This window comes from Amblyraja radiata, unplaced genomic scaffold (genome assembly GCF_010909765.2).
Source record: "Amblyraja radiata isolate CabotCenter1 unplaced genomic scaffold, sAmbRad1.1.pri S89, whole genome shotgun sequence".
Classification (NCBI taxonomy): domain Eukaryota; kingdom Metazoa; phylum Chordata; class Chondrichthyes; order Rajiformes; family Rajidae; genus Amblyraja; species Amblyraja radiata.
The window spans coordinates 5,901,515-5,973,603 of NW_022630172.1; positions in this window are offsets into that span (position 1 = coordinate 5,901,515).

The following is a 72,089-nucleotide window of genomic DNA, read 5'->3' on the forward strand; positions in this document are numbered from 1 at the left end:
TATGTAATATTTTAAATTGAATTAAATTATGTCTAGCGTTGATCGAACATTTATGTATATGTATCAAATATTTTTCCCATGTTTCTTTTGAGATTTTTGTCATTAATTATTTTTCCCAATCTTCTCTAATTCCCTTGGTTGATGGTAATTCTATGCTTAAAATACTGTTATACAAGTATGATATTATTTCTTTTGACCACCTTGATATTCATTACTTCTTCCAGTGGGTCTAAAATTATACTTTGGAATCTTGGTATATATTTCTTCATAAAATCACATACCTGTAGGTATTTAAAATTTTGATTGTTATTCAATTTAAATTTTGATTTTAGTTGTTGAAATGATAATAGATTTCTCAAATTCATACACGTCACCTATCTTTTTAATTCCCACTCTTTCCCATTGTTTATATATTTTATCCATACCAGATGGTTTAAATACTGGGTTATTCACTATTGGTGTTTGCACTGATAAGTTTCTTAATTTTAAAGTTAATTTTATTTGTTTCCAGACTCGTATTATATTTTGTATAATTGGATTCTTCTTATATAACATATTATTCAGCTTTATTGGGGAAAAGATGACCGCTCCTAAATCGTAGGGGACGCAATCCTCTTCTTATCATTCTTATCCATTCCAACTGTTGAGCAGCACTGTCCAACCAATAAATTATATTCTTAATATATACTGCCCAATAATAGTATAGAAAATTAGGTAGTGCAAATCCCCCCACCTCTTTGGGTTTGCACAAGTGATTTCTTTTAATTCTATGTGCTTTATATTCCCAAATATAATTAGAAATATTCGAGTCTAATTTGTTTTAAAAGTGTTTTGGTATATATATTGGTATAGATTGGAATAAATATATTGTTTGTGGTAGCGCTATCATTTTTATAGCGTTTATTCTGCCGATTAATGATAGTGGGAGCGTTCTCCAAAATTTAATCAGGGAATCAAATTTATTTAATAATGGTATAAAATTAGCGTTAAATTTATATCTTCTAGTAACTTGAATACCCAAATACTTAAATTTTTACGTTGCAATTTTAAATGGAAATTTTAATAGGTGATTCGCTTTCTGGGGTTTTAATGGCATAATTTCACTTTTATTCCAATTTATTCTATAACTGGAGAAAGAGGCAAATTCCTCTATTAGATTTAATAGATTCGGGATGCTTGTTTGGGAGTTTGTAATATATAAAAGTATATCATCTGCATAAAGTGATATTTTATTACTAGTATCCTTAGTATTATATCCCTGAATATCCGGATGCCTTCTTATCCTTTCAGCAAGCAGCTCTATAGCAAATATAGCAAAGTGCAAATAGTAGGGGTGATAAAACACAACCCTGCCTATTGCCCCTCGATAATTGAAATTTTGGAGATAACATATTATTAGTTAGTATTCTTGCCATTGGTTTATCATATAGTAATTTAACCCATCTGATAAAATTCTCTCCCATATTAAATTTTTGGAGTACTTTGTATAAATATTGCCATTCTACCTATCTCTATCAACAAAATAGAGAGAGTACTGAGGAGATTTACTAGAATGTTGCCTGGGTTTCAACAACTAAGTTACAGAGAAAGGTTGAATAAGTTAGGTCTTTATTCTCTGGAGCACAGAAGGTTAAGGGGGGACTTGATAGAGGTCTTTAAAATGATGAGAGGGATAGACAGAGTTGATGTGGATCAGCTTTTCCCTTTGAGAATAGGGAAGATTCAAACAAGAGGACATGACTTCAGAATTAAGGGACAGAAGTTTAGGGGTAACATGAGGGGGAACTTCTTTACTCAGAGAGTGGTAGCTGTGTGGAATGAGCTTCCAGTGGAAGTGGTGGAGGCAGGTTCGTTGGTATCATTTACAAGTAAATTGGATAGGCATATGGATGAGAAGGGAATGGAGGGTTATGGTATGAGTGCAGGCAGGTGGGACAAAGGGAAAACAGATGTTTGGCACGGACTTCATCAAGGACGACAGATGGCACAATGGGCTAAGTGTTCGGCTGGCAACCTGAAGGTGGCCGGTTCGAATCCTGCTTGGAGTGTGTACTGTCGTGTCCTTGGGCAAGACACTTCACCTACCTTTGCCTGGGACTAGAGACGGAAATTAGCTACTGATTGGCTACAATCTCGCATATTTGCATGCAAAATGTTAATTAATATGCACTGTCCCTATAAAAAACAAAATATTTATAAATATTATATTATACTTGTAGGGCCGAGATGGCCTGTTTCCGTGCTGTAATTGTTATATGGTTTGTTGTTATATGGTTACCTGATCAAATGTTTTCTCTGCATCCAGAGATATAACTGATAAGTCTTCCTTTTCCGTTTTGTATGAATACATTATATTAAAAAGGCCTCAAATTGTTAGATGATTGTCTTTTAGGTATAAACCCCGTTTGGTCCGGATTTATCAATTTACTAATATACAGGGCTCTAAATTAACGGTTGCCCGGGTGCCATTGACCACTCAAAGCACCGCCGGGCAACTAAACGCCGAGTCAATTTGCCCGGCTTGGCAACCAGATACTGGTTTGTACCGAAGATAGACACAAAACACTGTAGTAACTCCACGGGTCAGGCAGCATCTATGGAGACAAGGAACGCAACGTTTTGTGTCGGCGGTGACGATTGTATTGCGTGAGAAAGATACTAGGTGCGTGGTGACGAAGGGTCGCAGCGAATGATGGTCCCGCACAGCGACAGCAGCGGCAGCGATAGCGGCTCCATCTCCTCCTCCTCCCGCCCTGATAGCGGCCGCTGCTTGCAAATCTACTACCCGGCGCTTTAAAAAAAAACTCCCGCTTGCCGAGGCCGGGAGGAGGGAGAGGCCTCGGTGTGCGGGAGGGTTTGTTTTGAAAGCGGTTATCCCGTTAGCGGGTTTGCAAGCAGCGGCCGCTATCAGGGAGGAGTTGGTGATGGAGCCGCTGTGCGGGACCCGTCATTCGCTCCGACACTTCTGAAGCAGCTGCACCAAATATACTATAGCTATAGGATCTTTGAGCTGCACCACTCGGCACCGTTGGCTGACGGAGGAGGGAGGCGGTGGGGAGGAATTCCCAACGGCCAAGGCAACGGGCGATGTTGTCCAAGAGCGCTGACCTTCCTTCCTCCCCACTTCGCCCCCATTCTCTCTCTCTCTCTCTCTTGTACATCCCTTCAACCCCCCCCCCCCCCCTTCCCCTTTATCCTGGGACATCTCTACATCCCGCCTCGATTCAGTCCTCACTGACATCCCCTGTGCTCCCCCCCCAATCAATTCATCCTGCGGTGATCACCCTATCCACCTCGCATTAATTCTCCTGCCACCATACCCCCCCCATTCATCCTACACTGATTCCCGAATTCACCCTGCACTTATTCCTTTCCCATCCAACCTGCACCTCCTCCATCCATCATGTGCTGATTCACCCATTCATCCTGTACTAATCCATGCATTCATCCCTTACTAATCCACGCTCCATTTACCCTGCACCTTCCCCATTCATCCTGTAGTGATTTCCTATTCATCCTGCACAGACCCTCCGATCCACACTGTACTGACCCCACCATTCATCCTGCGCTGATCTCCCCTACCATCCATCCTGTACTGATCCTCCCATTCAAGAAGAATGGGGGAACAGCCTGAAGAATGGTCTCGACCCAAAACGTTGCCTATTTCCTTCTCTCCATAGATGCTGCCTCACCTGCTGAGTTTCTCTAGCACTTTTGTCTACCCCCATCCATCCCGTACTTAACCCCCCCCCCCCCCCCCATTCAACACCACTGACACCCCCCCCCCCCCCCCCGTGCTCTCCCCTCACAATTTTACCTACTCCAACCAACACGTATAATTCACCTTCCTCAATCCATCCATTCTGCACCGACTGCCTTCTAACTGCCTTCTAACCTCCCCGCCATCTATCCACCCTGCACTGATTCCCACACATCCCCTTCCCTGATCCTATTGTCCTGGAAATGTCTTCAGAGCGAATATTGACTATGTTTGATAACGGATGCAATCAAATGTGTTTTTATTCCCAATGTTATTATTTGTTTTAATCCATGAAGATGGATTCATTAAATTGTGAACACGTGAAACATTAAAACCGCAGTGTTCGATTGTCACTGCTACCGTTGACATGTTATTATGGAATTCATTTTAACGGCTCTTAATATGGAGTATCAGCAATGTAGCTATTTAATGAGCAACATTCACAACTATACGTACGCATATACGTTACCATGGTCCAGGATTTATTGACACAGGTTGATCATACGCTGAATAATCCAACCACATTTTTGTTTGGAAGTGGAAAGAACTAATAGAAATTGCATTAATTGCAATATGTAAAAAGAGTTGAGATTCTTATAATTTTGCTGCATGTCATTGTGGCATCATGCAAGCCATCTTCAATGACAACCTAAAAAGCTGCCAAGGTTGCCCGGCTGGCAACAGGGAAAAAAAGTTAAGCGAGAGCCCTGCTGTCATATGCTGAGAGAATGGAGTGGCTGGGCTTGTACACTGGAGTTTAGAAGGATGAGAGGCATCTTATTGAACCATATAAGATTGTTAACGGTTTGGACATGCTAGAGGCAGGAAACATGTTCCCGATGTTGGGGGAGTCCCCAACCGGGGGCCACACAGTTTAAGAATACGGGGTAAGCCATTCAGAACAGAGACAAGAAAACACTTTTTCCCACAGAGATTTGTGAGTCTGTGGAATTCTCTGACTCAGAGGGCGGTGGAGGCCAGTTCTGTGGATACTTTCAAGAGAGAGCTATCAAAGATCGCGGAGTCAAGAGATATGGGGGGAAGGCAGGAACGGGGTACTGATTTGGGATGATCAGCCATGACCACATTAAATGGCGGTGCTGGCTCAAAGGGCCGAATGGCCTCATCCTGCACCTCTTGTCTCTTGTCTATTGCCCCAGCGCCCCGCCATTCAGTGAAGACCCTACCCTGGTTTGACTTCCTAAACTGCAACACCCTCCCCACCCCCAAACAATGTGACCTCCTTCCTGTAGCACCCTGCCCCTTGCCTCTGCCGCCTCCTGCTCCTTACCCCCCTTTGCTCCCTCCCCTTCCCCACACAGTGTGAATCCCCACCAGGCTCCCTACCCCCTTCCATGGCTCACTTTACTCCTCTCTTTGGTTCTTGGTTTCTTAGTCATCCAAAATATTCCAAATGGAATTTAAACTGGAGGTGGTGGGGAGAGAACTCCCCCCCCCCCAGTTCCCTGCCCCCCCCCCCATTCATCCCCCTCAGCAACAAACCCACTCCCCTTAAATCCCTCCCCCCTCCCTTTGTTCCCTGTCCCCCACCCCGCTACTCACTTTTTCCAACCCCCAGACTCTCACCCCCTCCCTCCCTACCCCAGACTCTCCTCTCTCTCTCTCTCTCTCTGAACCTCTCCCCTTATTCCTGCCCTCTCAGACCCCACCGCTCAGATTTCTCTCTCCCTTCTGAACTCTCTCTCCTCAACTCCCACCCTCTTTGTCTCTCCCTCTCTTATCTCTCCACCCTTCTATATCTCTGCCCCTCTCTCTCTCCCTCTCTGTCTCTCTACCCTCTCTCTCTACGCAATCCATCTCTCTCCCTCCCCACACTCTCTCTCTCTCCACCGCTCCTATCTCTCTCACCCCCCTCCTATCTCCGCCCCCACACTCTCTCTCTCTCTCTCTCTCCATCCCTTCTCTCTCTCTCTCTCCTTCCCTCCCTCTTCCTCCCCCTCTCTCCCTCTCTCTATCCATCTCTACTCAATCTCTCTCTGTCTTTTTGTCTCTTTCCCTCTCTCCCACTCCCTCTCCCTCTTTATCTCTCTCTGCAACTCTTCCTCCCTCCCTCTCCCTCCCTCTCTCACTCTCTTTCTCCCGCCCCTATCTCTCTCTGTTTATATCTCTCCCCTCTCTCCTCACACCATCTTTCTCTCTCTCCCTCTCTCTATCTATCTATCTCTCTCTTGTTCTCTCCCTCCCCCCTCTCTTTTTCTCCCTCTCTCCCTCTCTCTTTCCCTCCATCTCCCTCTCTTTTCCCTCTCCCTTTCCCTTTCTCTCCCCCTCTCCCTCTTTCCCTCCCTCTCTCTTTCCCTCCATCTCACTCTCTTTCTCACTCCCTCTCTCTCACCGTCCAGTGCGGGTCGGCTCCATCTTGGCCCGAACAGAGACATCATTTCGGGGCTCATGCCCTACTCTATAACCTTTGAGCGGGGCGGCCTCAGCCCGGAAATGACGCCTCTGTCGCGGCCAAGATTGAGCCGACCCGCACTGGACAGTGAGAGAGAGGGAGAGAGAAAGAGAGAGAGAGGGGGAAGGGGAGAGAACAAAAGAGAGAGAGAGAGTGAGGGGGAGAAAAATAGAGGAGGAGAACAAGAGAGAGAGAGGGAGAGAGAGAAAGATGGTGTGAGGATAGAGCAGAGAGATTGAAACAGAGAGAGAGGGGCGGGAGAGAGAGAGGAGAGAGTGTGAGGAGGGAGGGAGAGGAAGAGAGAGAGAGAGAGGGGAACCCAGAAAAGAGTTCCCTGTGTCAGTTGGTACTGAGAGTAACTAACCCTATTTAGTTAAACCCTATCCAGTTAAACCCTGACCGGCCTCAGATCAATACTGACCCCCAATCACCAGTTAGAGTGAACCAAATTATCAAACAATGTAAAGAAACGTACTTGGAACATTGGGATACAGAAACCAAAAGCCAAAGCAGATTAGAATGTTGCCGTTCCCTAAAAAGAGATTATAAATTGGCAGACTATCTCTCAACTGTTAGAGACATAAAGCAGAGACAGACCCTCACCAAATACAGGTTAAGTGACCACTATTTGGCAGTTGAAAAAGGAAGACAGAAGAGATTCTGGCGACCAAGAGAAAACAGAATATGCGGCCACTGTTTGACAGATGAGGTTGAAACAGAGATGCACTTCCTCCTAAAATGCAAAAAATTTGACAAAACAAGGAAAGCATACTTTGACAAACTCAGTGTGGCAACCTCTGATTTTAAAGAACTAGATGATACATCAAAACTAAGAATAATCCTTGGCGAAGGAAATACGGCACATCTTGGTGCACAATACGTAACAGCATGCCACAACCTGAGAGACGGTGAATGACCAACATGTACATATGTACGTACACATTAATTGACATTAACTAACACTAAGAAATTAATATTGAATTGCTAAACTTGCTATTGTGTTGTACTGCTTACAGCTGCAAGAACGTGTAGTATCAATAAAGGGCTATAGGTCTATTGTGAGTTTATGTACAGGGTCATATCTATCCATGCATTGTATACTTATATTTATACTTATGCATTTCAAATATGTATGCCATGTTTTATACTTTGGCAATATAACAATGTTTTTTATCATGCCAATAAAGTTTTTTAATTGAAAATTGAGAGAGAGAGGGAGAGAGAAAGAGAGAGGGAGAGAGGGAGGGAGAGAGAGAAGGAGAGAGAGGGGGAGAGAGAGAGGGAGAGGGGGAGATAAAATAGAGAGAGAGAGGAGGGGATGAGGGGGTGGGCCGTCTGTGCTTTCTCCCCTCTCGCTCGCGCCGTGGTTCTCCCTCTCTTGCTACGATCTCGCGTCCCTCTCTCTCCCTCCCCTCTTGGGCTCCCTCGTGTCTCTTCCTCGTCCCTCTGTGTTCGCCCTGTGGCTCGTGTCACCCCACGCTCTGTTGGGCGCCGCCTGGGCTCCGGCTGGCTCGCCCCCTCTCTCGTCTGGCGCGGTTTTGTTGTGTCGTGTCTCTGGCGGGCGGTATGCGCGGCTCCGAGTGGGGCTGCGCTCTCGTATGGCGCGGCGGCGCGCCTGGTGGTGCCCGTGTTTGTTTCGGCTCGGAGCTCGCTGCGCTCTGGCGTGGTGGCGCAGGGGCTCGCGCGGGTCCTCTGTGCCCGCCTTGACTGGGTGGACGCGCGCCGGGCGCCTCGCGCTGGCGCGCGCGCTCCTCTCGCTGTGGGAGGCTGAGAGGGGCAGGAATAAGGGGAGGTTCAGAGAGAGAGAGGAGAGTCCAGGGGAGGGGGTGAGAGTCTGGGGGTTGGAAAAGGGGTGTAGTGAGTAGCGGGGGCGGGGGGGGGGGGAAGCAGGGACAAAGGGAAGGGGAAGGGATTCAAGGTGGAGTGGGTTTGGTGTCGAGGGGGATGAATGGGTGGCAGGGAAATGTTGAGGGTCGGGAGGAGGGGGAGGGAGCAAAGGGGGTAAGGAGCAGGAGGCGGCCGGGGTAAGGGACAGGGAGCCACAGGGAGGAGGTCACATTGTTTAGGGGTGGGGAGGGTGTTGCCGTTTAGGAAGTCAAACCAGGGCAGGATCTTCACTGTGAATGGCGGGGCGCTGTGTGGGGCCGAGGGATCTAGGAGTGTATGTTTGAGAGGGGCCGAATGGTCTCTTTCCAACGATGTATCACTCTATGACAAAGTGCTAGAGTAACTCAGCAGGTCAGGCAGCATCTGTGGAGAGAAGGAATGGGTGGCGTTTGATTTTTAATTTACTCTAACACTTAAATTATCCAACTTAGTTTAAAAATAAGTGCAGAGAACGGCAGTCGGAGCGATTTTTCTTGAGCAATTAAACTGGCTGATGAACATCAATTTAAACAGCCTGGAGGAAATGGGATTTTAAACCGGCCCCCCTCTCGAAGGCGCCAAAGTGAATTATTGTGTGAATGTTATTTGGACACTTAGGCTATTTAAAAATGTTGATCTTTTCTTCAGAAATGGCTGATGTTTAGATCTAGTAATTGAATTATGTAATTAGCTACAATTGGGTAACTAACTAATTATATGCTTTAATTTCAGTTCATCCAAGTAAGATTGTTTCATATTTGTTTCAGAATGTTTCAATCAATAATAACTGAACATTTCTTTTAGTTCTCTTAATTTTTAAGAAAGTTATTGGCTTTTGACTGTCCTCGATCACAGCTTTGGTGTTAAGTCAATGGAAAAGCAATAGGGTACAAGATGCTAATTTCCGAGTATGAAAATTGCCATAACTTTTTTTTTTTTAATTTTTTTTCTCTGAAAAAAGATTAGAATAAGAAAAAGAAGTTAGATAGTAAAGGATAGAAAGATGTGAAATATATAGTGTGTGAAAAAAGAAAACGAGTAAATGAAAAAAGTTGAGAGAGAGAATAGAGAGAAGAAAAGAAAAAAAGAGGTGATCATTATTTATAGTCTTGACCAACCCTCGTCCAGTCCTGAAACAGTTATTTTTTACAATTGTGTTGCACCATATGATTCCAAAAAAACGACGAATGGAGACCAACTCGTTATGAATTGGTCTGATTTATCCATTAGGAGGAATCGCATTTCCTCAAGATGAGCGGTGTCCAACATACTTGCAATCCACATTTTAAGCGTTGGTATTGATGTACCCTTCCAAAATTTAAGAATTAATTTTTTTGCTATTATTAAACCATAGTTAAGGAATAGATTTTGAGATGTGTTCAATTTATTCCCATCTTCCATTACGCCAAATATAATCATTTCAGTATTAGGTTCCATTCTTGTCTTGAATAATTTTGTAAATATTTCAAAAATATCATTCCAAAATCTATAAAGTTTTATGCAGGAGACTAAGGAGTGTGTTATAGTTGCCTTTTGGGCTAGACATTTATCACAAGTGGCGGATATATTTGGATAAAATTTGTTCAATCTTGTTTTTGAGTAATATAATCTATGTACAATTTTAAATTGAATTAAATTATGTCTTACATTAATTGAACATTTGTGAATATATATCAGGTATTTTTCCCATTTAACCTTCGTAATTTTTATCATTAGTTCCCGTTCCCACTCTTCTCTAAGTACCTCTGTCGATGGTAGGTCTATATTTAGAATACTATTATATAAATATGATATTAATTTTTGTGAGTCAGCTTCAATATTCATTGCCTCTTCCAATAAGTCAGGAGTTACTTTTTGATATCCTTGTATATATTTTTTCACGAAATCGCAAATCTGAAGATATTTAAAATATTGGTTGTTTTTCAATTTAAATTTTAATTGTAATTGTTGGAATGATAGTAAGTTTCCCATTTCATACATATCCCCGATCCTTCTAATTCCGAGACTTTCCCATTGGTTATATGTCTTATCAATAAGAGATGGTTTAAATAAAGGGTTATTCGCTATTGGCATTAACAGTGATAGATTTCTTAATTTTAAAGATAATTTTATTTGTTTCCAAATTCTTATTGTACCATATATAATTGGGTTCTTCTTATATATTGTGTTATTCAGTTTTTTTGGGGAGAAGAGGATCGTTCCTATATTACTAGGATGGCAATCCTCCTTCTCCATTTTTATCCATTCTGTCTGTTGGGTAGCACTATCCAACCAATAAATCATATTCTTAATATGCACTGCCCAGTAATAATACATAAAATTCGGAAGTGAAAGTCCCCCGACCTCTTTTGGTTTACATAAGTGTTTTTTTGTGATTCTATGTGATCTATAGTCCCAAATATAATTAGTAATATTAGAGTCTAATTTAAAAAAAAAGTATTTTGGTATATATACCGGTATAGATTGAAATAGGTATAGTAATTGTGGTAGGAAGATCATTTTTATTGCATTTATTCTACCTAATAATGATAAGGGAAGTGTTTTCCAAAATTTAATCAACGTATTAAGTTTATTTAATAAAGGCATGAAATTAGCATTGAATAATGCTTTATATTTTCTAGTAATCTGAATACCCAAATATTTAAATTTTTCTGTTGCGATTTTAAAGGGGAACTTCAGTAAGTGTGTAGGTTCTTGAGGTTTTAATGTCATGATTTCACTTTTATTCCAGTTTATTCTATATCCAGAAAAAGACCCAAATTCCTCTATTAAGTTTAATAAATTTGGTATGCTCGTTTGTGACTTTGTAATATATAAAAGTATATCGTCTGCATATAATGAGATTTTATTCTTTGAGTCTCTGGTATTATAGCCCTGAATATTCGGATGAATTCTTATACTTTCAGCCAGGGGTTCTATCATAAGGGCAAATAGCAGGGGTGATAGTGCACATCCCTGCCTATTACCCCTTGATAGTTGAAATTTTTGAGATAACATGTTATTAGTTAAAATTCTTGCCATCGGTTTATCATATAATAATTTTACCCATCTTATAAAATTCTCTCCCATATTAAATTTTTGTAGTACTTTATATAAGTATTGCCACTCTACCTGATCAAATGCTTTCTCTGCATCCAAAGAAATAATTGATATATCTTCTTCCTCTACTTTATGCGAGTACATTATATTAAACAGACGTCTCAGATTATTAAATGAGTATCTTTTAGGTATAAACCCCGTTTGATCAGGGTTTATCAATTTACTAATATATTTGCTTAATCTTCTTGATAAAATCTTTGCTAAAATTTTCTGATCTGTATTTAAAAGTGATATAGCTCTGTACGAGCCCGGATCTTCTAAATCTTTATCTTTTTTTGGAATAAGTGTAATAGTTGATTCTGTTAGTGTTTCAGGTAGTTTGTTTTCTTTAAAAGCATGGGAGTATAAATTAAATAAATAAGGGGTTGTTATCTCCTGAAATTTTTTATAAAATTCATTATTAAAACCATCTGGTCCCGGTGTCTTACCATTTTTCAGCGATTTTATTGTTTCACCTATTTCTTTGATTGTAATTTGAGCTCCTAATTCCTCTTGTTCCAAAAGGTCCAGTATTGGAAGATTACAATTATCTAGAAATTTTTTTAATTTACTATCTTCTCTTTTAATTTTAGATGTATATAAGTTTTGATAAAATTGGGCAAATCTATTATTAATATCTTTAGGTAGTATTAGTAATTCACCTTTCTCTGATTTAATTTTGGTTATAGTATTTTCCTTTTCTTGTTTTTTCAATTGGCGAGCTAAAAGCTTATGTGGTTTGTCACCAAACTCAAAATGTTCCTGTTTTGTCATTTGGAATAGTCTTATTACCCTTGCCGATAAAATTCGATTAAGTTTAAATTTCAGTAATATTATCTTATTGTGTTTATCTGTCGTGGAATCTTTTGGCATTATCCATCTCTAACTGTCTGATTTCTTGTTCTAACAACAATTGTTCTGTCTTATTCTTTTTATTTTGAAAACTTTGATATGAAATTATAATTCCTCTCATAAATGCCTTAAAAGTTTCCCATAATAAAGAAGGCAAAGTACCTGGTATATCATTTGTATCGAAAAAAAGTTCCATTTGTTGTTTTAAATATTGATAGCCTTGCACGTCATTTAAAATATGTGTATTAAACCTCCATTACTTTTTTAATACTTAAAAATATGAAAGTGAATTAGGTGACAAATTAAACTTCTTTTTATGTTTTATCTGATGGGATAAATTACAGACTTGATGTTTAAAATCCCACATGTTGTAACATTGCTACATTGAGGTGGGGACGGAGGGGGACAAAGGTGAGACCTTTGCTGAGGACAGACCGTTGGGTGTGGGGGAGGTCGAGGGAGGGGGGAGGGGGGATGGTGAACACCCGGCAGGGATGGGGATTGGGGCCGGCGGAAGGCAGGTGGGTGGGTGGGTGGGTGGACTGGGGGCGATGTGTGGGTGGTCAGGGGGTGGGTGGTCAGGGGGTGAGAGGGCTGCAGTGTGGGGGGGTAAATGCAGGGGTCAGTCACATAGTTAGAGGGGGATGGGGAAGACTCAGTGGACCAGCCACTGGGGTTAACAAGGCTGGGCAGACTAGCTCTAGGAACCAGCGCAGTGAAGCCCAGGAGAGTGGGAGTGAGCAGCGTGGAGGCTTCAGGCCCAGTGAAGCAGAGTCCAGGCTCCAGGTGAGGCGACGCTGCGGCTGCTGGAGGGAGGGAGGGAGGTGATCGTTGTGGAGAAGCGAAGCCCGAATGGACGGCCGTTGGGGAAGAACGTTCTGGAAACGCGAGCGGGAGGGATGGCGGGAAATAACGGGCGTCAACGGCTGAGGGAGCGCGGGAGCGTTGACAGTTGGTGGGGGGGGGGGTGCTGACGTCATTCGGCCTCGCGCTGTTGCCCCCGAGCTCTGGCCCCGCCCACACACATACACGCGCTCTGGCCCCGCCCACACACACGCGCTCTGGCCCCGCCCACACACACTCACGCACTCTGGCCCCGCCCACACACACACACACGCGCTCTGGCCCCGCCCACACACACACACGCGCTCTGGCCCCGCCCACACACAAACACGGGCTCTGGCCCCGCCCACAAACACGCGCTCTGGCCCCGCCCACACACACACACACACGCGCTCTGGCCCCGCCCACACACACACACGGGCTCTGGCCCCGCCCACACACACACACGGGCTCTGGCCCCGCCCACACACACGCGCTCGGATCCCGGGTGGAGGCGGGAGAACGGGTCGAGCACACGGTGTCAATCAAATGTAGCTGCTTTAAATTCATGCTTTTTACCCCTTTACCGTCGCTTTCCAGGTGTCCGGAGCGGTTAACGGCGGCGATCAACGGTTGGTGAGTGAGTGGGGGGTGGGAGAGGGAGGGGGGGAGAGTGTAGGAGTGTGGAAGGAGAGAGGGGGATGGAGAGAGGAGGAGGGGAAGATGGGGGGAGGCGGGAGGTTAACCGGTTGGAGAGTTTTGTCGGCGGGGGCGTCGAAAGCTGGAGCCGCCCGGGAGCGAGCGTATTACAGTTGTGGGGCCCGGGAGCGAGCGTAATACAGTCCTCCCACCACATCCCTCTCCCCCTCCCACACCCTTTCTCCCCCCTCCCACCCCTCTTCACCCCCATCTCCTCCTACCCCCTTCCCCTCTCTCTTGCACCACTCCCCGCTACCCCTCTCCCCCCTTCCTGCTCTCCACACTCTCCTCCCCCTTCCCATCCCCTCTCACTCCCCTACCCCGCTTTGCTCTCCCTCCCAAATCTCTCCCATTTCCTCCTCCCCCTCCCCCTCCCCCTCCCTCCCACCCCACCCCGTCTCCCCCTCCGCCCACCTGTGTGTTTGGGGGGTGGTTAGTGTGAGTGTGATGCTGCAGCCCCCCCCCCCCCCCGCAAACGCACGTTCTAGTTTGGCCCATAAATCCAGGACAATGAGATTTTAAAATCATGCTAAATTGTGAATTCTTGTGTGAATGTTATTTGGACACTTAGGCTAATTAAAAATGTTAAATATTTTCTAATGAAATGTATAACAGTTCTGTACTCCCCCAACATGGGGAACATGTTTCCTGCATCCACCCTGTCCAATCTCTCTCTTATTTTATACGATACTATAAGATACCCACTCATCCTTCTGAATTCCAGTGAATACAAACCCAGTCGACCCATTCTTTCAACATATGTCAGTCCCGCCATCATCATCATTTCCTGAGAAGGCTGGCATTTTCTTTCGTTCTTGATAACACAACATGAATTCTGAAGAACACAGTCAGGTCAGGAAAAACTTGCTTTATTTGTTAGGCAAGGCACAAATACGTTAAGACTTTCTTTAAAAAAAACACTTTAAAACACTTTTAAGTGTTTGGCCAAGTGGCAGCCAGCTGGTACTGTGAGCAGTTGGCTGTGTGCAGCTTGGCTCACTTTTGCATTTTCACTTGGGTGCAGTATGAATGAGAAGATGCTGGTACTGTTGCTTGTCTGCTCCTCGACAGGGCCAAGGAAGGCTTGTATTAGGAACACTTCTCCATCCGTTTCCCACCACGGATGGCTGACCTGCTGAGTTTTACCGGCACTTTGGAGGGGAATGGCCAGGCAACGTGTAAACTGGGCTGTAAACTGTGAGGTGCTGTCCCTCCAGTTTGTGTGTCACCTCACTCTGGCAATGGAGGAGGCCCAGGATAGAAAGATCAGTGTGGGAGTGGGAAGGGGAGTTAAAATGGTTGGCAACCGGGAGATCCAGCAGGCCTTGGCGGACTGAGCGCAAGTGAAGGGTGAAATTTACGCCTAGTCCAGATACAGGAACAGGAGATGCTGGTTTACAAAAAGAGACACAATCTCCTGGAGTAACTTGCACCTCTGGAGAGCATAGACAAGCAACATTCTAGGTCAAGACACTTCTTCAGACTGCTTGTTGTGGGGGGTGGAGAATGTCGCAAAAGGAGAGGTGGGAGTGGTCGCCTTAGATTGCCTTCCCTCTACAGATGCCGCCTGACCCACTGAGTTCCTCCGCCGCTTTATACAGAATGGACAGACGACGTTTTGAGTCAGGACCCTTCTTCAGACTGAGTGGAGAGGGTGGGGGGAGGAAGCTGGAAAAGCGAGTGGGGGGCTGGACAAAGCCTGGCAAGTGATAGGTGGATACAAAATGCTGGAGTAACTCAGCGGGACAGGCAGCATCTCTAGAGATAAGGAATGGGTGACGTTTCAGGCTGAGACCCTTCTTCAGAAGTGATAGGTGGATATAGCTGAGGGAGACACAAGAAACTGCAGATGCTGGAATCTTGCATAGAGCACAATTTAGTTAGATGCACAGAATCTCTTGCCCTGAGTTGGGGAATCGAAGACCAGAGTACATGGGTTCAAGGTGAAGGGGAAAAGATTTAACAAGAATCTGAGGGGTAAATTTTCTACAGAGAATGGTGTGTGTATAGAACAAGCTGCCAGTGGAGGTAGTTGAGGCTGGGACTATCCCAACATTTAAGAAACAATTATAGACAGGTACATAGACGGGCCAAGTTTGGAGGGATATGGACCAAATGCAGGCAGGCAGGTGGGCACTGGGCGCAGGTGTAGGGACGCTCGCCTGTGTGGGCGCGCTGGAGCACCAGCAGGCGGCTGGGCTGGGTGAAGCCCTTGCCGCACTGGGCACAAGTGTTGGGGCGCTCGCTGGTGTGGGTGCGCTGGTGCTTCTGCAGGCTGCTGGAGCTGATGAAGCCCTTGCCGCATTGGGCGCAGGTGTAGGGGCGCTCCCCGGTGTGCAGGCGCCTGTGCAACTTCAGGTGGTTGGGCGACTTGAAGCCTTTGCTGCAGTCGGAGCAGGTGAAGGGCCGCTCACTGCTGTGCACCCGCCGGTGCAAACGCAGCCCCGACAACTGGGTAAAGCTCTTGCCGCAAGTAGAGCAGCCATAGGGCTTCTCGCCCGTGTGCACCTGGAGTATTGTGTGCAGTTTTGGCCCCCTAATTTGAGGAAGAACATTCTTGGTATTGAGGGAGAGCAGCGTAGGTTTACAAGGTTAATTCCCGGGATGGTGGGACTGTCATATGCTGAGAGAATGGAGCGGCTGGGCTTTTACACTCTGGAGGTAAGAAGTATGAGGGGATCGTATTGAAACATATAAGATTATTAAGGGTTTGGACACGCTAGAGGCAGGGAGACATGTTCCCGATGTTGGGGGAGTCCAGAACCAGGGGCCACGCAGAGTTTAAGAATAAGGGGTAAAGCCATTTAGAACGTAGAGGAGGAAACACTTTTTCTCACAGAGAGTTGTGAGTCTGGAATTCTCTGCCTCAGAGGGCGGTGGAGGCTGGTTCTCTGGATGCTTTCAAGAGAAAGCTAGATAGGGCTCTCAAAGATAGCGGAGTCAAGGGATATGGGGAGAAGGCAGGAACGAGGTACTGATTTGGGATCATCAGCCATGATCACATTGAATGGCTGTGCTTGCTCAAAGAGCCGAATGGCCTCCTCCTGCACCAATTGTCTATTGCCCCAGCGTCCCGCCATTCACAGTGAAGATCCTGCCCTGGTTTGACTTCCTAAACTGCAACACCCTCCCTACCCCCAAACAATGTGACCTCCTCCCTGCTGCCTCCTGCTCCTTACCCCCCTTTGCTCCCTCCCCCCTCCCCCAAACAATGTGAACCCCCCACCAGGCTCCCTACCCCCTTCTATGACTCACTTGACCCGTCTCTCTTCCCCCCCCCCCCCATTCATCCCCCTCGGCACCAAACCCACTCCCCCTTGAATCCCTCCCCCCTCCCTGTGCTCCCTGCTTGCCCCCGCTACTCACTTCACCCCATTTCCACCTCCAGCCTCTCACCCCTCTCCTCCCTCTCCGGACTGTCTCCTCTCTCTCGCTGACCCTCTCCACTTATTCCTGCCCCTCTCGGCCTCCCACCGCTCAGATATCTCTCTCTCCCTCTCCCCTCCGAACTCTCTCTCCTCAACTCCCCCCCTCTCTCTCTCCCACCCTTTTCTCTCCACCCCTCTATCTCTCTCTCTCTCCTCTCTGTCTCTCTACCCTCTATCTCTACTCAATCCATCTCTCTCCGTCCCCACTCTCTCTCCACCCCTCCTATCTCCCTCCCCGCACTCTCTATCTCTCTCACTCTCTATCCCTTTCTCTCTCCATCTCTCCCTCCCCACCCTCTCTCTCTCTATCCCCTTCCTTCTCTCCCCACCCTCTCTTGCCATGTCTCCCCCCCTTTCCCACTCTCTATCCCCTTATCTCACTCTCTCCTCTTTCTCCCTCTCGTTCTCCATCTCTCCCTCCCCACCCTCTCTCTCTATCCCTTCTCTTTCCATCTCTCCCTCCCCACCCTCTCTATCCCCTTCTCTCTCTCTCCATCTCTCCCACTCTCTCTCCTTTCTCCCCCCCAATCGTTCTCTCTCCCCTCCTCTTTCCCCCCTCTCTCTATCCCCTTCTCTCTCACTCCATCTCTCCCACTCTCTCACTTCCTTCTCCCCCCAATCGTCTCTCTCCCCTCCTCTTGTCCCCGCTCTCTCATTCCTTTCTCTTGCTTCTCCATCTCTCACCTTCCCACCCCTATCTCTCTCTTTATCTCCTTCTCGTCCCTCCCCCTCTTTCCCTATCCTAATCCCGTCTCTGTCTCCATCTCTCCCTCTCCACCCTCTCTCTCTATCCCCTTCTCTCTTCATCTCTCCCTCCGCACCTCTCTCTCTATCCCCTTCTCTCTTTCCATCACTCCCTCCCCACCCTCTCTCTATCCCCTTCTCTCTCTCCATCTCTCCCTCCCCACCCTTTCTCCTCTCTCTCTATCTCTCTCCATCTCTCCCTCCCCGCCCTCTCCCCCTATCACCTTCTCCCACCCCACCCTCTCTCTCTATCCACTTCTCTCTCTCTCCATCTCTCCCTCCCCACCGCCTCTCTCTCTCTCTCCCCCCCCCCACTCTCTCTCTCTCTTCCTCCATCTCTCTTTCTCACTCCCTCTCTCTCACCATCCAGTGCGGGTCGGCTCCATCTTGGGCCGGCATTGCCGTCATTTCCGGGCTGATGCCTCTCCCCCCCCCCCTCTATAATCTTTCAGCGGGGCGGCCTCAGCCTGGAAATTATGTCGCCGTCCCCCCGGCCCCAAGATGGAGCCGACCCGCACTGGACGGTGAAAGAGAGAGAGGGAGTGAGGGAGAGAGAGAGAGATAGAGGGAGGGATAGAGAGAGAGAGATAGAGGGAGGGATAGAGAGAGAGAGAGATAGAGGGAGGGATAGAGAGAGAGAGAGATTTAAAAATCTTAACTCTTTTCTTAAGAAGTGGATAGATGTTTAGATCTAGTAATTGAATTATGTAATTAGCTACAGTTAGGTAACTAACTAATTATATGCTTTAATTTCAGGTCATCCAAGTAAGATTGTTTCATATTTGTTTCAGAATGTTTCAATCTATAATAACTGAAAATGTCATTCAGTTCTCAGTTTCAGAAAGTTATGGGCTTTTGACTGTCCTTGATCACAGCTTTTGTGTTAAGTCAATGGAAAAGCAATAGGGAACTAGATGCTATGAAAATGGCCATAACTTTTTTAATAGGGGGGTTGCACGTAATGTCACTGGGTGCTAGGGTTTGACACACGGTGCCGCTCAATCCATCTGGAGGACATCCGTAACTTCCGGTATATGTTATTAATGCAAGAAACGCGTACTTTCCTACCTGTTAAAAACCATCAAAATGGTGAATTTTTGAGCTGAAAAAAATTATGGAAGTCGGGGAAAGTGTGAGAGACATCATACCCAACTACTGAATTCCAAACGTGAAGTGAAATGAAGGTATAGAGAAGCGAGAACTGAAGGGACAACAGCAGCTAAAGTGCTTGGTAAACATTGAAAATATTGGCAATTATCGCGTTTGCTCACTGCATTTCATCAAGTAAGGCATTATTTGTGTTTTTTCTTGATTCCTTTGGTATCTAAAAATTCTCAGAAGTGATAAATCTGGCTGTAAATTTTTCTTCAGAGGCGTTTTCATTTTGTATGTAAAAACCCACTTGGGAAACATGGTCGATTTAAAAATATTACAGCCAGATTTATCACTTCTGAAACATTTTAGATGCCAAAGGAATCAAGAAAAAACACAAATAATTCCTTACTGTTGATGAAATGCAGTGAGCAAACGGCCAATGTTCGCCAAGCACTCGGGCTGTTGGTGTCCCTTCAGCTCTCGCATCTATCTACTGTCATTTCTCCTCACTTTTGGAATTCTGAAGTTGGTTAAATGTCTTTCACGCTTATCCCGATTTCCATAATTATTTACAGCGCAAAAATGGACAATTTCAGCGGTGGGGTTTTAACGGGCCCGCTACGCTGGAAACAATGGTCGGTGCCTACATGCAGTTCATCGCGTGTACTGCATTTGGAGTAGCGTAGCAACAGTACGGGTCATGGGTCGTAACCCCACTGCCGTGAAACCTCCCTATAGATTGAAGCATTCTGAAACAAATATGAAACAATCTTACTTGGATGACATGAAATTAAAGCATATAATTAGTTAGCTACCCAACTGTAGCTAATTACAAAATTCAATTACTAGATCTAAACATCTATCCATTTGAGAAAAGATTTAACATTTTAAAATCTCTCACCCTCACTGTCCCCTCTTTCTCTCTCTTTCTCCCTTCTCTTTCTCCCCCTCCCTCTATCTTTCTTTCTCTCTCTCTCCCTCTCTTTCTCTCTCTCCCTCTCTCTCTCCCTCCATCTCTCTTTCTCACTCTTTCGCACTTTCTCTCTCTCCCTTCTCCCTCTCTCTCTCTCTCCCATTATTCCTGCCCCTCTCAGCCCCCACCGCTCAGATATCTCTCCCTCCCGAACTCTCTCTCCTCAACTCCCCCCTCTCTGTCTCTCCCTCCCTTCTCTCTCCACCTTCTATATCTCTGCCCCTCTCTCTCTCCCCCTCTGTCTCTCTACCCTCTCACTCTCTACTCAATCCATCTCTCTCCCTCCCCACTCTCTCTCTCTCTCCACCGCTCCTATCTCCGTCCCCACTCCCTCTCTCTCAACGCCCAGTGCAGATCGGCTCCACCTTGGCCGCGACAGATGCGTCATGTCCGGGCTGAGGCCGCCCCGCAAAGTGCGGGGCAAAGGGCGGCCGGGGCGGAGACGTCATTTCCGGGCTGAGGCCGCCCCGCTCAAAGGGCGGGGAGAGAGAGGGTGATCATCACGGAAATGACGTCGCGGACAGCTCCAGCTCGTTGACCCGCACGCTGCGGGGCGGCCTCAGCCCGGATATGACGTAACGCCGCGGCCCAAGATGGAGCCGAACCGCACTGGACGGTGAGAGAGAGAGGGAGGGAGGGAGACGGAGAGAGAGGGAGAGAGGGAGGGGCAGAGATATAGAAGGGTGGAGAGAGAGGGGGGGGGTGTTGAGGAGAGAGAGGGAGAGGGAGGGAGAGAGAGAGAGAGAGAGGGGGGGGCGGGGCCACTAACTGTCCACCAATCACAAGCTGCCGAGCGCATCTATGACATCACTGGGACGTTGCCAACGGTAACCACGGCAGGAGAGTTCGAGGGAGACAGAGACAGAGAGAGATATAGAGAGTGATGAAGAGATAGAGGGAGGGATATAGGCAGAGAGAGATATAGCGAGATCGAGATATAGCGAGATAGAGATATAGTGAGAATCAGAGAGAGAGATAGAGAATATATATATGTAGCAATGTTACAAAATTTTGAGATTTTGAAAATCAAGTCTGTAATTTATCCCATCAGATAAAGCATAAAAATAAGTTTAATTTGACACCTAATTCACTTTCATATCTCAAGTATTTAAAAAGTTATGGCCATTTTCATACTCGGAAATGACCATCTTGTTCCCTATTGATTTTCTATGGACATAACAAAAAAGCTGTGATCGTGAACAGTCAAAAGCCCATAACTTTCTTAAAAATTAAGAGAACTGAATGAAATTTTCAGTTATCATAGATTGAAGCATTCTGAAACAAATATAAAATAATCTTACTTGGATGACCTGAAATTAAAGCATATAATTAGTTAGTTACCTAATTGTAGCTAATTTCAGACTTCAATTACTAGATCTAAACATCTATCCATTTCTTAATAAATGATTAACATTTTTAAATAGCCTAAATGTCCAAATAATATTCACAAATAATTCACAATAAAACATGATTTTTAAATCTCATTTACATTAATTTATAGATCAAATGGAAGGAATTTAGTGTTCAATTACTGTAAATAAATGCCCATTTAAATCAGCTTTCTAGTGAGATCCTGTGAACGCGCTGGTTTACAACGTTCACATTGCGGTAGATTTGTGCCCCAAATGCCGAGAAAAATACTGCGGGATATAATGGGCCCAAAATGAGCTTCTCGCAATATTAAACTTTGTATAAAGGGATCTTTAGAAGCCCTTTTTAATGTAAAAATATACAGCCTTCCTTCAGTTGTTTGCTTTATGAGACCCTGCGGTTGCTGGCGGTCGCGGGTTTAGAGATTGATTTTTAAACTACTATAACTATTTTACGAGGCCTTTAAAACTAATAATAGCTTTTGCGACGGGGTCTTCCAGCGATTTTTCGTTAATAATTAACTAGGCTGAACATCTTCGATTTGAACAGCCTAGAGAAAATCGCGTTTTAAACCCGCCCCCCTCTAAACGGCGCCAAAATCGCGCACACCCGCAGCGGCAGATTTTCAACGACGCTTCAGGTAGGCTTTGCAACATACCTAATATATGGAGAGGGTGACAGAGAGATAGAGATATATAGAGAGGGGGAGATATAGAGAGATAGAGAGAGGGACATATATAGAGATAGAGAGATAGAGAGGGAAACAGGGACAGCTAGAGAAATATATATATAGAGAGAGAGAGCGAAAGAATATATATATAGAGAGGGAGATAAATAGAGAGAGAGATATAGAGGGGGAGAGAGGTAGAGAGACATAATATATAGAGAGGGAGAGAGACAGATATAGAGATAGTGAGAGGAAGAGAGAATATATAGAGAGGGAGCACTTGGTTTAGTTATTCCTATTATCTTGTTATTTTGGGCGACGTTCACCCCTCTTTTCACTTGTATTTTTGTTACTATTTTCATTTTTTTTGCTATTGTTGTGGGCGACGTTTTGATTTTGTTCTTCAGTGAGTGGAGCTGCTGCTGACCTTAACTGGGCTGGTGGGCACCTGGATCAGGATGGTGTGCAGGTAGAAATGAGTTTATATTGGGCATAGACACTGCGGGCCGAAGGGCCGGCTCTTGTTTACTGCTCTGGGTTGTGTTTTGTTTTTGTTTTGTAAACAGTGCAGGTGTAGTCCATTCGGCCCTTCAAACCAGCACCACCATTCATTGTGATCATTGGGGGAGGGGTGGTGTGGGATTGTAGGCGCCCATTCCAGGTGGGGCAAGAGAAAGAGAGAGAGGCGTGGGGGGGGGGGGGCAGGAGAAGTGTCATATCTAGCTCATATTTAATTTAATACATTGTGTTCTTGGCTTTGATAGCAATTGATTTCTATGATTGCTGCATTTAACTACAGAGTTCCAATGTCTGTTTGTGAAAAATATGGTTGCTTATAAATTAGATAATTAGTACAGGGTTCTGCCAGTAAATGGATATGTTAAAGAAAAACAGGTGCTATCTATGTGAAACAAAACGATGATTGCTGCACAATGTACAGTGGATCATTAAGTGTATCCATTGAATACTTTCTATGTCCAACATCTGTCAGTCTTGGTGGAACACACCTGCCTTTGACAGGCAGGCAGACAGACAGACACAGACAGACAGAAACAGACAGAGACAGACAGAAAGACACAGACAGACAGACAGACAGACACAGACAGACAGACAGACAGACACAGACAGACAGACACAGACAGATAGACACAGACACAGACAGACAGACAGACACAGACAGACACAGACAGACAGACAGACAGACACAGACAGACAGACACAGACAGACAGACACAGACAGACAGACAGACAGACAATTAATTTCCAGGATAGGTATTTGGGTTCAGTTTATTGGGGATTTCCTTTCCAATCATGACTGCTCTCTGCCTCCTAATCCCATTTTCCTGTCTTCTCCCCATAACCCATGACCCCTGTTCTAATTAGAGTTCAGGTTGTTACGAGGATGCTGTTTGAATCAAAACGCCGTGGTGTTTTGAGAATTTTAAAGTTTGCACCTTAAGACGTAGTTGCTGGACTTCGACTTAGACTTAGTTCCTCTCACACTGTTGAGTTCATTGGTCAGCAAGCTTTGGCCATTCTGTGGTCATGTGCACCATCTTCCACCCTCGATAGGTTTGTGTCCCGGGCTTCCAAATCCTTCTGCAATGTTCGCCTCCATATGAGTTTTGGTCGGCCTCTTTCCCTTCTTCCGTCAGGTTGGCATTGCTATCTTAGGTGCCCGTTCTGGTGACATTCTGAGTACATGTCCTGCAGATTTCATCCTGCGTACCTCCATGTCCTGGCTGAGAGGCTTTGTTGCAGTTTCCCAGTAGACAAATGCATTCTCGGGTGTCTTTCCTTTGAGAACCAGCAACCTACAAGAGGTACAGCTGTATCAATTGCTGAACTGAAGTATGGGCAATCAGTAGTGGTATTGCCAGCATGAATATTGACTGGGAATTAATTATTTAAAATGTTAAAATTATTTAAAAATATGTATATTTTTGTCTTTGTAAATGCAGTGCAAAGGAAGAAATGAAGAAAGCAAACACTAGTTGAATATCGAAAATCATGAACTTGGTGGGTAGTGATATAGATACACAAATTGTTTTAATATCAATCCATTTGAATAACATTCATATCAATTTCTAAACTGAGGTTTTCAGTTAATGTAAACGTAATTGATTAATTCTAAACTAATGGTATCTATAATATAACGCAGGTAAAGTTCACAAGTTATAGGAGTAGAATTAGGCCATTCGGCCCATTGGGTCCACTGCCGTTCAATCATGGCTGATCTCTGCCTCCTAATCCCATTTTCCCGCCTTCTCCCCATAACACTTGATACCTGTTCTAATCAAGAATTTGTCTATCTCTGCCTTAAAAATATCCACTGACTTGGCCTCCACAGCCCTCTGTGGCAATGAGTTTTACAGATTAAATACCATCTGACTAAAGACGTTCTTCCTCACTTCCACCTCCTCTTTCTAAACGAGTGCCCTTTAATTCCGAGACTATGAAACTCTGGACCTAGACCAGTGGTGGGGAACCTGCAGCCTTCTAGACCATTAAGTGTGGCCTTTTGAATGAATCCAAATTTTGTAGAACAAATTCATTTATTTTTATTAATATATTTTTGTTCGTCTTTTATTTTCACTTTAATCTTAAAATGAACGTATTTAAAATACTAAAGAGTAAAAGAAGATTCAACGAAATAAACCGCCACGACTGACGGCCACAATTAAAACAATAGTAAGTCACGAGGGTTATTTTAACAAAATAATGTACATTTTGAAGTATATCTAATTGAAGTTTCTTGGATTTGGCCTTAATATATTACAGCTAACTTAATGCGGCATTCCAACATGAAAAGGTTCCCCGCCCCTTTCCTAGACTGTACCACCATTGGAAACATCCTATAGCCTGGGACTGGATGTCAATATCCCGACGGGCTTTGGGAGGATGCTACTAGCTAGAGACAGACAGAGCAAAACTCTGGGAAGAGGAGAACAAAGAAACACTGTGAAAATGGTCACATGATGAACATCTGGTGAGAACAGAACTGCACGTAATTTCATTGCTCGGCAGTTTGGCCTTGAGAAGATAAGGTGTCTGGGAACGGCCATTTTACAAAGGAACTATGATGAGAATGAAAATATGAACAGGCAATATAATTAAGAACTCCCCAGCCTGAGAAGGAATGAACATGCGTTTTGTTTATTCAGCACTTAGATGAGTAACAACTCAAAATCATTCACTTTAGAATTGTGAGAGCGTTGGGTTTGAACAAAGGCTTCCTTTAGGAGATTTAAGAAAAATTAGTATAAAAGAAGGGCGGTCCGAAACATGGGCAGCGACAACCCGGGAACAACCATCACAAGAAGGAGGGACCTGAGTTCAAAGCTCAGAGAAGACAAACCCCCTACCAAACAGAGTGAATCTGTCCAATTCATTCATAGGGGCAATATCTGACTTTGTGATTTAGTTTAAGAAGTGATAAGTTGAAATAGTAAAGTCAATGAGAAGTTATTAGAAGTCAAGTGTTTACATGCATGTTTTAAGTTTCTCGAGTGTTAAAAAAGATTAAGTTGTACTAAACGAAATTAAACCTCGGTTTCGAGTCTTGTTCGACACGTCAGTTGATACGCTGCCGTGAAGAGAGAGTGGACGCTGGCGCGCTTTAGCTGCCGCTGCTCTCTCTTCACATTGTGTTTTTGATTTTTTGTTTTTGGACTGAATTCTGTTTATAATTTGTGTTTCTGTGATGTCTTTATTATTTATTTTATTCTGATTATGTTTTTTATTCCTGTTAATCTCTGTAAGGTGTCCTTGAGATGTCTGAAAGGCGCCCAAAAATAAAATGTATTATTATTATTATTATTAATAATAGGGTCACCAATCCTTTCCACATTCACTCTATCTATGCCTTTTATTATTCTGTAAGTTTCAATGTGATCCCCCTCATCCTTCTAAACTCCAGCGAGTAGAGGCCCAGTACTGTCAAACGCTCACCATGTGCTAACCCACTCATTCCTGAATCATTCTTGTAAACCTCCTCTGGACACTCTCCAGAGCCAGCACATCCTTCCTCAGATATGGTGTCCAAATTTGCTCTCAGTACTGCAAATGCGGGCTGACCAGCGCCTTTTAGAGCCTCAGCATTGCATCTGTCCTTATAGATCCTTATAGAGCCTCAGCATTGCATCGCTCTGCTGCTCCGTGCCGATGCAGGCTGCATCTGATCCACACGCATGGCCAGTGGGTTGGAGTTGCAGGGGTCAGCTTGACCAGGTAACGTGTCGATGCCCTCCACCATTGCTCCACTGCTCCGTGCCGATGCAGGCTGCATCTGATCCACACGCATGGCCATTTGAAACGGCTCCTGATCTCATTGGAATTTGGAAGGGGGAAGAATGTAGAGAGAGGGAAAGCAAGGGTTATTTGAAGTCAATATTCATACCGCTGCCCAAGCAAAATGTGTGGTGCTGTTCCTCCAATTCGTGCTGGGCCTGACTCTGACATTGGAGGAGGCCCAGGCCAGAAAGGTCAGTATGGGAATGGGAGGGGGAATTAAAGTGTTTAGCAATTGGGAGATGAGGTAGGTTTAGGTCAACTGAGCGGAGTCGAGGATCGAACCTGGGTCTCTGGCGTTGTGGGGCAGCAACTCTACCAAGTGTGTCACTGTGCCTCCCTTCTCCTTATGAAAACCCAATCACAGATTAGACAACCGGTTTGCAGAGCCTAGTGTGACTATTCTCACGGTGTAGTTGCGTTTTTTTAATGGAAAGTCTTTCATTATCTAAACTGTAAAACAATATATTATTATCTAATACTAATTAAATTAATATAGCATTAAGAAATGGAATTAGTCCAAATAATGCATAGAATTATACAATATGGTGATTGCCATTAGAGCTAAATATACAAAAGATATTTTGCAAACTATGACTTACTATGATGTAACTTGATTGGAAAAACTCAATGACTTGTTTTCAGAAGAATTTTGATTTGTACAATTAGTTTGTACTTTTGGTGATGATCAGAAAATGTTATTCTTCAACTTTTAACTTGGTATATTTCTCATTTATCCTTTTTTGCAGGACATCTCAATCAGGATGTTTGCCAGTAATTGCCACCATTGCTGGCAAGCGCGAGAGTAACCAGTGATACCTGCGTTACATTTGTGCTCATCTGCAGGTGAACCGTTCAATCATTGGCAGGTATTCCATCCATTAATCTTTAACGTTGTGCCTTTCGTTCTGAAATGTGTTCATCCACATTTAGCTAAATGGGAGGATTCAATGTCCATGTTGTTGGGTTGTAAAATAGCCAAGTGGAATATATTCAGTTTTCAGTATTTACTTTAATGTCATTTTAACTGAGTACTTACATCGACAGATGAAACGAAAAATTATAAGGTGTTCTTCCACTTTTGTGTGTGGCCTCACTCTTATTGATGGAGGTGGCCTAGGATTGGAGCGTCACTCAAGGAAAAGGGGGTTCAAAGATACTAGCACCCATGACATTTGGGTGGCCTTGGTCGACTGAGTGCATGTATTCGGTGGATCAGTCGTCCGATCTGCACTTGTTCTTGCCAACGGTAGGAGACCACATTGGGAGGCTCAGTGTGGTGGATGGGGTTGGATGACGTGCGTGTGAGCCCCTGCCTCAATAGACAATATGTGCAGGAGAAGGCCATTCGGCTGATCATGGCTGATCATCCACAATCACCATCCCGTTCCTGCTTTCTCCCCATATTCCCTGACTCCGCTATCTTGAAGAGCCCTACCAAGTATCTTGAAAGTATCCAGTGAACCGGCCTCCACCCTCCTCTGAGGCAGAGGATTCCAGACACTCACAACTCTCTGTGTGAAAAAGTGTTTCCTCATCTCGTTCTAAATGGCTTACTCCTTATTCTTAAAGTGTGGCCTGGGGTGGAAGATTGCAACCTTCACGTAGTCCGCCCTGTTTCGACTGATACAAATCAACTTGACGTGCACAAACGGAAGATCAAACTTTAGGCTGTGCACGCCACACGAAAGAAGAAGAAGAAAATGTGGCTCCTGTTTCTGGACTCCCCCAACATTGGGAACATGTTTCCTGACTCTAGCTTGTCCAAACCCTATATAGTCTTATATTTTAAACTTTATAATATAACTAGACTAAGTGGGACCCGTTGGGTCCCATGTTCACACGGGAGGGCTGGTCCCCCGACGCAATATTCCACCTCTCCACCAATTGCAATATTGGTGGCCAGTGGGGGCGGGGGGGGGCTTTCTGGAGTGCTGGTATGGGGGTGGCAGCTCAATCCCGCAAGCCTGATCTGCTGGCAGCTCACTCACGGCTGGTGGGCTGGCAGTTGGCTCATGACTATTCCTTGAAATTCCATTTCAAGCAGGATGCAAGGCCACCAAATTCAAATCCATGTTCCTACCATTTCAAGTAGGGTGCAAGGCCACCAAATTCAAGTGCAGTTTCTTACCACTATGAGCAGGGTGCAAGGCCACCAAATTCAAGTGCAGTTTCCTACCACTTCAAGCAGGGTCCAAGGCCACCAAATTCAAATGCAGTTTCATACCATTTCATGCAGGGTGAAACCACCATAAAACCACACAAAACACCAAAGTCACAGCTCAGTAGACACTCAGTGTGTTCAGTTGATTCACTGCTCAGACAGAGTTGTGACCTCTCCCTCCCCCATCATGCAGCGACTGAGCCACACCTACACTTCCAGGTTTTATAACCCCTCCCCCTCCCACCGGAAAAGGTGTGGCTTTCAGGGCGTGATTGACAGGAGAGATGTTCTCAACATTTTTAAAACACTAATAACACTTTTATTTTTAATTGATGGGAAGAATTCTCTGCACCTGCCCGGCGGACAGGGACTGAGTAAGATGGCCAAAAATCACAGCCGTAAGTCGTAGTGTTATATCTAAAATCAACATACAGTGCAAACAGGAAGTAAGTGCATTTGCAGTAGTGCCTTTTAACTAAGTCAAAGCACCCAAGCCGCCATTTGCAATAAGTAGTGCCTCTCAACTTCAAGCCAAAGCACCCAAGCCACCATTTGCAGTAAGTAATGCCTTTCAACTTCAAGCCAAAGCACCCAAACAACTATTTGCATGCAGTGCCTTTTTACTTCAAACAAACAAAATTTTCATTTTCAAACCACATTAAGGAGACACACAGTTGTGTAGATATTTGTTCAGTGATATTCAGAGCTCAGAGAGACGTGACCCTTGGCTTCATCCATCTTGCAGAGACCGAGTGTGGCACACCACTTCCTGGTTTTATAGTCCCTCCCCCTCCCTCCAGCAGGGGCAGCAGAGAGAATGGTGATTAAAAAAAAAAAACATTAATATCTCTCTGATTTGTCATCGATGCGGAAAAATCCTCCACACCCGTAAGGAAGACGTGCGGCTCTGAACGAGGTGGCCAAAAATGACGGCCGTAGGTGACGGCGTTCTGTCGGAAATCGCAGCACAGTGGGCCAAAAGCGGTCAAGATCAGAGTTTTAGTAATATAGATGTGGAACTGGATTATAATATAATCTGCAGTGGAAGGGCATCCAGAGTCCCTGGATGGACGTGAGTGAGGGGTATAGCACCACCTGCGGTCGCAGGAGAAACTACCTTGCAGGAAGAGGTGATTTGGGTGTCATTGCCTCGGGCAATCTCCCCTGTACAGATTCCAACCTTGTATTTCCTCAGCCCTGTACTGCTCCTTACTATCTCCTTCCCAAATCCCCCCCTCCCCTGCCCCCTCCCTTCTGACCTACATCTGAGATACCTCTCACACTCTTCCACACATCAATAACTTTCAAATCCTAGGCCCCCATTCCCTCATCATCACCATGGACCTTCAGTCCCTTTATAATTCTATTCCCCACTGGGAAGGTCTTGGAGCCCTCGCGTTCCTCCTCCAGAGACCCATTCAGTTCCCATCTGTTAACACTCTCCTCCACCTGGTGGATCTTGTCCTCACTCTCAACATCTTTCCTTTTGACTCCTTTTACTTTCTTCAAGTTAAAGGTGTAACCATGGGCAGCTCCTTAGTCCCAGCAATGCATTTCTTTTCATTGGTTATAATGGTATGATTAAACGAGAACTTACCAGTTTGAAGTTTGATCTTTATTTTATGAGGAGTTATGATGAGGGATTACGTGAAGACCCTGCCAGCACGCATGCGCTTTTTCTTCAAAGCAGCGGTGTGGAATCACAGAAATAATAATTGAAATAAACATAGTAAGATAAGAAGAACTAGGATACCAGTTGACCTTTATAATTGAGGGCGGGAGCGGAGGGCACGTAATCCCTCATCGTAACTCCTCATAAAATAAAGATCAAACTTCAAACTGGTAAATTCTCGTTTAATCTTACTATTTTACTTCGGAGTCACGTGAGTGACTACGTGAAGATTTTAAAGCTCTGTGATTTCAAGCCGTGTAACAGTCCATGCTTCACTCACTGCCGAAGTCATCCAAGGGAGGAAGTATGGTATCGTAATTAAACATGAATCAATTTTTAAAAAACAATAACAATATTTATTTATTTTTTAAAACAAAGAAAATAATGCTCCCCCGGGCTAAATTATATATTTGTAGAACTTAAAATTCTTCCTGCAAACACTGCAGGTTTGGCAATCGGCTTGTTATAAAATATTTGGGAAGTCCTTTCCGTAGACCATCCTGCTGTTTCCAGAATATGGTCCAATGGTACCTCCATATTTCTGGCCGCCGATGTTGCTGCTGCCCTAGGGGAGTGAGATTTAAAAACGTCAGTATCCACCCCAGCAGCTCCCGGAACCTGTCTGAGCCATCTTGAGATGGTTTGTACTGACACCCGACCATGTGGCTGTTTGAAGCTAATCCATAGTGCCATTTCGCTCCTTCTTAAGGCTTTAGTTGAGCTAAGATATAGTAGTAGATGTGATATGACACACAAACGGGGGTCAGGTGGGTACGCCCGGAATTCCATCGTCAGTCCCGAAGTTCCCGGTCTGTTCTGCATGACCAGCTCCAAGATTCTGAATGTTATCTGGTCAGATGATGTTACCATAATGTCCAGCCCAAAGGGTCCAGTCCAGATAGTATAGGGACTGGACCCTTTGGGCTGAGACTAATGCCATCAACATAACAGTTTTAAGGGTGAGCTGTTCCAGAGACAGGGATCAGGCTGGTGACCAACCCCTTAGTAATGACAGGACGACACTGACGTCCCAGATTTGGGTGTACCTTGGTCTAGGGGGATTGGTATTATAAATACCCCCTCATTAGCTTGGCCACCAGCGGGTGTGATCCTATGGACTGCTGTCCTGGTGCCTGCCATAGATAGGCTGACAGAGCACTCCTGGCAATGTTAATTGTGCTATAACACAGTCCTTCATCGAGGTGAAGGCTGGATAGGAACTCCAGGACGTTCGTAATTGTAGCTGTTCTGTATGCTACCCCAGTCCTTGAGTACGTTTCCCACTTCCGTATACTGGAGAGGTACTGCTTCTTGGCCGATTGTCGATAGGCTGCAGTGATCATGTGCATGGTCCTGTCCGATAATCCCAGATCCAATAGAGGCATTTTAAAATTCTGCAACCCAACAGATTTATCCTGTCATGGCACAGATGACATTCGCCCGTAACAGGATGGACCAACAGATCTTGTCTTTTGGAAATGGTCATGAGTGGTTCAGTGACCATGTCGAGGACCACATTGAACCATGGCTGTGTAGGCCAGTTGGGTACTACCAAAATATCTGAAGCTGAGTCCATTTGTATTTTGCGTAGGACCCGACTGATGAGGCAGAAGGGGGGGGGGAAGGCATAGAAAAACAAATTTCCCCAATTCAGCGAGAAAGCGTCTATCGCTGCTGCCTCAGGGTCTGGTTCCCAAGCGACATATGTTGATAACTGGTGATTCAGTCAGGATGAAAAGAGATCGATATCAGGTGTTCCATATCGCTTTGTAATTTCAGCAAATACTTTAGGGTTCAAAATCCATTCGGTGTTGTCATTAAATTTTTGTGACCTGGTGTCTGCCAATGTATTGAGCTTACCTGGTAGGTAAGTTTCTGATAGCCAAATATGTCTGTCGACACACCATTGCCAGATTGTGTTGACCAGATCGTCATACGATATCGATCCACCCATATGGTTAATATAAGCCACCACTGTGGTGTTGTCAATTTATAGGCGGACAGGCAAATGGTGCATAGCTGAACAGTAAGCTTTTAGCCCATAAAACGCACCCAACATTTCTAAATAATTTATACCCAGTGTCTGTAGTAGTGATGATTCTTGTATGTTCCATCTGCCACCATTACTGGATATAATGTTAGTTGCTCCCCAACCCTGCGCACTGGCATCCGTTTGTATCGTGATTGCTGGGTTACTGATAACGATGGGGCTGGAACTATGCCAAACGTTTTCTTTCCACCATTGTAACTCTGAAATTGCTTTCGCTGGTAATTGCACGGGTCGATCAAAATGACCTGCATGTTGTTTTAAACGCTTGCACATTTGCCCTTTGTAAGTTTTGGTAATGCAAAGGTCCAAGTTGAGTAACTGGAAATGCTGCTACGAGTTTCCCAATTACTCTTGCCACCTGTCGAATAGATGGTTGATTAGTACCTATCAATTTGTTGCAGGCTTGCACCAATTCTGCTGCTTTGTCTTTTGGCAACGGCACAGACATGTGGACAGAGTTAATTGTGATTGCCAGATAGTCCATAGTTGTGGATGGCGTCAACTTAGATTTATCTGGATGTATGACAAACCCCAGAGTTTCAAACAAATGCTTGGTAACTAATACCGCTGATTTAGCTAATTGCAGGGTTTTACCCACTATCAAAATATCATCAAGATATGCCATGGCAATATGTTTTTGTTTTCTTAGTATTGCCAAGGCCGGTTTTAATATCTTGGTAAACATTCTTGGGGCTGATGTTAACTCAATAGGCGACGCTTTATACAGTACTGCCATTGTTGCCGCATCCAGTTAAACTTTAGGTACCTACGATGATCCCTATGAATGGGTACTGAGTAGTATGCATCATTCAAATCGATGCATGCCATGAAGTATCCTCTGGGGATTAATTGTTTGGCAGTAACAAATGTTTCCATTTTGAAATGTATATACCTGACAAAAGCATTCAGTGTTGTCAAGTCCATGATGATGCGACACCCACCATCTTTCTTGGTTTTTGTAAAAATATTTGATACAAATTCCAACGAGTCATGTTCTGTTTTCTCTATGACTGGTTTTGTATGTCACCTCACCAGTTCAGCATGTCCCTCGTATTTTTCCCTTTGTGAGAGTGCAAACTCCCTGTGAGGTACATGTTGAACTGGTGGCATACCTTTTTGGATGAATTCAATTTTGTATCCCTGAATACTTTGTTGTATATATTTATCAAGAGTGATAGTCCTCCATGCTTCCAAAAACAGGTGTAACCTTCCCCCTGCAGGCCCTGCACCTTTTATGTTCTGTAAGGAACAAGACCCACCTACCTCCATGGTTACCGGTAGTGTGTTCATTTCCTGGGTTTCTGTTTCTTTGTCGGTCGAGGTGTCGGTGTGTGGGGTTGGCGCATCTTCCATGGGGTCCGCTCTAGGCCCTGGCCTAAAAAAGACCTCCGGGGATGATGTGCGGCCCCCATGCTTTCACCAGCACCCTGGTGTTGACGCCTGCTCGTGGAAGCATAGGGGTGCTGCCGCCTGGGTTATGTGGCTTTCCTCGTTCCTGGGCCTGCCCCCATGAGTCCAAGTGCTTTCGACTCCTCATCCAGATCTTTAACTTGTTTCGACAAGTCCTTCCCAAACAGCAAGATGTGTGGTTGTGCAGTTGCAGATTTGCACAATCCTGCAAATTTGGGATTGAGGGCAGGTCTGATGGCATCCTTCTGCAGGCTGTTTATCTCATACTGTGTGCTACACAGTAGAGCCAGAGTGTCCTGCTGATTATCGGTCATTTCGACCCCATCAACTGAGCGAGCATAGGACATGATAGCTGACGTCAGGGGCTTTAAGATTTTCTGGAGCTTCACCTCCTGGGTTCTTATGCCCAATCCAATGTACCCCCAGATTTGTCTGTTAACGGCCAGTACATTGAGTGAGATGCAGTTCTCCGGAGGCGTGTATCTGTCCATAGCCTCATTGACTACCTGTTCCTGTAGCGGGTTGAATGACAGGTAGTCTATACTGGCCGCCAGTTTCGACTGCAACGGCTGTCCTGCTCGTGGTGTTACCGCGTACCGGTTGACCACTCCCAGCAGCTCTTCTTGGTCCTGCAACCCTGCTGGTGTCTTCAGCCACGGACCCATCTTCTATGCCAGCCCAACCCTGGCCCCCAACGCTCCCCTCTGTCGAGGGAGATGCGATGGACAGCGCCGTATACGGTGCTGTTGTGGGTGTGCGTGCACTCCCATGGCGGGCTTGCTCCATCTCCCGGAGCAAGTCCCGCTGGAGCATCTGCTCCATCAACCGCTCCATGAGGGATAAACTTTGCTGCTCTCGGGCAGCGCGTCTTCCTGACCGGACTCGTCCGAGTCTATTGGCCGGACCGACTTCTGCTTCGCCTTGCCTCCAACCCGCTGCGGTGGTTCGAGCTGAGCAGCTTGCGGCATTGGGCTCGGCTCTACAGACATTGCGTCGGTGACTGTAGACCGCAGCGAGTGCGGTCCAGGTGCTGCCGGTCGACCCCCCCCCCCCCCCCACTGCTCGAACCCTCCTGGGCCATCACAGTCAGACGGGGTGCGACCTTCTTTGGTTTCCTACCCTTGTCCATGTTCTCTAGAAGCACAGAACACAAGGGATTGGCAATAACGACCTCAGAATAAGTTTTACCTGAAGGGTCCGTTTTAAACTCTATTGCGGGAGAGCTCGTTCCCCCGCCCGTCGCTGTTGCACTGCGTGAGACGCTATGACGCGCATGCGTGCTGGCGGGGTCTTCACGTAGTCACTCATGTGACTCCGAAGTAAAATCAAACAGTCCTTATTGCAAACATACACTTCTTCTCCACTCTCTCTCCACTGCATCGGGGCTGCCTGCCTGCCTCCTGCACCCATACACAACTTGCTGATTTCATTCACTTTCCCAGTAACTTCCACCCCGTCCTCAAATTCACTCGGAACATCTCTGACATCGCTCTCCCCTGTCTTGATCTCTCCGTCTCCATTGCAAGGGACAGATTATTGACAGATATCAACTACTCTACACACACACTGACTCCCACCGACTATACATCATCCCACCCTGCCTCTAGCAACGATGCCATCCTCTACGCTCAATTTCACCATCTCTGTTGCATCTGCTCTCAAGATGAGGCTTTCCACTCGAGGACATCCTCTTTCTTTAGCAAATATGGTTCTCCCTGCTGTCGTACGTATATATGGATCCTTCACCTGTATCTCCCGTGTCCTGTAGTTCTACACTCACTCCCCCTCTCCCCAAATGAACAAGGATAGAGTTACCCTGCTCCTTACCTTTCATACCACCTGCCTCCACATCTGTCATTTCAGCCGCCTATATCACCACTACCAGTCACCTCTTCCCATCCTTATCCACAGACACTGCTCCCTCCACACTCCTTCGTTCCCACCCAAACCATCCCCTCTCAGGAATTTTCCCCTGCAACCGCAATACCTGTTCCTATACTTCCTCCATATATACCCTGCAATTCAGTTCTCACTCCCCCACCCCCCGGCCACAGACGGAATAAGCATAAAGCTCCCCTTGTCCTGGTCCTTTGCTTTTCATTCCACCAGACTTTGCAACTTCCCATCCCCACACCTTTCCGCCCAGACTGCTCCCTCCGCAACTCTTTGGTTCACTCATCCTTTCCCACCCGAATGACCACCTTTCCCGATATTTTCCCTACAGCCACAGGAGATGCATCCTCTGCAAACTTACTAATCATGCTTTTGTACATTAGACGGGAATGTACTAGGCATGATTAGTACGGTTTCAGATGATACTAAAGTGAGCAGCTTTATACACAGTGAAGGTGGTAATAGAAACATAGAAACATAGAAAATAGGTGCAGGAGTTGGCCATTCGGCCCTTCGAGCCTGCACCATTCGCCATTCAATATGATCATGGCTGATCATCCAACTCAGTATCCCGTACCTGCCTTCTCTCCATACCCCCTGATCCCTTTAGCCACAAGGGCTCCATCTAACTCCCTCTTAAATATAGCCAATGAACTGTGGCCTCAACTACCTTCTGTGACAGAGAATTCCAGAGATTCACCACTCTCTGTGTGAAAAATGTTTTCCTCATCTTGGTCCTAAAATATTTCCCCCTTACCCTAAACTGTGACCCCTTGTTCTGGACTTCCCCAACATCGGGAACAATCTTCCTGCATCTAGACTGTCCAACCCTTAAGAATGTTGTTTGTTTCTATAAGATCCCCCCTCAATGTTCTAAATTCTAGCGAGTACATCAAAAATGACAGCTGGATCTTGATCAGCTGGGCAAGTGGGCTGAAGAATGGCTAATGAAGCTTAATGCAGGTAATTGTGAGGGAGGTTTGCATTGTGAAGTCTAACCAGGGCAGGATGAATGGTGGGGCTCTGGGAAATGTAGAGCAGAGGGCTTCTAGTACAGCTAAACGGTTCCATGAAAGTGGCAGCCAGCATAGGTAGCTAGGGTGGTAAAGAAAACGTTTGTTACATTGGGCTTCATCAGTCAGGGTGTTGAGTATAGAAGTTAGATATTATAATGCGATTGTGCAAGACATTAGTGCGCCTACATTTAGAGCATTGTGTACAATTTTGGTCAGGGATGTCATTAAGCTGGAAAGAGTCCAGTGAGGATTTACGAGGTTGTTGCCAGGACTCGAGAGCTTGCTCTCGGATAGGGAATCTAGGGAGAGATGGAATCGAGGTATTTGGAGATTAGTTCAGTGCAGCAGTGAGAAACAATGGGTTAGCCAAGCCAGTCCAATCTGTGGATTTTAGGACTGAGACCATACGGTTGGAGTTGTGGATGGGAAATTAGCAGCGGTGATGACCCACCCAAACCATCACCTCCCTCCCCAGGTACTTTCTCCAGGAACCAGAGGAAATGGAACACTTATCCCTATACTTCCTCACATCCATTCAGGAATCCCATGGTCCTTCAGGTGAGACGAGGTGTCACATGCACCTCCTCTAACCTCTACTGCATTCTGTGCTCCTGATGTGGCCTCTTTTACTTCTTCGCCAAGACCAAACTTAGACTGGGAACCATTTTGTCAAATACATACATTTGGTCCACCGAGGCCAGTTAGATCTCCAAGTTCCTTAACCATTTTATCTCCCCTTCCCATTCCCATACCGACCTTTCTGTCCTGGGCCTCCTCCATTACCAGAATGAGGCCACCTCATATTATCGGGCACAGAATACTCCAGCTGTGGTCTCACCAGGGCCCTGTACAACTGCAGAAGGACCTCTTTGCTCCTGTACTCAACCCATCTTGTTATGAAGGCCAACAGGTCTAAACTGCATACGATACTCCAGGTGTGGTCTCACCAGGGCTCTGTGCAACTGCAGGAGGACCTCTGCTCCTTGACTCAACTACTCTTGCTATGAAGGCCAACGGGCCAAAACTGCGCACAATACTCCAGGTGTAGTCTCACCAGGGCCCTGTACAACTGCAGAAGGACCTCTTTGCTCCTGTACTCAACTCCTCTTGTTATGAAGGCCAATATGCCAAAATTGTACACAATACTCCAGGTGTGGTCTCACCAGGGCCCTGTACAACTGTAGAAGGACGTCTTTGCTCCAAGACTCAACTCTTTCTTCGTTTTCTTTAGTGTACTGTCCAAATAAAATGAAAACATATTTTACACTTTGTGGACAACTGAATGTTTGAAATATGTTCTTCAAACAGTTTAGTCCAGTTTAGTTTAGAGATACAGTGCGGAAACAGGCCCTTCGGCCCACCGAGTCCGTGCTGACCAGCGATTGCCCATTACACACTAGTTTAGTTTAGAGATACAGCGCGGAAACAGGCCCTTCACCCACCGAGTCCCAGCCGGCCAACGATCCCCGCACACTAACACTATCCTACACACACACACACAGGGGGACAATTTACAATCTTTACCAGAAGCCAATCAACCTACAAACCCGCATGTCTTTGGAGTGTGGGAGGAAACCGGAGCGTCCGGAGAAAACCCACGCAGGTCACGGGGAGAGAACATGCGAACTCCGCACAGACAGCACCCGTGGTCGGGATGGAACCCGGATCTCTGGCGCCCTGAGGCGGCAACTCTACTGCTGAGCCACCGTGATGACCAGATGACCGATCTCTCTCTCCCTCTCCCTCTCCCTCTCCCTCTCCCTCTCCCTCTCCCTCTCCCTCTCCCTCTCCCTCTCCCCCTCCCCCTCCCCCTCCACCTCTCCCTCTCCCTCTCCCTCCCTCTCTCTCTCGCGTTTCGCCCTCCACCCGGACGTCTGAGACCCGCCGTCCCTCTTTGCAAGCGGCGGTGCGCCGCTCTAAAGCGTCCCCCTCCCGCCGGAATCGCCTTTGTGGACACCAGGTTCGTCACCCAACAGGGAATGCAGCTGTGAAGCTCAGGTGAGGATAAAAGCGCGGACATGCAGCGGGAGAGGCAGCAATGCAGCCAGTGATGCATGCATTTCCTTTAATGCAGCAGGGGGAACATGCACAGGCACTGGCAGGCCGACCCCCCTCTCTGCCTCTCTCTCCCCCTCTTCCTCTCCTTCTCTCTCTCTCTCTCTCCCACTTCCTCTCCCTCTCTCCCCCTCCCTCTCTCATCCCTCTCTGCCCCTCTCTCTCTCTCCCTCTCCCTCCATCCCTGGTGAGACCACACCTGGAGTATTGTGTGCAGTTTTGGCCTGTTGGCCTTCATAACAAGAGGAGTTGAGTCTAGGAGCAAACAGGTCGTTCTGCATTTGTACAGGGCCCTGGTGAGACCACACCTGGAGTATTGTGTACAGTTCTGGTCTCCCAATTTGAGGAAGGACATTCTTACTATTGAGGGAGCCCAGCGTAGGTTCACCAGGTTCATTCCCGGGATGGCGGGACTGTCATATGCTGAGAGAATGGAGCGGCTGGGCTTGTACACTCTGGAGTTTAGAAGGATGAGAGGGCATCTTATTGAAACGTATAAGATTGTTAAGGGTTTGGACAGGCTAGAGGCAGGAAACATGTTCCCGATGTTGGGGGAGTCCGGAACCAGGGGCCACAGTTTAAGAATAAGGCGTCGGCCATTTAGAACGGAGATGAGGAGAACCTTTTCCACCCAGAGAGTTGTGAATCTGTGGCCATTTAGGACTGAGATGAGGAGAAACTTTTCCACCCAGAGAGTTGTGAGTCTGTGGGATTTTTTGCCTCCGGTTCTCTGGATGTTTTTTTCAAGAGAGAGCTAGATAGGGCTCTTAAAGATAGCGGAGTCAGGGGATATGGGGAGAAGGCAGGAACGGGGTACTGATTGGGGATGATCAGCCATGATCACATTGAATGGCGGTGCTGGCTCGAAGGGCCGAATGGCCTCCTCCTGCGCCTGTTGTCTATTGTTCAGTGAAGGTGATTTGACTTGTTGTAAGACAAAAAATGCTGGAGAATCTCAGCGTGTGAGGCAGCATCTATGGAGTGAAGGAAATAGTTCTTGAGTCTGAAGAAGGGTCTCGACCCGAATCGTCACCTATTCCTTCGCTCCATAGATGCATCCTCACCCGCTGAGTTACTCCAGCATTTTGTGTTTGCCTTCGATTTTCCAGCATCTGCAGTTCCTTCTTCAACATTTAGACGACATTGTTGTCTCGTTTATTCCATTCAATTGCGGTTCTTACAAAGAACGTGTCCTTACAAATATCTGTCCTGGCCAATGGCGTTTCTATTTGCAGATCATTTCTCTTTCCTGTCCTATGTGTTGAGTACGTTATGTATCTATCTGCAGTTAGGCCCACGGTTGGCAGGAATGGGTCTATGTTCATCCAAATCCTCTGTCCCAGAGAGTGAGAGAGAGAGAGAGAGCCAGAAAGAGTCAGAGGGAGAGAGTGAGGGAGAGAGGGAGAGAGAGAGAGAGAGAGAGTGAGAGAGAGAGAGAGAGAGAGAGAGAGGGAGAGAGGGATCAGATTTCTCCATCTCTCTCTCTTATCTATCTCGCCTCTCTACCTCTCATCTCTCTTTCTCTATTCTTCTATCTCATCTTCATCTCGCAGATTTTGCTTCCAGCTTTCATCTCTTTCCGCTCTCAAAGAGAGAAGTGAGAGGCGAGAGACAGATATAGAAACAGAGAGACGGACAGACAGAAAGAGAGAAAGTGACAGAGAGGGACACAGAGACAGACAGCAAGAGAGATAGATACAGTGCAGACACAAGCGCTTCAGCCCAACTTGCCCACACCGAGAGAGAGAGAGAGAGAGAGAGACATAGTGGGACACAGAGACAGACAGGGAGAGAGAGAGGTACAGGGAGAGAGTGTTAGAGAGAGAGAGAGAGAGAGAGAAAGACAGAGGGAGAGATACAGCAAGAGACTGAGGGACACGGGGCGGAGAGAGAGGGAGACCAAGGGGGAGACAGACAGAAAGAAAGAGACAGAGAGACACAGAGAGAGTGAGAGACAATGAGAGAGACAGAGAGAAAGAGAGAGAGACAGATATAGATACAGAGAGAGACGGACAGACAGAAAGAGAGAGAAAGAGACAGAGAGGGACACCGAGAGAGAGAGAGAGAGAGAGAGAGAGACATAGTGGGACAGAGACAGACAGGGAGAGAGAGAGGTACAGCGACAGAGAGCGAGAGAGAGAGAGAGAGGGAGGGAGAGAGACAGACAGAGCGAGACGGAAAGACAGATGGAGAGAGACAGCAAGAGACTGAGGGAGACGGGGGGAGAGAGAGGGAGACCAAGGCAGAGAAAGAGAGAGAGGGAGACCAAGGCAGAGAGAGAGAGAGACAGAGAGAGAGACAGAGAGAGAGACAGAGAGAGAGACAGAGAGAGAGACAGAGAGAGAGACAGTGGCAGAGACAGTGGCAGAGACAGTGGCAGAGAGAGTGGCAGAGAGAGACAGACAGAGATAGGGAGACAGAGAGAGAGAGAGACAGAGTGAAAGACAGACTGAGGGAGATAGAGACAGTGAGAGAGAGAGGGGTATAGACAGAGAGAGAAAGAATGAGACAGAGAGAGAGAGGAAGAGTTTAGTTTAGTTTAGAGATACAGCGCGGAAACAGGTCTTTCGGCCCGTGGAGTCCGCGCCGACCAGCGATCAACCCGCACACTAGCATTATCCTACGCACATTGGGGACAATTTAGCTATTTTGTTGAGGCCGATTAATTTACAACCCTGAACCCGGAGTAAAAACCCACGCAGTTCAAAGGGAGAACGTACAAACTCCACACAGACAGCACCCGTAGTCAGGATCGTTCACGGGTCTCTGGCGGTGAGGCAGCAACTGTACCGGTGCGCCACTGTGCTGCGCAGAATTATATAACAGTTTCCTCTGCCATAAACGCACCCAATATGTGTTAGTAATGTCCTGTTTGCCAGCTTGTTGACCCTCTGTGTTCCCCTCCTGCAGAGTTTAGGAGCCGTTGCTGTGGACGGAGAGCCGGGGACATCAGCGGCCATTGGGGGCGGCCAGGGTGCCGGTGAGCCCCCCCCCCATCTGCTCAGTGTACGGGCTGAGCTTCGAGGGGCTGAGCTTCGTTGGAGGACCACATGACGTGGCACAACAAGGTGAAGCGTTATGAGTGTGACGTGTGTGGCAAGGCCTGGCAGAAGCCGTGCCGGCTGGAGATCCACCGGCGGGTGCACACGGGAGAACGCCCCTTCGACTGCACGGAGTGCGGCAAGAGCTTCACTTGCTACGACAACCTGCAGCGGCACAACCGCGTGCACTCCGGCGAGACGCCCTACACCTGCTCCGACTGCGGCAACAGCTTCAAGACGGCGGATGTGCTGAAGAGACATCGGCTGGTGCACACGGGCGACAAGCCCTATGGCTGCTCCACTTGCGGCAAGAGCTTTGCCCATTTGGTGGGGCTACGGCAGCACCGGTGGGTGCACAGCAGTGAGCGGCCCTTCACCTGCTCTGACTGCGGCAAAGGCTTCAGCCGGTCCAACAGCCTACTGGTGCACCAGCGCACCCACACTGGCGAGTGTCCCTACACGTGCGCACAGTGCGGCAAGGGCTTCACCTGCTCCTCCAACCTGCTGTTGCACCAGCGCACCCACACCGGCGAGCGCCCCTACACCTGCGCACAGTGCGGCAAGGGCTTCACCCGTTCGGACTACCTGCTGAAGCACCAGCGCACCCACAACGGCGAGCGTCCCTACTCCTGTGCACAGTGCGGCAAGGGCTTCATTCAGTCTAGTCACCTGCTGGTGCACCAGCGCACCCACACCGGAAAGCACCCCTTCACCTGCACCCTGTGCGGCAAGGGCTTCAACTGCTCCTCCAAGCTACTGTCCCACCAGCGGGTGCACGCCGGCGACCGTCCCGTCCCCAGCCCAGAGTGTGGAGAGCACTTTGCCATGGCCTCCCACGCCCTGTCTCACCAGCATGGGCACACCAGTGGCCAGCCCTACGACTGCCCGTACTGTGGTGAGGAATTTGACAGCTCGCTGGGGTTGCGGCAGCACCGGCGGACCCACGCCGGCGAGCAGCTGCTCCCACTGTGACAAGAGAGCACGGGGGCTGCGGGAGCACCAGCGGATGCACACCGGAGAGAGACCCTTTGTGTGTGCTGAGTGTTGCAAGGGTTTCACCCACATATCCAGCCTGTGGCAGCACCGATGTACCCTCAGCGGTGAGCGTCTCTTCCCCTGCACGTCCTGTGATAAGGGCTTCACCCGCCTTGACCACCTGCTGGAGCACTGGCAAGTCCACACCGGCCAGCGCCCATTCACCTGCCCGCTCTGAGGCAAGGCCTTTACCCGCTCTTCCAGACTGCTGGCACACCGCCACGTGGATATGCGCTGTTTATTATGTCATTAGAATGTCATTAGAAACGGGAATAGTGCCGGATGATTGGCGTACTGCGCTTGTTGTTCCATTGTTTAAAAAGGGGTCTAAGAGTAAACCTAGCAATTATAGACCTGTTAGTTTGACGTCAGTGGTGGGCAAATTAATGGAAAGGATACTTAGAGATAATATATATAAGCATCTGGATAAACAGGGTCTGATTAGGAACAGTCAACATGGATTTGTGCCTGGAAGGTCATGTTTGACGAATCTTCTTGAATTTTTTGAAGAGGTTACTCGGGAAATTGATGAGGGTAAAGCAGTGGATGTTGTATATATGGACTTCAGCAAGGCCTTTGACAAGGTTCCTCATGGAAGGTTGGTTAAGAAGGTTCAATTGTTGAGTATTAATGGTGGAGTAGCAAGATGGATTCAACAGTGGCTGAATGGGAGATGCCAGAGAGTAATGGTGGATGGTTGTTTGTCAGGTTGGAGGCCAGTGACTAGTGGGGTGCCACAGGGATCTGTGTTGGGTCCACTGTTGTTTGTCATGTACATCAATGATTTGGATGATGGTGTGGTAAATTGGATTAGTAAGTATGCAGATGATACTAAGATAGGTGGGGTTGTAGATAATGAAGTAGATTTTCAAAGTCTACAGAGAGATTTATGCCAGTTGGAAGAGTGGGCTGAAAGATGGCAGATGGAGTTTAATGCTGATAAGTATGAGGTGCTACATCTTGGCAGGACAAATCAAAATAGGACGTACATGGTAAATGGTAGGGAATTGAAGAATGCAGGTGAACAGAGGGATCTGGGAATAACTGTGCACAGTTCCCTGAAAGTGGAATCTCATGTAGATAGGGTGGTAAAGAAAGCTTTTGGTGTGCTGGCCTTTATAAATCAGAGCATTGAGTATAGAAGTTGGGATGAAATGTTAAAATTGTACAAGGCATTGGTGAGGCCAATTCTGGAGTATGGTGTACAATTTTGGTCGCCTAATTATAGGAAGGATGTCAACAAAATAGAGAGAGTACAGAGGAGATTTACTAGAATGTTGCCTGGGTTTCAGCAACTAAGTTACAGAGAAAGGTTGAACAAGTTAGGGCTTTATTCTTTGTAGCGCAGAAGGTTAAGGGGGGACTTGATAGAGGTCTTTAAAACGATGAGAGGGATAGACAGAGTTGACGTGGATAAGCTTTTCCCACTGAGAGTAGGGAAGATTCAAACAAGGGGACATGACTTGGGAACTAAGGGACAGAAGTTTAGGGGTAACATGAGGGGGAACTTCTTTACTCAGAGAGTGGTGGCTGTGTGGAATGAGCTTCCAGTGAAGGTGGTGGAAGCAGGTTCGTTTTTATCATTTAAAAATAAATTGGATAGTTATATGGACGGGAAAGGAATGGGGGGTTATGGTCTGAGCGCAGGTATATGGGACTAGGGAGAGAATACGTGTTCGGCACGGACTAGAAGGGTCGAGATGGCCTGTTTCCGTGCTGTAATTGTTATATGGTTATATGGTTTAGGTAAACACAAAATGCTGGAAGGAATGGGTAATGTTTCGGGTCTTTTCTTCACTCACCCATTCCTTCACTCCAGAGATGCTGCCTGTCCCGCTGAGTTACTCCAGCACTTTGTGTCCTTTTTGTAAACCAACATCTGCAGTTCCTTTTTTTACCTCTCACCTTCCTGCCACAAAGCCACATCAGTCCTGTAATGGAGTGACCAGAACTGTATGCAATACTCCAAATGATACCTGACCAATGTCCCTTAAAGCTGAACATATATATTCCCGTCTCCTTATCTCACACCCTATTATATCCTTATTTTCTCTCCCCCCCCATTCGTACACAAATTCTCTCCACTTCACCCTCTCGTGCCCCCTCCTCTCTCTCACACACTCCCTATCTCTCACACTCTCACTCTCTCTCACACACTCCCTCTCTCACTCCCTCTCTCACACTCACTCTCTCTCACACACAAACTCCCCCTCTCTCTCACTCTCTCACACACACTCCTGCTCTCTCACACAAAGACACACCCCCTCTCTCTTTCTCTCACACACACAAACACTCCCTCTCTCTGTCACACACACTCCGTCTCTCTTGCTCCCTCTCACACACGCACTCTCACACACGCATGCTCTCTCTCACACATACATTCTCACACGCACTCTCTCTCACACGCATTCTCACACACACATTCTCACACACGCTCTCTCTCTCTCACACATATTCTCCTCGTATCTAGACTAGGCGTGCATTTCACCCTACACTTACACTCAGTCCGCCAAGGCCTGCTGGATCTCCCGGTTGCCAACCATTTTAAGACTCTTTCCCACTCCCACACTGATCTTTCTATCCTGGGCCTCCGCCATTGCCAGAGTGAGGTTGAAAGAGCTAATAGTCAAATCTAAAATGGAGTTGTTCTTCTACAAAAGCATGGTCTAGTAGAACAAAATAATGACTCGGTTCCAAGTCTGAATGACTTTGCAAATTATATGGAACACAATATGGAGGACAGGTTGTCTTTTTAATAAAGGCATTAAGATGGAAGCCGGCGTAATAACCTGTGCTTCTTTCTAGGCCATAAAGAAGCCAAGATTGAAAAAAATAGCTGACGCTATAGAGATGTCATTACTTGGTATTGGATGAGCTTGATTTGGACCCAGCTTTTCCGATATTCTTAAAGGCTACAGAATCTTTCAGTCATGTCATATTCAGACTTGGTAGGAGTGTTTTACTGATTAGAAAAATGTATACATAGAAACATAGAAAATAGGTGCAGGAGTAGAGGCCATTTGGCCCTTCGAGCCTGCACCGCCATTCAATATGATCATGGCTGATCATCCAACTCAGTATCCTGTACCTGCCTTCTCTCCAAACCCCCTGATCCCTTTAGCCACAAGGGCCACATCTAACTCCCTCTTAAATATAGCCAATGAACTGGCCTCAACTACCTTCTGAGGCAGAGAATTCCACAGATTCACCACTCTCTGTGTGAAAAAAGTTTTCCTCATCTCGGTCCTAAAAGATTTCCCCCTTATCCTTAAACTGTGACCCCTTGTTCTGGACTTCCCCAACATCGGGAACAATCTTCCTGCATCTAGCCTGTCCAACCCCTTAAGAATCTTGTAAGTTTCAATAAGATCCCCCCTCAATCTTCTAAATTCTAGCGAGTACAAACCGAGTCTTTCCAGTCTTTCTTCATATGAAAGTCCTGACATCCCAGGAATCAGTCTGGTGAACCTTCTCTGTACTCCCTCTATGGCAAGAATGTCTTTCCTCAGATTAGGAGACCAAAACTGTACGCAATACTCCAGGTGTGGTCTCACCAAGACCCTGTACAACTGCAGTAGAACCTCCCTGCTCTTGTACTCAAATCCTTTTGCTATGAATGCTAACATACCATTCGCCTTCTTCACTGCCTGCTGCACCTGCATGCCTACTTTTAATGACTGGTGTACCATGACACCCAGGTCTCGTTGCATCTCCCCCTTTCCTAATCGGCCACCATTCAGATAATAATCTACTTTCCTGTTTTTGCCACCAAAGTGGATAACCTCACATTTATCCACATTATACTGCATCTGCCATGCATTTGCCCACTCACCCAGCCTATCCAAGTCACCTTGCAGCCTCCTAGCATCCTCCTCAGCTAACACTGCCCCCCAGCTTCGTGTCATCCGCAAACTTGGAGATGTTGCATTCAATTCCCTCGTCCAAATCATTAATATATATCGTAAATAGCTGGGGTCCCAGAACTGAGCCATGCGGTACCCCACTAGTCACTGCCTGCCATTGTGAAAAGGACCCGTTTACTCCTACTCTTTGCTTCCTGTCTGCCAACCAGTTCTCTATCCACATCAATACTGAACCCCCAATACCGTGTGCTTTAAGTTTGTATATTAATCTCTTATGTGGGACCTTGTCGAAAGCCTTCTGAAAGTCCAGATATAACACATCCACTGGTTCTCCCTTATCCACTCTACTAGTTACATCCTCGAAAAATTCTATAAGATTCGTCAGACATGATTTACCCTTCATAAATCCATGCTGACTTTGTCCAATGATTTCACCACTTTCCAAATGTGCTGCTATCCCATCTTTAATAACTGATTCTAGCAGTTTCCCCACTACCGACGTTAGACTAACTGGTCTGTAATTCCCCATTTTCTCTCTCCCTCCCTTTTTAAAAAGTGGTGTTACATTAGCTACCCTCCAATCCTCAGGAACTACTCCAGAATCTAAAGAGTTTTGAAAAATTATCACTAATGCATCCACTATTTCAGGGGCTACTTCCTTAAGTACTCTGGGATGCAGCCTATCTGGCCCTGGGGATTTATCGGCCTTTAATCCATTCAATTTACCTAACACCACTTCCCGGCTAACCTGGATTTCACTCAGTTCCTCCATCTCATTTGACCCCCGGTCCCCTGCTATTTCCGGCAGATTGTTTATGTCTTCCTTAGTGAAGACAGAACCAAAGTAGTTATTCAATTGGTCTGCCATGTCCTTGTTCCCCATGATCAATTCATCCGTTTCTGACTGCAAGGGACCTACATTTGTTTTAACTAATCTTTTTCTCTTCACATATCTAAACAAGCTTTTGTAGTCAGTTTTTATGTTCCCTGCTAGTTTTCTTTCATAAGCTATTTTCCCTTTCCTAATTAAGCCCTTTGTCCTCCTCTGCTGGTCTCTGAATTTCTCCCAGTCCTCTGGTAGGCTGCTTTTTCTGGCTAATTTGTACGCTTCATCTTTTGTTTTGATAATATCCCTGATTTCCCTTGTTATCCATGGATGCACTACCTTCCCTGATATATTTTTTTGCCAAACTGGGATGAACAATTGTTGTAGTTCATCCATGCAGTCTTTAAATGCCTTCCATTGCATATCCACCGTCAACCCATTAAGAATCAATCGCCAGTCTATCTTGGCCAATTCACGTCTCATACCCTCAAAGTTACCTTTCTTTAAGTTCAGGACCCTTGTTTCTGAATTAACGATGTCACTCTCCATCCTAATGAAGAACTCAACCATATTATGGTCACTCTTGCCCAAGGGGCCACGCACAACAAGACTGTTAACTAACCCTTCCTCATTACTCAATACCCAGTCTAGAATAGCCTGCTCTCTCGTTGGTTCCTCTACATGTTGGTTTAGAAAACTATCCCTCATACATTCCAATAAATCCTCTTCCTCAGCACCCTTGCCAATTTGATTCACCCAATCAATATGTAGATTGAAGTCACCCATTATAACTGTTTTACCTTTGTTGCACGCATTTCTAATTTCCTGTTTGATGCCATCCCCAACTCCACTACTACTGTTAGGTGACCTGTACACAACTCCCACTAGCGTTTTCTGCCCCTTAGTGTTTCGCAGCTTTACCCATATCGATTCCACATCCTCAAAGCTGATGTCCTTCCTTTCTATTGCGTTAATCTGCTCTCTAACCAGCAACGCTATCCCACCTCCTTTCCCTTTCTGTCTATCCCTCCTGAATATTGAATATCCCTGGATGTTCAGCTCCCAGCCTTGGTCACCCTGGAGCCATGTCTCCGTGATCCCAACTATATCATAGTCATTAATAGCTATCTGCACATTCAACTCATCCACCTTATTACGAATGCTCCTTGCATTGAGACACAAAGCCTTCAGGCTTGTTTTTACAACACTCTTACCCCTTATACTAGTATGCCGAAAAATGGCCCTTTTTGATTTTCGCCCTGGATTTGCCGGCCTGCCACTTTTACTTTTCACCTTGCTACCTATTGCTTCTACCCTCATTTTACACCCCTCTGTCTCTACGCCCACACATTTAAGAAACCCTTTCCCTTTAACTCCATCCTCCACTATCCCATTCGACACCCCATCCCCCTTATTCAGTTTAAAACCACCCGTGTAGCAGTGGCAAACCTGCCTGCCAGAATGCTGGTCCCACACCTGTTTGGATGCAATCCGTCCCTTTTGTACAGTTCCCCCTTACCCTAAAACAGATCCCAGTGATCTAAGAATCGAAATCCCTGCCCCGTGCACCAGTTCCTCAGCCACAGGTTCAGGTCCCGTATCTCCCTGTTCCTGCTCTCGCCAGCACGAGGAACTGGAAGCAAACCGGAGATAACAACCCTGGAGGTCCTGCTTTTCAGCATTTTTCCGAGCTCTCTAAAGTCACGCTGCAGAATATTCATCCCCTTCTTTCCGACATCGTTTCCGGATGTTCACCTTCGCCCTTGAGGATTTTCTGCACTCTGTCCGTGACATCCTGGATCCTGGCACCAGGAAGGCAGCACACCATCCTCGCATCCCGTCTGTTGCCGCAGAAACCCCTGTCCGTACCTCTCACAATGGAGTCTCCCACTACAATGGCGTTGCCTGCCTTAGGCCTTTTTGGTTTTGGCTCAACAGCCCTATTCGCATCACAAGCCAGTCCGCCGCTCAGTGTAAACACGTCTTCTGTCCCGACAGCTTCTAAGCGGGTGAACCTGTTCACAAGAGGTACAACACCCGGGGACGTTGGCATTCCATGCTTCCCTCCCTTTCTCACAGTCTCCCACCTTCTCTCTTCCAGTACCTTAGGTGTAACAATCGTACTGTAGGACTTGTCGAGGAACGACTCAGTTTCTCGGACGAACCGGAGGTCATCCACTTGCTTCTCCAGTTCCCCAACACGGTCCTTCAGGAGCTCTGCCTGGATGCACTTCTCGCATGTGTAGCAGCCAGAGGCACCAGCGGTGTCCTTGACCTCCCACATACTGCAAGCATCGCACTGAATCAGCTTGCCTGACATCTCCTTCTTTCGTCTCTACCTCTCAAGCGTATTGCGTGGTCTCCTCGCCTCAGACTCTCGAGCCAAAGACTCACACTTTTCCTCACAGGTCACTTCCCTCACTGCCGCTCCCCAAGAGCAGTCTTGCTTAAATTGACTGATAAATTGCCTGATTTACCAATTTACAAACCAAATTCCTCAGTTTTCAACTGTTTTTTCGGCACTGACTCACTTCTCTCCTCCCACTCGGGCTAGAGCCAATCAGTCTGATCTCTTGATAAGCTCCTCCTGCTGTTGCTCCCAAAGCTACAGCAGTTCTGAGAGAGAGAGAGAAGGGGGAGGGAGAGGGATGAGGGAAGTATTCACCTCTCCCTCCCTCTCTGGGCATCACGGTGGCCCAGCGGCAGAGTTTCCGCCTCACGGCGCCAGAGACCCCGGTTCCATCCTGATCACGGGTGCTGTCTGTGCGGAGTTTGCACGTTCTCTCCCCGTGACCTGCGTGGGTTTTCTCGGGGCGCTCCGGATTCCTACCACACTCCAAAGACGTGCGGGTTTATAGGTTAATTGGCTTCTGGTAAAGATTGTAAATTGTCCGCGTGTGTGTGTAGGATAGTGTAAGTGTGCGCGGATCGCTGGTCGGCACGGACTCGGTGGGCCGAAGGGCCTGTTTCCGCGCTGTATCTCTAAACTAAACGGGACTAAACTGCTTGAAGAACATATTTCAAATATCGAGTTGTCCACAAAGGGTAAAAGATGTTTTCATTTTATTTGGAAAGGCCACTAAAGAAAACAGAGAAAGAGTTGAGTCTAGGAGCAAAGAGGTCCTTCTGCAGTTGTACAGCGCCCTAGTGAGACCACACCCAGAGTATTGTGTACAGTATTGGCCTGTTGGGCTTCATAACAAGAGGAGTATAGGAGCAAAGAGGCCCTTCTGCAGTTGTACAGGTCCCTGGTGAGACCACACAGGAGTATTGTGTGCCCACACACACACGCACGCCTTCCACGCCCGCATGCACGAACGCCACCACTCTGAAATTAACTAACGATTGAATTTAATAGGTGGTAGACACAAATGATGGAGAAACTCAGTGGGTGAGGAAGCATCTATGGAGCGAAGGAAATAGGCAACGTTTCGGGGCGGGACCCTTCTTCAGACGCCGGGGTCAAACTTGCAAATATGCTCCGAAAGTGAAAACTGCAATTCCTTGAAAATTCATCCATCTCTCTCCCCTCTCTATCTTTCCCTCTCCCTCTCCCTCTCCCTCTCCCCTTCTCTCTCCCTCTCCCTCTCCCTCTCCCTCTCCCTCTCCCTCTCCCTCTCCCTCTCCCTCTCCCTCTCCCTCTCCCTCTCTCCCTCTCTCCCTCTCTCCCTCTCTCCCTCTCTCCCTCTCTCTCTTGTCTGCAATGCGGACCAGAGAGAGACAAGGGGGCGGGTTCCTTCTCCCTCCCTCTGACTGACGTCCCTCTTCGCCAATCACCAGCAGCTTCCGGCCACCCGCAAGTCCCGCCCATCGCCCGATTGAGCGACGTCTCTCTCCGACAATGGGGACGTCCGATCAGTCAGAGGGCCGGATGTCCCGCCCCCGCCGTACCTTCTATGACGTCACCGTTGCATTTCACATCCGAAGGATTTTGCAAGATTATTGCAATGAATTGCTATTAATGCATTTCACATCCCAGGGGGTTGCAATTTTACTTTAATGCAATGCATTTGTTGCATTTAACATTTTTGTGGGGTTCTGCAAGATTAGTGAATGCCATTTGATACATTGAACTTCCAAGCAGGGGTGGGGTGATTGCAATATTACTTGAATGCAACGCATTTGCTGCATTTAACATTGCAGGAGGGTGCAAAGTTATTCCAATGCGATGCATTTGTTGCATTTAACATTTTTGTGGGGTTCTGCAAGATTAGTGCAATGCCATTTAATGCATTCAACTTCCAAGCGGGGGTGGGGGTGGTTGCAATATTACTTGAATGCAACGCATTTGCTTCATTTAACATTGCAGGAGGGTGCAAAGTTATTCCAACGCGATGCATCAGTTACATTTAACATTTGAGCTGTTTCACCCGAGCTGAACTCAATGGAACGTGCATTTTATACGCTGAAGAGAAACGTGAAGGGAGCTAGCCCCCAAAACAAGCATCAGCTTAAAGCTGGCTGCAACACAGGCCTGGCAGAGCATCACCAGAGAAGACACCCAGCAACTGGTGATGTCCATGAATCACATACTTCAATAGACAATAGGTGTTTCCTCGAGAAAAAGTGTTTCCTCGTCTCCGTTCTAAATGGCCGACCCCTTATTCTTAAAATGTGGCCCCTGGTTCTGGACACCCCAATATCGGGAACATGTTTCCTGCCTCTAGCGTGTCCAAAGCCTTAGTAATCTTATATGTTTCAATGAGATCACCTCTCATCCATCTAAACCACAGAGTCTACAAGCCCAGCCACGTCATTCTGTCAGCATATAACAGTCCCGTCATCTGGGAATTAACCTTGTAACCCCATGCTGCACTCCCTCAATAGCAAGAATGTACTTCCTCAAATTAGGGGAACAAAACTGCACACAATACTCCAGGTGTGGTCTCACAAGGGCGCCGTACAGCCGCTGAATGACCTCTTTGCTTCTATATTCGATTCCTCTTGTTATAAAGGCCAACATGCCATTCACTTTCTTCACTGCCTGCTGTACCTGCATGCTTACTTTCATAGACTGATGTACAAGGACGCCCAGATCCCGTAGTACTGCCCCTTTCCCCAAATTGACGCCATTTAGATAGTAATCTGCCTTCCAGTTTCTTCAACCAAAGTGGTTAACATCACTTTTATCCGCATTAAACTGCATCTGCCATGCATCCGCCCACTCATGCAACCTGTTCCAGTCACCCTGCATTCCCATAGCATCCTCCTCACAGTTCACACTGCCACCCAGCTTTGTGTCATCTGCAAATTTGCTAATGTTACTTTGAAACCCTTCATCCAAATCATTGATATATATAGTAAATAGCTGTGGTCCCAACACCGAGACTTGCGGTACCCCACTTGTCACTGCCTGCCACTCTGAAAGGGACCAGTTAATCCCCACTCCTTGTTTCCTGTCTGCCAACCACTTCTCTATCCATGTCAGCACTCTACCCCCAATACCATGTGCCCTAACTTTGCCCACTAATCTCCTATGTGGGATCTTATCAAATGCTTTCTGAGAGTCCAGGTACACTACATGAACTGGCTCTCCTTTGTCCATTTTCCTGTTACATCTTCAAAAAATTCCAGAAGATTAGTCAAGCATGATTTCCCCTTCGTAAATCCATGCTGACTCAGACCGATCCTGTTACTGCTATTCGAATTGCGGCTATCTCATCGTTTATAATTGAAGAGACGCTGGTGAGAGCCTCATCTATAGTAGGGGAGGGGAACCCCTGTTCCCTGAAGAATGAGGACATCTCCAATGCTCTGGCGTGGAATACCTCATCCTGGGAGCAGATGCAACGTAGATGGAGGAATTGTGAGTAGGGGATAGAGTCCTTACAGGAAGCAGGGTGGGAACAAGTGTAGTCATGATAGCCTTGTAAATGAAAGTAGTCATGTCGAGTATTTTGTTACATATCCTTTGCATGCAATGACTGCTTGAATCTGTGATTCATGGACATCACCAGTTGCTGGGTGTCTTCTCTGGTGATGCTCTGCCAGGCCTGCATTGCAGCCATCTTTAAGCTAATGCTTGTTTTGGGGACTAGTCCCCTTCACTTTTCTCTTCAGCATATAAAAGGCGGGTTCGCCAGATGGGTGAAACAGCTCAGATGTTAATTACAACTTATGCATCGCATTGGAATAACTTGCACGCTCCCGCAAAGTTAAATGAAGCAAATGCGTTGCATTCAAGTGATATTGCAACCCCCCACTTGGAAGCTCAATGCATTAAATCCATTGCACTAATTTTGCAAAACCCCTCAGATGTTAAATGCAACAAATACATCGCGTTGGAATAACTTTGCACGCTCCCGCAAAGTTAAATGCAGCAAATGCGTTGCATTAAAGTGATATTGCAACCCCCCGGGATGTGAAATGCATTACATTCATTGCAATAATCTGGCAAAACCCCTCAGATGTGAAATGCAACGATGATGTCATAGAGGGAGCAGCGGGGGCGGGACATCCGGCCCTCTGACTGATCGGACGTCCCCATTGGCGGAGGGAGACGTCACTCAACCGTGCGGTTGGGCGGGACTTGCAGATGGCCGGAAGCGGCAGGTGATTGGAGGAGAGGGACATCAGTCAGAGTGAGGGAGAAGGGACCCGCCCCCTTGTCTCTCTCTGGTCCGCGTTGCAGACATGAGTGAGAGAGAGGGAGAAGGAGAGAGAGAGAGATGGAGGGCTGGGGGAGGGAGGGACGGAAGGAGGGAGAAATGAAGAATTGTTAAAAACGAAAAATTGAGGATTTGAGTGAAAGAGAGGGGGAAGGTGTAAGGGGGGAAGGAGAGATGGAGAGAGGGAGAGAGAGAGAGATGGAGAGAGGGAGAGGAAAAATAGAGGAGAGAGGGAGAGAGAGAGTGAGGGAGAGGAAAGGAGAGAGGGAGAGGGAAAGGTATAGGGGAGAGAGAGAGAGGGATAGATAGTGGGCAGGGAGAGGAGAGGGGATGCGAGGGAGATGGAGGGGAGGAGAGACACCGAGAGAAAGAGGGGAGGGAGATAGTGGGAAAGAGAGAGATGGAGGGAGAGTGATGGAGGGAGAGAGATGGAGGAGTGTGGGCTGCGGGAGGGAGGAGGGGAGGTGGGGGGGTAGGGAAAGAGAGAGAGGGAAATAAATAATTAAGTGAAAATTATGAGTTGAGTGAAGGTGGGCGGGAGGGAAGGAGAGATGGAGGGAGAGAGGGAGAGGGAAAGTTAGAAAAGAGGAGGGTGAGAGAGACAGAGAGAAAGGAGAGGGAGAGGGAAAGATAGAGGAGAGGGAGAGAGAGGGTGACAGAGAGAGAGAGGAGAGGGAGAGGGAAAGATAGCGGTGAGTAGAGGGCAGAAAGAGAGATAGAGAGGAGAGGGAGAGGGAAAGATAGAGGAGAGGAGAGGGGAGAGAAGGATGTCTCTCTCTCGCTTCCTCTCTCTCTCTGTGTCTCTCTCTCTGTCTTTGTCTCTCTCTGCATCTGTCTCTCTCTGCCTCTCTCTCTCTCTCTCTCTCTCTCTGTCTCACTCTCTCTCCCCCTCCCCGGGACAGAGGATTTGGGTGAACATAGATCCATTCTTGCCAACCGTGGGCCTATCTGCAGATAGATACATAACGTACACAACACATAGGACAGGAAAGAGAAATGATCTGCAAATAGAAACGCCATTGTCCAGGACAGATATTTATAAGGACTTGTTCTTTGTAAGAACCGCAATGGAATGGAATAAACGAGACAACAATGTCGCCTAAATGTTTAAGAAGGAACTGCAGATGCTGGAAAATCAAACGTAGACACAAAATGCTGGAGTAACTCAGCGGGTGAGGCAGCATCTATGGAGCGAAGGAATAGGTGACGATTCGGGTCAAGACCCTTCTTCAGACTCAAGAACCATTTCCTTCACTCCATAGATGCTGCCTCACACGCTGAGTTTCTCCAGCATTTTTGTCTAACAACAAGTCAAATCACCTTCACTGGACAATAGACAACAGGTGCAGGAGGAGGACATTCTGCCCTTTGAGCCAGCACCGCTATTCAATGGCTGATCATCCCCAATCAGTACCTCGTTCGTGACTTCTCCCCATATCCCCTGATATCTTTAAGAGCCCTATCTAGCTCTCTCTTGAAAAAAAACATCCAGAGAACCGGCCTCCGCGGCCTTCTGTGGCAGAAAATCCCAGACTCACAACTCTCTGGGTGGAAAAGTTTCTCCTCATCTCAGTCCTAAATGGTCACAAATTCACAACTCTCTGGGTGGAAAAGTTTCTCCTCATCTCAGTCCTTTTTTACACAGAGAATGGTGAATCTCTGGAATTCTCTGCCACAGAAGGTAGTTGAGGCCAGTTCATTGGCTATATTTAAGAGGGAGTTAGATGTGGCCCTTGTGGCTATATGGATCAGGGGGTATGGAGAGAAGGCAGGGATGGGACGGTGGTGCAGGCTCGAAGGGCCGAATGGCCTACTCCTGCACCTATTTTCTATGTTTCTAAATGGCCACAGATTCACAACTCTCTGAGTGGAAAACTTTCACCTCATCTCAGTCCTAAATGGCCAGATTCACAACTCTCTGGGTGGAAAAGTTTCTCCTCATCTCCATTCTAAATGGCCGATGCCTTATTCTTAAACTGTGGCCCGTGTTTCTGGACTCCCCCAACATCGGGAACATGTTTCCTGCCTCTAGCGTGTCCATACCCTTAACAATCTTATACGTTTCAATAAGAACACCTAAAATAAGGTTCCACTGTATTATTTTGTACTGTATTAACGTCTAATAAAATAAACAAATTAAAAAAAACACAATCTTATACGTTTCAATAAGAACCCCTCTCATCCTTCTAAACTCCAGAGTGTACAAGCCCAGCCACTCCATTCTCTCAGCATATGACAGTCCCGCCATCCCGGTGAACCTACGCTGGGCTCCCTCAATAACAAGAATGCGATGGAGGGAGAGAGGGGTTATATAGGGAGAGAGATAGAGGGGAGAGAGGGAGGGGGAGAGAGAGGAGGGGAGAGAGAGAGAGAGGGGGGGGGGGGGAGAGAGAGAGAGAGAGAGGGGGGGGGGAGAGAGACAGAGAGAGGGGGGGGGGGGAGAGAGAGAGAGAGAGAGAGAGAGAGAGAGGGTGGGGGAGAGAGAGAGAGAGAGGGGAGAGAAAGAGAGAGGGGGGAGAGAGAGAGAGAGAGAGAGAGAAAGGGAGGAGAGGAGGGAGGAGAGGAGGGAGAGGGGAGAAGAGAGGGGGTGAGAGGAGAGAGAGAGAGAGGGGGGAGAGAGAAAGAGGGAGAGAGAGAGGGAGGGGGAGAGGGAAGGAGAGATAAGTATTCACCTCTCCCTCCCTCTCTGGGCATCACGGTGGCTCAGCGGTAGAGTTGCCGCCTCACGGCGGCAGAGACCAGGGTTCGATCCTGACCACGGGTGCTGTCTGTGTGGAGTTTGCACGTTCTCTCCCCGTGACCTGCGTGCGTTTTCTCCGGGCGCTCCGGTTTCCTCCCACACTCCAAAGATGTGCGGGTTTGTAGGTTAATTGGCTTCTGGTAAAGATTGTAAATTGTCCCCCAATGTGTGTGTGTGTGGGATAGTGTTAGTGTGCGGGGATCGCTGGTCGGCATGGACTCGGTGGGCCGAAGGGCCTGTTTCCGTGCTGTATCTCTAAACTAAACTAGTGTGTGAACGGGCAATCGCTGGTCGGCACGGACTCAGTGGGCCGAAGGGCCTGTTTCCGTACTGTATCTCTAAACTAAACTGGCTGAAGAACATATTTCAAACATTCAGTTGTCTACAAAGTGTAAAAGATGTTTTCATTTTATTTGGAAAGGACACTAAAGAAAACAGAGAAAGAGTTGAGTCTTGGAGCAAAGAGGTCCTTCTGCAGTTGTACAGGGCCCTGGTGAGACCACATCTGGAGAATTGTGTGCAGTTTTGGCCTGTTGGGCTTCATAACAAGAGGAGTTGAGCATAGGAGCAAAAAGGTCCTTCTGCAGTTGTTCAGGGCCTTGGTGTGACCACACCTGGAGTATTGTGTGCCCGCACACACGCACGCCCTCAAGCACGATCGCCACCATTCGGAAGTTAACTAACGATTGAATGGTGGTAGACACAAATGCTGGAGTAACTCAGCGGGTGAGGCAGCATCTATGGAGCGAAGGAAATAGGCAACGTTTCGGGCAGAGCCCCTTTTTCAGACGCTGGGGTCAAACTTGCAAATCTGCTCCGAAAGTGAATGCGGCAATTCCTTTAAAATTCATCCCTCTCTTTCTCTCTCGCCTCTCCTCTCTATGTTTCCCTCTCACTCTCTCTCCTTTCTCTCTTCCCCCCTCTCTCCTCTACTCTATCTTTCCCTCTCCCTCTCTCCTTTATCTCTCTGATGGTTTATCGGAGACTTGTACATAAATTGCTTGGTATTGGATGATTTTAATCTGTACCAAATGACAGCAAGTTGGGTGGTCACCAGGTAAGATTTGATTGAAAATCATGTTTTGCACACCCCTGGTACAAAGAAAACAGCAGAAAATTCAACTTTCAACTCAAAGTTCCTTCAAAGTTATGAACCTTTGATATAGCTCAAAAAATTGCCAAATGCCCATTGGAATTTGGAGTTGAGACCTTGTTTTGTGTTGTGTTACTTGTGTGCTCTGATATACAGGCACTGATTTTCAAGGACATCTGAGGAGGTGATCAGTCAATCCATTAGTCCATGTTGCACAGAATGAGACTATACTACATAATAATTAATGACACACAAGATGGTTAATTTATCTATATTCGTACTTCAATAGAGACAGGAAAATAACTGAAAAAAGAGGAAGAGAGATTGGGGTCCAGAAAATGTTGGTTATTGCAGCTTGAAATTACACCATTTTCTTGCCCATTTACCCTAAATCTATACTGTAATTTATTGTACCTTAAAATAACACATTTCACTTGCTTGTCACTTCTTAATTTACACAGGAAATGTGTGATAATCATACCTTAAATTGACACCAACTCCTTGCTTGTTTACACTTGTCATATTGAAAATATATATATTACACCTACACCTACTTGTAACATGATAGCTGTTCCTCGCTTGTTTACTCTAGTTAGAGAGACGTATCCTTTATACATGACATTGTTGATCATTATACCTTGACATGACACCATTTGCATGCATGTTTACCCGTAATTTATACTGTAATTTTGTTTAAATTATACCTTACAACAGGGGCCTCCAAACTTTTCACCATGAGGGCCACATTATATATTTGGCACATTTTTGCTGGCCGGAGAAAAACATAAAAGAAATGTCAGTTTTATAAATTTAATGAACTCACAAAAGAACTTAAGTAAAACAAATGGAAGAAATTGAAAACAAAACTTGTAGCCACCAATCAAGATTAACCAACAAAATGCTAACGTTTTATGCAACCACATTAATGGGAATGATGGAACTGCTTTTGTGATTTCAAAATGTCATTGAAACCCTCAACTTGATAGCCTGGAGCAAAGTGACGTGTACGTTCCCGCGCTCCCCAGTGTTGCAGTGCTCATTCTGTAGGTGCCGGAGTGTCAAACAGGGGCATCACTTCAGGTTTTGCTTGGGGGGGGGGGGGGCAAGCTAGTCTCCCAAGAGGGTCAAACAAGACCCTCCCACACACACTTCACCAGACCCACACACACCTATACCCACACACTCCGACACATACTCACTCTCCCCCACATACCCACACTTCCACACTCACTCGCCCACTCTCTTACACTCTCACCCACACTTACACACACCCCCACTCCCTCACCCACACTCATCCCCACTCACTTACACTCCCTCCCACTTACCCATTCACACACTCACCCACACTCTCACACACATACACACACATTCATCCACACACACCGATCCACACACACATACACGCACCTATACACACCCACCCACACACGCACCCACACACTATCACACACACACACACTCACCCATACACACACACACTCCCACACATACACTCATCCACACCCTCACACTCCACCGGCCACCAGCGGGCCAGAGCCATCATCTCAGCACCAGGCCCACAACCTCACGATGCAGACAGCCAGGTCTGACTCTCCTCCCCTCCCTCAGGGAACAGGGAACGTCATTGGCAAACATATCTAACAATCTTTCCTGACTTTTAATAAAATTACCCATTATAAATGTTGAAAAAATGCCATATTACTGCATGAATTAATACTTTTATCAGATAAAATACATTTTCAAGGACGTACAAGGACCTATGATAAATCCGTGGACTTTCAGGGCCTTGAAACAGTTTCAAATTCCAGGGCTTTCAAGGACCGTACGAGTAGTTTAGGGGTTTACGAGTGTGCCTTGCCACACTCATCGCACACAAAGGGTCTCACTCGCTGGTGTTACCGCTGGTGTTCCCGCAGCCCCCATGCTCTCTTGTCACAGTGGGAGCAGCTGCTCGTGGGCGTGGACCCGCCGGTGCTGCCGCAACCCCCGCGAGCTGTCAAACTCCTTACCGCAGTACGAGCAGTCGTAGGGCCGGCCATTGGTGTGCACGCGCTGGTGAGGCAGGGCGTGGGAGGCCATGACAAAGCGCTCTCCACACACCGGGCTGGGGACGGGACAGTCGCCAGCGTGCACCCGCTGATGGGACAGCAGCTTGGAGGAGCGGGTGAAGCCCTTGCCGTACTGGGTGCAGGTGTAGGGGCGCTCGCCGGTGTGGGTGCGCTGGTTCACCAGCAGGTTCCTGGAGTGGGTGAAGTCCTTTCCGCACTGGGCACAGGTGTAGGGGCGCACGCCGGTGTGGGTGCGCTGGTGTACCAGCAGATGACTGGACTGGGTGAACCTGTTGCCACACTGGGCGCAGGTGTAGGGGCTCTCGCCGGTGTGGGTGCACTGGTGCACCAGCAGGTTCCTTGTGCGGATGAAGCCCTTGCCACAGTCGCTGCAGGTGTAGGGCTGCTCCCCGGTGTGCAGGCGCTTGTGCTCCACCAGGTGCGAGGACGACTTGAAGCCTTTCCCGCAGTCGGAGCAGGTGAAGGGCCGCTCACTGCTGTGCACCCGCCAGTGCAATTTCAGGTATTGTGCCATCTTGAAGCTCTTCCCGCAGTCGGAGCAGGTGAAGGGCATCTCGCCGTCCACAACAACGGCTCCTAAACCCTGCAGGAGGAAACACAGAGGGTCAACAATCTGGCAAACAGCACATTACTAACGCGGCAACATTACTGGTGCCTGAACGGGGGGAGGGGAAGGGGGGGATCAGGGCAGGGTGGGGGAGGTGTGGGGCCAGTGCGGGGGGTGAGTGGGGGAGGGTGATGGGTGTCTGCGTGTCAGTGCGGGGGTGAGTGGAGGAGGGGATGGTGAGGGGAGTCTGTGAGCAAGTGCGGGGTTGAGTGGGGGAGTGAGGGGTGAGGGGTGTTTGTGGGTCAGTGCAGCGGTGAGTGGGGGAGTGAGGGGCAGTCAGTAGCAATATTACAACATTTTGAGATTTAAAAAATCAAGTCTGCAATTTAACACAAAGTTGTGATCGAGGACAGTGAAATGGCATAACTTTATTAAAAATTAAGAGAACTGAAAGAAATTGTGGGCTTTTGACTGTCCTCGATCACAGCTTTTGTGTTAAGGCAATGGAAAATCAATAGGGAACAAGATGCTAATTTCCGAGTATGAAAATGGCCACAACTTCTTTAATACAGAAGATATGAAAGTGAATTAGGTGTCAAATTAAACTTATTTTTATGCTTTATCTGATGGGATAAATTACAGACTTGATTTTAAAAATCTCAAAATGTTGTAATATTGCTAGCAGCGGCCGCCGGGATCGTGGACGAGGTGTCCGTTTCCCCACAACCCCCCCCTCAACCCGCAATGACCCACAAACACCCCTGCACCACCCACCACCCCCCCCCCCCCCCCCCCCACTGACCCCCCCCCCAACCCACAACCCCCCCCCCCCACTGACCCACAAACACCCCTCACCCCCCCCCCCACTGACCCACAAACACCCCTCACCCCCCCCCCCCACTCACCCCCCACTCACCCCCCCCCCACCACTGACCACTGACTTCAACATCCCGACACTCGGCTCCAAGCGCCAACCCCAGCGCCGGCCGGGCGGACGGGCGGGTTGCGGACAGTGAGTGAGTGAGTGTGGGCCCCGGTGCGAGGCCGGAGACTGGAGGTGAGTAGAGGGAGGGGTGACGGTGACGGTGACGGTGACGGTGACGGTGACGGTGACGGTGACGGTGACGGTGACGGTGACGGTGACGGTGACGGTGACGGTGACGGTGACGTGGAGCCGCCGCGCGGACCTGAACCATCGGGCAACCGCCCGCCCGTCCGTCAACTGTCTGCATCTTTGGTGACGTCCACCGCCCCGCCCTGCGCAGTGACGTCCCCCTGTTCCGCCCACTCTGCGCCGTGACGTTCACAGCCCGGCTCGCCCTGCGCCGTGACGTTCACCGCCATGCCCGCCCTGCGCAATGACGTCACCGCCAGTGCGAGGCCGTTGCTTCAGCAGGAAGCTGCAAGATGGCGGTTTGTTTTTAAATGTGAAGGCGCGGGACAACAACAACAACAACAACAACAACAACAACAACAACTGGGCGGCGGCGGTGGACGTCACCAAAGATGCAGACAGTTGACGGACGGGCGGGCGGTTGCCCGATGGTTCATCATGATGATCATGCTGCCCCCACACTGCAGGTAAAATGCTGCAGTCACTTGGTCATAGAGTGTAGAGACAGAGAGAGACAGAGAGAGACAGAGAGAGAGAGACAGAGAGAGTGAGAGACAGAGAGAGAAACAAACGAGTCAGAGAAAGAGAGTGAGAGAGACAGAGAGAGACAGAGACAGAGAGAGACAGAGAGTGAGAGACAGAGAGAGAAACAAACGAGTCAGAGAAAGAGAGTGAGAGAGACAGAGAGAGACAAATGAGGGAGACAGGGAGAGAACGAAAAAAGAGTCAAAGAGAGAGACAGAGAGAGGGAAAGAAAGATATATAGAGAGATAGAGAAAGTAATCAATAAAGGGCTATGGGCCTATTGCGAGTTTATGTACAGGGACATGTCTAATCATGCACTGTAGACTTGTATTTATACTGATGCATTTTAAATATGTAGCAATGTTACAACATTTTGAGATTTAAAAAATCAAGTCTGCAATTTATCCCATCAGATAAAGCATAAAAAGAAGTTTAATTTGACACCTAATTCACTTTCATATCTTCAGTATTAAAAAAGTGATGGCCATTTTCACACTCGGGAATTAGCATCTTGTTCCCTATTGCTTTTCCATTGACTTAACACAAAAGCTGTAATCGAGGACAGTGAAATGGCCATAACTTTCTTAAAAATTAAGCGAAATGAAAGAAATGTTCAGTTATTATCGATTGAAGCATTCTGAAACAAATATTAAACAATCTTACTTGGATGACCTGAAATTAAAGCAAATAATTAGTTAGTTACCCAATTGCAATTACTGCACGGCCTGTTTCCGTGCTGTAATTATTATATGTTATATCGTTATTGTAGCTAATTCCAATGTTCAATTACTAGATCTAAACATCTATCCATTTCTTAAGAAAAGATTTACATTTTTAAATAGCCTAAGTGTCCAAAGAACATTCACAAAATAATTTGCAATAAAACATGATTTTTAAATCTCATTGTCATTAATTTATAGGCCAAATGGAAGGAATTCAGTGTTTAACTGCTGTAAATTAATTGCCATTTAAATCAGCTTGCGAGTGGGATTTTGTGGAACGCGCTTGTTTGGAATGTTGCGATTGCAGTGGATTTGAAGCCCATGTCGGCATGAAAAATACTGCCGGTTCAGATGGGCCCAATTCACCTGCTCGCAAATTTTGAATAAAGGGATCTTAAGAATCACTTTTTAATGTAAAAATAAACAGCCTACCTTGCCTTGTCCCCTACGTGAGATCCGTCCCGTTGACGGCGTTCGCGGCTTTAGAGGATGATTTTTAATCTACTATAGCAATTAAGTAATCCAATTTAGTTTAAAAATAATTGCAACGAACGAATGTCGCAGCGATTTTTCATCAGCAACTAAGCAGGCTGAACAACCTCGATTTCAATAACCTAGAGAAAGCAAATGGTATGTTAGCATTCATAGCAAAAGGATTTGAGTACAAGAGCAGGGAGGTTCTACTGCAGTTGTACAGGGTCTTGGTGAGACCACACCTGGAGTATTGCGTACAGTTTTGGTCTCCTAATCTGAGGAAAGACATTCTTGCCATAGAGGGAGTACAGAGAAGGTTCACCAGACTGACTCCTGGGATGGCAGGACTTTCATATGAAGAAAGACTGGATACACTCGCTTGTACACGCTAGAATTTAGAAGATTGAGGGGGGATCTTATAGAAACTCAGCGGGTGCAGCAGCATCTATGGAGCGAAGGAAATAGGCAACGTTTCAGGCCGAAACCCTTCTTCAGACGGATCACTTGAATGATCTTAGTATATTCATGTTTGGAAATCAGATTATGTATTCTGTTACCATTTCCTTCATTTTCCTAACAAACTGTCCTGAAATCGTTTTCACCCCCAATATTTTCAGTATTTTGCTGTCTTCCTCTCTGCTGGGACTTTTCCGAAATGCAAAGTCCAATGACTATACATTTAACATATAACATATGACAATTACAGCACGGAACCTGCACTCAGACCATATCCCTTCATTCATTTCCCGTCCATATATCTATCCAATTTATTTTTAAATGATTAAATCAAACCTGCTTCCACTGGAAGCTCATTCCACACAGCTACCACTCTCTGAGTAAACAAGTTCCTCCTCATGTTACCCCTAAACGTCTGTCCCTTAATTCTTAAGTCATGTCCTCTTGTATGAATCTTCCCTACTCTCAATGGGAAAAGCTTATCCACGTCAAGTCTGTCTATCCCACTCATCATTTTAAAGACTTCTATCAAGTCCCCCCTTAACCTTCTGCGCTCCAAAGAATAAAGACCTAACTTACACTTGAATGCAATATTTATGCTTTAAATTGGATTGGCTATGAATAAGGTTAGGCTAATTACCTTCCTAATTGCATTCCGCATTAGAGTCAGGCTCTGGTCAACAGGTGCAGCACATGAATTATCTTAGTTTATTCATGTATGGAAATCAGATTATAATCAAATACTTAGCCCATGTTGACCAACCTGGGTCTCACTGCACACCTGGTACTACTCCTGGCCCTGACTCCAGTTGCATACCTTCTCTCATTCCTGACCCTGAATCACGCCTTACACCAGGCCCCCTTTACTAACCAGATCATAGAAACATAGGAAATAGGTGCAGGAGTAGGCCATTCGGCCCTTCGAGCCTGCACCGCCATTCAACATGATCATGGCTGATCATCCAACTCAGTATCCTGTACCTCCTTCTCTCCATACCCCCTGATCCCTTTAGCCACAAGGGCCACATCTAACTCCCTCTTAGATATAGCCAATGAACTGGCCTCAACTACCATCTGCGGGTGAGAATTCCAGAGATTCACCACTCTCTGTGTGAAAAAAAGTTTTCCTCATCCCGGTCCTAAAAGATTTCCCCCTTATCCTTAAACTGTGACCCCTTGTTCTGGACTTCCCCAACATCGGGAACAATCTTCCTGCATCTAGCCTGTCCAACCCCTTAAGAATTTTGTAAGTTTCTATAAGATCCCCCCTCAATCTTCTAAATTCTAGCGAGTACAAACCGAGTCTTTCCAGTCTTTCTTCATATGAAAGTCCTGACATCCCAGGAATCAGTCTGGTGAACCTTCTCTGTACTCCCTCTATGACAAGAATGTCTTTCCTCAGATTAGGAGACCAAAACTGTATGCAATACAACAGGTGTGGTCTCACCAAGACCCTGTACAACTGCAGTAGAACCTCCCTGCTCCTATACTCAAATCCTTTTGCTATGAATACTAACATACCATTCGCATTCTTCACTGCCTGCTGCACCTGCATACCTACTTTTAATGACTGGTGTACCATGACACCCAGGTCTCGTTGCATCTCCCCCTTTCCTATTCGGCCATCATTCAGATAATAATCTACTTTCCTGTTTTTGCCACCAAAGTGAATAACCTCACATTTATCCACATTATACTGCATCTGCCATGCATTTTCCCACTCACCCAGCCTATCCAAGTCACCTTGCAGCCTCCTAGCATCCTTCTCACAGCTAACACTGCCCCCCAGCTTCGTGTCATCCGCAAACTTGGAGATGTTGCATTCAATTCCCTCGTCCAAATTATTAATATATATCGTAAATAGCTGGGGTCCCAGAACTGAGCCTTGCAGTACCCCACTAGTCACTGCCTGCCAATGTGAAAAGGACCCGTTTACTCCTACTCTTTGCTTCCTGTCTGCCAGCCAGTTCTCTATCCACATCAATACTGAACCCCCAATACCGTGTGCTTTAAGTTTGTATACTAATTTCTTATGTGGGACTTTGTCGAAAGCCTTCTGAAAGTCCAGATATAACACATCCACTGGTTCTCCCTTATCCACTCTACTAGTTACATCCTCGAAAAATTCTATAAGATTCGTCAGACATGATTTACCCTTCATAAATCCATGCTGACTTTGTCCAATGATTTCACCACTTTCCAAATGTGCTGCTATCCCATCCTTAATAACTGATTCTAGCAGTTTCCCCACTACCGACGTTAGACTAACTGGTCTATAATTCCCCGTTTTCTCTCTCCCTCCCTTTTTAAAAAGTGGTGTTACATTAGCTACCCTCCAATCCTCAGGAACTACTCCAGAATTTAAAGAGTTTTGAAAAATTATCACTAATGCATCCACTATTTCTGGGGCTACTTCTTTAAGTACTCTGGGATGCAGCCTATCTGGCCCTGGGGATTTATCGGCCTTTATTCCATTCAATTTACCTAACACCACTTCCCGGCTAACCTGGATTTCACTCAGTTCCTCCATCTCTGACCCCCGGTCCCCTGCTATTTCCAGCAGATTATTTATGTCTTCCTTAGTGAAGACAGAACCAAAGTAGTTATTCAATTGGTCTGCCATGTCCTTGTTCCCCATGATCAATTCACCGGTTTCTGACTGCAAGGGACCTACATTTGTTTTAACTAATCTTTTTCTCTTCACATATCTATAAAAGCTTTTGCGGTCAGTTTTTATGTTCCCTGCCAGTTTTCTTTCATAATCTATTTTCCCTTTCCTAATTAAGCCCTTTGTCCTCCTCTGCTGGTCTCTGAATTTCTCCCAGTCCTCTGGTAGGCTGCTTTTTCTGGCTAATTTATACGCTTCATCTTTTGTTTTGATACTATCCCCTACTATCCCCGATTTCCCTTGTTATCCACGGATGCACTACCTTCCCTGATTTATTTTTTTGCCAAACTGGGATGAACAATTGTTGTAGTTCATCCATGCAGTCTTTAAATGCCTTCCATTGCATATCCACCGTCAAGCCATTAAGAATCAATCGCCAGTCAATCTTGGCCAATTCACGTCTCATACCCTCAAAGTTACCTTTCTTTAAGTTCAGGACCCTTGTTTCTGAATTAACGATGTCACTCTCCATCCTAATGAAGAACTCAACCATATTATGGTCACTCTTGCCGAAGGGGCCACGCACAACAAGACTGCTATCTAACCCTTCCTCATTACTCAATACCCAGTCTAGAATAGCCTGCTCTCTCGTTGGTTCCTCTACATGTTGGTTTAGAAAACTATCCCGCATACATTCCAAGAAATCCTCTTCCTCAGCACCCTTGCCAATTTGATTCACCCAATCTATATGTAGATTGAAGTCACCCATTTTAACTGTTTTACCTTTGTTGCACGCATTTCTAATTTCCTGTTTGATGCCATCCCCAACTCCACTACTACTGTTAGGTGGCCTGTACACAACTCCCACTAGCGTTTTCTGCCCCTTAGTGTTTCGCAGCTCTACCCATATTGATTCCACATCCTCAAAGCGGAGCTCCCGTCCAGACACAAAAGTGAGTGAATTTAAACATCTTTTTTGGACTTCGGAGGAGGCACAGCGGAACCTTTAAACATCTTGGAGTATCGCTGCGACGCTGCAGAGATTTATTTTAAAAGTTTCTGCTTGTTTTGGGACTGCGAGCAGTCTTATCAACTAACTGCCGAGCTCCCACAACTGTGGCTGGCAACCTGCCATGAAACTAGCGCACCAAAAGGGGGGAGAAAATCTTTCTGGACTTTGACACCTGCTTCCAGAACAGCCCCCCCACCCCCCACCCTTACTGCCTTGCCGGTGCTGACCGGGCCGGTCTGGCTTTCGTGTGGTGTGGGAGGAATTCCAAACCTGCACCGTCTCGACATCTTCTGTGGCAAAAATCCAAGATGGCAGCACACGTCTCCTCTTGTCTTTAACTGTGTCTGTTTGTTTTACAAATATGATTTCAGGGAATGTTCAACCTAACCCAGGCCCAGGCTCTGCTGAGTCTGCTGTTAATTTTAACACCCCTGCTGAATTTGAATCAAGGTCTGGACTTGGTTTCATCCATTTGAATGTGCGCAGTATGATTGCTAAAATGGATATGATTCGTATCTGGGCTCATTCAACTGATGCTGATGTTATTGTCATATCTGAAACTTGGCTAAACAAAGCAGTTTTAAACAAAGATATCAACATTGACGGCTACAATGTGTATAGGACTGACCGACCCAAGAAGGGCGGAGGGGTCGCAGTCTATGTCAAATCTAAGTTTCATGTGAAGATCCGTCTCTCTACATCAGTGAGTAAGCAATTTGAACTTCTGGCTCTTGACATGGAAATCTCAAAAACTCTCCACATCACTGTCGTCGGTTGCTATAGGCCACCTTCAGCTATCAGCTGCACCTTACCATCTTTAATGGAGCTTTTATCCGGGTTGAACTTTAATGAAATTGTCCTTATCGGTGACCTAAACTGGAACTGGCTGCTACCAGCATCAGATGATTTTAAAGCATTTTGTGATTCGTTTAATTTCTTTCAGATTGTTGACAGTCCTACTAGACCTAATCTGAAATGTCCGGAAAAATCTTCTTTAATTGATCTTATCTTAACTAATGTTCCTCATAAATATTCTGCTGCTTCTGTTTTTGCAAATGACATCAGTGGCCACTGTGTCATTGCAACAGTAAGAAATACAAAAGTTCCTAAAACCAAACCGCGTGTCATCATAAAGCGGGACATGAAACATTTTGTGGAGCAAGCATTTTTTCATGACCTGTTTCTCTTTGGCTGGGAGAAAATTAATGTAATTCCTGATGTTGAAAATGCCTGGAAATTCTTTTATGATGGTTTTATTGAAATTGTTAACAAGCACGCTCCTTTTAGGAAGTATAGTGTAAGGGGCAGGGATAATGCATGGTTCACGTCAGAGTTATCCATTTTACTCCATGAGCGCAATGTGGCATGGTCTAAAGCCAGGAGTACTGGTCTTGGATCAGACTGGTTGCTCTTTAGGCAGCTGCGAAATGCAAGCACAGTTGCAATTAGAAAAGCCAAAGCTGATCATTTCCTTACTGAAACTTCAAATAACCTAAACAATCCGTTGAAATTCTGGAAAACCATTAAATCAATAACTGGAAATAAAAATGTAATTGAGCTACCTCCATGCATTGTCAAAGACTCTACCCAAATTTATGAAAAGGCTGACATGCTTGGTTGTTTTAATGAGCATTTCATTGCCTCTGGTTCACTTTTCAACTCTCAAAACACAGCTCAAGGCTCCTCTGCTTGCTCTGATAGTAGTTGTTTTTTTGAGGGGCAAGCCTTTACTTTTGACGCTGTTACACTTTCAGAGGTGCATAAGGCCCTGAGATGTTTAGACACAAAAAAATCGGCAGGTCCAGACAACCTTGAGCCTTACTTCCTAAAGTTAGCCGCTGATTTTATTGCATTGCCTCTGACTTATCTTTTTAATCTATCCCTGGAGACAAACGAAATTCCCCTTATTTGGAAATCTGCCTTTGTTCTCCCACTGTTAAAAGGGGGGGGGGACCCCACTGTGCTAAACAACTATAGGCCCATCTCCAAACTGTCTGTTTTAATTAAGGTGCTGGAATCCATTGTAAACCAACAACTGAAGGACTTTTTATCAACTAACAGTATTTTATCTGAATTTCAATCTGGTTTTAGGAAAAAATATAGTACGTCAACAGCTGCTTTAAAAGTAGTAAATGATTTTATTGAATTTTTAGACAATAAGCAACACTGTGCAGCCCTTTTCGTTGACCTATCAAAGGCTTTCGATACTGTGGATCATGCCTTATTGTTACAAAGACTATGCAGCATCGGTTTGTCTGATCAAGCTGTCTGTTGGTTTAAAAACTATCTATCAGGCAGATCCCAGTGTGTGCGAGCAGAAGGTATTACTTCTAGCTCTCTTAATATATCCAAGGGTGTGCCACAGGGATCGGTTCTAGGACCTTTATTATTTACTATTTATATTAATAGTCTAGATCATAAAGCTCCGAACGCAAATTTTCACTTTTATGCTGACGACACAGTGATATATTGCTCTGCGTCTACCCCAAATCAGGCTCTCTGTCAGCTCCAAACTGCTTTTAACACTGTGCAACGTAACCTGTGTGATTTAAAACTTGTTTTAAATGCTGACAAGACAAAGCTCATGCTGTTCACTAAAGCTAAATCAAAGCCCTCGGACCTCCCTCCTATCACCACTTTGCAGGGCTCTGTGGTTGAATCTGTGTCTCAATATAAATATCTGGGAATTATAATTGACGATTCTCTCTCTTTTAAACCTCATATCCAGCAACTTGTGAAAAAACTAAAGATAAAATTAGGTTTTTACTTTAGAAACAAATCTTGTTTTTCTTTTGAAGCCAAAAAAAAGACTTGTTGCTGCAACGTTTATGTCTGTGTTGGACTATGGTGATGTTTTATATATGAATGCATCTTCAAAATGCCTACAGTCTTTGAACACGGTCTACCACGGAGCACTGAGATTTGTTACTAATTTTAAAACCCTCACGCACCACTGCACTTTGTATGCTCAAGTTGGATGGTTTGCCCTGTCCACCCGCAGACTCCATCATTGGCATATCCTTATTTATAAGACTATCCTCGGTGTTCTTCCTTCATACCTGCAGAAGTATGTAATTCGAAAAAGCACAGGTACTTATCAGCTCCGCTCTGAGGACTTGTTCTTACTAACTGTACCTAAAGTCCGTACTGAACTGGGGAAAAGGGCATTTAGTTATGCTGCTTCCTTCGCATGGAACCAGCTTCTGAATGAACTGAAACTTAAGGAGCTGGTTTCTATAAACAGATTTAAATCCCTTCTTAATGATGTTGAAGCGGGCTCTTCTGTCTGTACATGCTTTGTTTGATGATGTTCTGACTGTGACTCTATTTATATGTTCTCTGTTGTTTTTTTTAAATTATTGTCTGTAACTGTGGAACTGTGCTGCTGCCTGTCTTGGCCAGGACTCTCTTGTAAAAGAGATTTTTAATCTCAATGAGACTTCTCCTGGTTAAATAAAGGTTTAAAAAAAAAAAAAAAAGCTAATGTCCTTCCATTCTATTGCGTTAATCTGCTCTGTAACCAGCAACGTTACCCCACCTCCTTTCCCTTTCTGTCTATCCCTCCTGAATATTTAATATTCCTGGATGTTCAGCTCCCAGCCTTGGTCACCCTGGAGCCATGTCTCCGTGATCCCAACTATATCATAGTCATTAATAGCAATCTGCACATTCAACTCATCCACCTTTTTACGAATGCTCCTTGCATTGAGACACAAAGCCTTCAGGCTTGTTTTTACAACACTCTTACCCCTTATACTATTATGCTGAAAAGTGGCCCTTTTTGATTTTTGCCCTGGATTTGCCGGCCTGCCACTTTTACTTTTCACCTTGCTTTACCCTAATTTTACACCCCTCTGTCTCTACGCTCACACATTTAAGAAACCCTTTCCCTTTATCTCCATCCTCCACTATCCCATTCGACACCTCACCCCCCTTATTCAGTTTAAAACCACCCGTGTAGCAGTGGCAAACCTGCCTGCCAGAATGCTGGTCACATACCTGTTAAGATGCAATCCGTCCCTTTTGTACAGTTCCCCCTTACCCCAAAACAGACCCCAGTGATATAAGAATCTAAATCCCTGCCCCGTGCACCAGTTCCTCAGCCACACGTTCAGGTCCCGTATCTCCCTGTTCCTGCTCTCACCAGCACGAGGAACTGGAAGCAAACCGGAGATAACAACCCTGGAGGTCCTGCTTTTCAGCATTTTTCCGAGCTCTCTAAAGTCACGCTGCAGAATATTCATCCCCTTCTTTCCGACATCGTTTGTGCCGACATGCACTACCACATCCGGATGTTCACCTTCGCCCTTGAGGATTTTCTGCACTCTGTCCGTGACATCCTGGACCCTGGCACCAGGAAGGCAGCACACCATCCTCGCATCCCGTCTGTTGCCGCAGAAACCCCTGTCCGTACCTCTCACAATGGAGTCTCCCACGACAATGGCGTTGCCTGCCTTAGGCCTTTTTGGTTTTGGCTCAACAGCCCTATTCGCATCGCAAGCCAGTCCGCCGCTCAATGTAAACACGTCTTCTGTCCCGACAGCTTCTAAGTGGGTGAACCTGTTCACAAGAGGTACAACACCCGGGGACGTTGGCATTCCATGCTTCTCTCCCTTTCTCACTGTCTCCCACCTTCTCTCTTCCAGTACATTAGGTGCAACAATCTTACTGTGGGACTTGTCGAGGAACGACTCAGTTTCTCGGACGAACCGGAGGTCATCCACTTGCTTCTCCAGTTCCCCAACACGGTCCTTCAGGAGCTCTACCTGTATCATAGCTGCTTACCTGCTTAGGTTCCCAGTGCTGAACACTCCCCTGGTCCCAGCTTTCACTGCACACCTAGTACTATTCCAGACCTTGACTCTGGATGTAAACATTGTCTTGCTCCTAGCCCCTCTGCACTGACAATATATCTGGCCCACACATAAACATAGAAAATATGTGCAGGAGTAGGCCATTCGGCCCTTCGAACCTGCACCGCCATTCAATATGATCATGGCTGATCATCCAACTCAGTATCCCATACCTGCCTTCTCTC